Raw genomic sequence first — 71,013 nt, 5'->3', positions numbered from 1 at the left:
TAAAAGAAAGTTTAAAAATTAAAAATTCTCTTTTATTAGTTTCTACAAAAGATTAAGAAAAGATTTAATATCTTTCCTTATTTGTAGATTGAAAGGAGATTTTAATTTTTAGAGATAACTTTCCTTTTTGGAAATTATCCACATGTTTAAAAGAAAGATTTTAATTTATAAAATTTGTTTTTATTAACCAATCATGAAGGGATTAAAATTATTGGAGAAATTTTTATAAATTTCTAGAAACAAATTAGGAAGTTTTAATTTTTGTTTTAATTAAAACTCTCCTTGTTTTGGGGAGAAGAGTGGCCGGCCATTAAAATTTGAAAAGAGAAAATTGTTTTAATTAAATAAATTTTCCTTTTCAATGGAAAAAGAATTAAGGAAGTTTTTATTAAATTTTCCTTATTTGCCAAGACCAAGGATTATAAAAGAGGGGGTAGAGGAGGCTTCAAAATGAACGACTCTATTCTATTTTTCCTCTCTTTTCTCCTTGGGTGTGGCCGGCCCTTTCTTTCCTCTCCTCTCCTTTGTGTGGCCGAAACCTTCTCATGGTGAAGATATCTTTGGTGGTCGGATCTAAGAAGGAGAAGAAGGAGAGAAAAGAAGCCTCTTTTCTAGCATCCCTTGGAGCATGGTGGTGGTGGCCGAACCTCTTCATCCTAGGAGAAGTTTTGATGGCCGAAACTTGTAAGGAAGAAGAAGGTGCTTGGTGGTTCTCATCTCGAAAGATCGTTGCCCACACAACGTCCGAGGTTAGAAGAGGAATACGGTAGAAGATCAAGAGGTCTTTCTAAAAGGTATAACTAGTAATTTTTGTTTCCGCATCATACTAGTTATTTTTGGAAATAATACTAAATACAAGAGGCATACGATTCTAGAGTTTCGAATTTGTTTTCGATATAGTGTTCTTTTGTTTTTCTTTCCCTTGTGATTTGATTGTTCTTTTCGGTTAACCTAAAGTTATTTTAGGAAATTAAATATTAGCTTTCTATAAAAGGTTTTGTCTAGTCGGTGGTGGTTGCTCCCATATCCAAGAAGGCCATGTGCCTCGCCACGTCAGTACTGGGAACTAATTATGGAAATTAATATTTAATGGAATTAATAACTTAAGGTGACTTGGGTCGAACGTGTTAAGTTCCGCAGGAGATCCAAGTCAAAACCTAAAAGAACAAATAGATTAAGTTTTGGATCAAACGTGTTAAGTTTCGCAGGCGATCCAAAATTTAATTTAAAAGAACACATGGTAGCTAGGAAAAGGTTCAGACCTTTGTACAAAATTTTTGTACAGTGGAACCTCTAGGTTTTCCGAGTAGCAACCAACAAAAAGAACCTCCCAGCAGTATAGGAAGAGCAGGGATAGAAGATGAAGTGATAGAAAAAGAGAAAGTTGGAATAGAAGAGGGAGCGAAAACCAAATAAGAAGAGGAGGAAGAAGGTAAAGACCCAGATTCTGAAACAGATAGGGGAAAGGTAAAAGAAGTACTGCCAGGGGCAGTATTTCTAGAAGAGGAAGAGGAAGAAAAAATAAGGGAAGGGTAGAGATCAGCCCAAGTAGACTCGGCAGAAGAAAGAGTAGCAAAAGCAAAATCTTCTGAGGGTAATTCCTCAACAGGAAGAATGAGTCTCCTTTTTGAGGGGGGAGCTCTAGTGAGTTTGCGTCCCGGGCGTTTGCTAGGGGCAATTTCAGCAAGGGATTTTCCTGAGCTTACAGGGGATGTAAGCTCGATAAAGGGAAGGGAAGTGGTTGGTGAAGAAGCAACAGCCACTGATGAAGAAACAATTGGCAAAGAGACAGTAGGAGTTTCTGCCGGAAGAACCTCAAGAACTTCAAGAGCCACTTGAGAGCTAGAAGCTTCAACTAGAGGAACCGAAGCTTCAATTGAAGATGGTGGATTAATTGCAGCAAGAAGCTCTTGCCCTTTAGCATGAAGTTCGGCCTCTTCCAGACATAGTTCTTCATCAATCAAAGCAGCATAAAAACCAGCCACTACACAAAATGGGAGAAAATATTTTAGTTAGTAAAAATTGATAGAAGAAGAAACAGAGTTTTACCTAAGGAGTCGTGTATCTTATATCTGAATGGGCTCAAATCAAATAGATACAGAAGATCGCTCTACAGCCATTTAGTGATAGAAAGACGACGACATAACAACTTTTCACAATAAAGAGAAAAAGAAGGGTGAAGATGAAACTCCTTGATATCAGGTAAAGGAGGTAAAGAAGATCTCCAAGCATGGGACCAAGGAATAGGTCCCGGAAACTTTATGAAGAAGAAGCGAGATTACTTTTAGAGAAGAAGGCATATCATCAAAAAGGACCATCTTAGTCCGAGATTGGAAAAAGAAAAACACCTGGTTCGGCTACCTTTGGATAAGAAAATATGAAAACATTTTGAGAAGTAGGAGGAATATCAAATGTATGAAACAACATGTATATGCCACACAAATAACGAAAGGTATTAGGCACAAATTTTTGAAGAGGAATGTCAAAGTATTGGCTTACATCGATCAGAAAAGGAGGAATGGGAAACCTTAAACCCCCTATCAACTGATCCCTAAAGAAAGTTACACAGTTAGCAGGAGGATGGTGAGGATGCTCATCTGGTTTAGGAATTATGATGTCATATTCCCTAGGAATTTCATATTGCCTACGAATAGAAGTCGAGCATCCTTGTTAAAAGATGATGAAATTTGAGTATACCAGGGGGCAATCGTTTCTTCAGCCATAGATAGAAGTAAGGGTTAACAGAACAACAAGTTACTTACTGAGAGTTAAGAGAGAAGATCACTGGAAGACGGTGAGCGCGAGGGTTGATCAAAGATTGCAGCAAAGAAGAAACACTAAGGTAAGGAAAAAGGAACAAAGTCGATAAGAAGATGAAGGGTTTAGAGTTGAAAGAACATATAATAACCGTCAGATTAGAATACCTTTTTGCAACAAACATCGTTGATTATAGAAGCGTGCAGACGTTGGTGTTACACAAAAGATGAGAAAAGACACGCGTCATATGACCATAAATGGGCATTTATGATGGACGCGACAAATCAAATCATGTAGGGGTTGGTGGCGCCTCGTCGCGCGCCTCCAACATTCTCTTACCGTTGAAAAGCTAATCATAATCAAGGAAATTCTGGAAAGAGGGCGTAGTTTACTATGTGTAATAAAGGAGGATGGATTGGGTTTGACAGATCCCGGGTCGAAGACAGAAAATAAGAAATAATAATAGTCAATCATGTGTGAAGCACTATCTGAATTAATATAACTATAATAGACAGACTAATATCGATCGGGATAACATATCTATAATAGATAGGCTAATATCAGTCGGGATAACAAGTCGATAATAGAAAGGCTAATATCGGTCGGGATAACATGTCTACCATAGACAGACTAATATCGGCCGGTATAACATGTCTACTATAGATAGGTTAGTATCAGCCAAGGTCAAAAGGGTTTGATTGAGTATAACATATCGATTGCATTTGAGGCATTTAGCCTTATATAACTCAAAGTATGTCATCAGTTAAATAAAAAACAAATAAGTTTTGCATATACTCAATAGGCCAAGCCTGATCAAACACATAATATTGCTCAAGCTATGTAACTCAACTAAACATAAATTCATATCTAGTCAGTCAGCTGACACCTCCTTCAGCTAGACTTGAAGGGAAGCCCGCTGAAACATGAGCTCTCAAACTTCTTAGAAAATTTTAACCCAGCTAAGGGTAAACCCGACCAAGTCGGAGAAGTGGAAATATTTTGCCTGGTATGAGGGTAGAATGAAAAATTTATCATCCAACGGAATTGCCTTCCCCCCTCCATGTTTAGAAGACGTTCTTTTACGCCCGGAAGAAAGTAAGAAAGAGAGTGGTCTCATGGACAAAGGAGGTGCAAACTTCTTCAAGTCCCCTCAAACATGTCACGGAACAATCCACTTCCTGCTCGAACATTTTGAGCTCTGCTTCCAGAGCATCCACCTTAGCCTACAGACGACCTGGGCCCTGCTGCCATCGTGACGCCGACAGGCTAGTTATATGAACCTCCCTGGTTAACGTGAACACCTCTGAAGCTTGTTGAGTCTGTAAAGCAGTCATTTCTTTGGCTTGAAGTTCAAGATCTCGATGAACTTTGTTCCTTACGGTCGTTCCCGACCATACTTGAAATTAGGTGACCGACAAAAATACCTCCATCTCTCGTGCCAGAAAGTTAACTAGATCCAAAGCTTGGGAAGCTTCATCTATAGATTTCGCCTTGTCCAATAAGAATTGCCCCCAGAAAGGGGGGTCTAAAGCCATACTCTCGGTAAGGGGAGGCGAACAAGGAGGAAAAGAACTGAGGCAAGTGAAGAAGGAAGGGAGGATCACAGCCCTATTTAAAGGGTCAAAAGACTCACGTGATCACTATATTTGGGTTCACGGGATTGCTGTACCAGAAGTCACGATAACCACTATAGAGAAGGTCACGAGTCTACTGCAGTGGCCATGGCAGAGTCACGATTAAAGATAGGCAAAGAAACAAAAATAGACCTGGGTCTAGTCAGTCGGTTACACCTCCTTCGACTAGACTTGAAGGGAAGGCTAGTGATATGGGTTAGGTTTAGTAGGTCCCCTGTGAAAAGGGGAAAAGAGATAGCAGAATTAAGCAAGGCTAATATCGTCTGGGATATACCTTGAGAAGGATAGACCAATATCGGTCGGGATTATACCTTAAGAAAAGTAGGCTAATATCGTCCGGGATGTGCCTTGAGAAGGATAGACCAGTATCGGCTAGTATATATCTTAAGAAAGTAGGCTAATGCCGGTCGAATAATACCTTCAGAAGGATAGACCAGTATCGGTCGGTATATACCTTAAGAAAGTAGGCTAATATCGTCCGGGATATACCTTGAGAAGGATAGACCAATATCGGCCGGGATAATACCTTAAGAAAAGTAGGCTAATATCGTCCGGGATGTGCCTTGAGAAGGATAGACCAGTATCATCCAGTATATATCTTAAGAAAGTAGGTTAATGTCTGCCGGATGATACCTTCAGAAGGATAGACCAATATCGACCGGTATATACCTTAAGAAAGTAGGCTAATGTCGGTCGGATAATACCTTGAGAAGGATAGGCCAATATTGGTCGGTATATACCTTAAGAAAGTAGGCTAATATCGTCCAGGATATACCTTGAGAAGGATAGACCAATATCGGTCGGGATAATACCTTAAGAAAATTAGGCCAATATCGGCAGGGTTTAAGCGTTTAAGATAGATAATTTAAGATTGTCTAAAGTTTAAGCGTTTAAGATAGATAATTTAAGATTGTCTAAATTAGTACATCTGGATGTGAAAAGATACAAGGCCTTACAAGATCTATAATCTATTATCAGATGATGAGGACGTATGTTGAACAATAGTAGTAACTCGCTCGGACATAACTTAGGTTCAATTCCGTCCGATACAAATCATAGTATAAGATCGAACTGTTTGTAACATAATAAAAACAAGGTAAGCAGGTATGAACAATAAATATATCTCCATATAGCTTATAAGACAGGGCGAGAACAAATATTTCAAGAATATTCATAAATAGCTTAATGAAGATATCTGTAGATGTGATTGTATAACAGGTTTACTAATTTGGCGGGAAGAATATTTCTAGACTCTTCTACAGGCACTAGGCGACAAAGAAGGTATATCTGGGGTACAAAAAAGATTCCTTAAAAGTTATTTTCTGCAAGTACATGGCTTACGTCATCTCATAACAAACTCTAACAAACCGGAGTCCACTTCATGACTACGGAGATTATATGAAGTGGTATAAAAAGGGGAATCCTCTCCGTTGGCCAGGTATGCTCACGCTCACCACACTCACAACCATCCATTACAAACCCTAATTTCAATCACTGTTCATCTTCTTCATATTTTTCCTTCCACACTAAGAGAGATCACTGACTTGAGCGTCGGAGGGCCAAGCCAGGGATTCCCACCCCGGTCTTAGGTCACTGACGATAGTGTTGGTTGGTTTCTTGTGCGCAGGAAGTCGTCGGAGCTCCAGATCTTGATATTTTTTTCATAGGATCCTTCCTTCTGTCCTTGGGTCTTTGCACAAGGAGGTGTTCTGTGATTTTATTCTTCCTGATCCACTTTGGTTTTCTCGGATCGGGCGTCCTCAGGTATTCTTATTCATCAAGAGTAAGTTTTCTCCCCAGCTTTCCATTTTGTCAAGCTTCTCAGACAGGATCACCCGGTAATATTACCGATACAAAAATTTGTCGCCCAACAGAATCTAATGAGAACCTTTCAACTGTTCTCCCTATCCTAAGCGGGGGTAGATAACAGAGTGACAACCTGGGCAAAAGGGAGAGGCTCGTCCTGTCCTTTGACACTTGTGTGGTACACCCTCACAAACATGTGACTGAAGGGTCATCTCTGACCTAATCTGAGCCAACTCAACTTGTAAGAGATCCACCTCCACCTTCTGTCGGTCTAAAACTCGTTGTTGTTGAGATATTAGTAAACCATATACATGAATTTGTTCGGATAGAACGGTTATCTATGAAGTATGTTGAGCTCTTAGATCATCCAACTCCTCAGTATTTAGCTTCAAATTTAGATAAGTTCTTCCCTGTAAAGCCCTTTCTGATTGGATTACAGACTGGACTGCTGATAAGCACGCCTCTAGTTTTCTCTGGTGAGAATGATGCAGGTCTAGAGCTGGGGGGCTTCAGCTAAGGCCTTTTCCTCCTCAGATAATGGTTGATCCCAGGAGGGGAGATCTGAGGCCATAACTTCCGCTAGAATCTTTAGAGAAGAAATAAGACAAGGAGGAGCCAAACTTGATGTGGTAGAAGATAGGATCACACATCTATTTAAACAGCTGGAAGTCTCATGAGACCATTGTGGTAGAGGTCACGGGATCATGGTAGCAGGGGTCACGAGATCACTATAGTAGAAGTCACAAGATCACTGGCAGGGATATGAAAGGTTCAGGAAAGATTGGTATTCAATAAAAAGACAAAAAAGACTCAGGTCTAGTCAGTCAGACACACCTCCTTCGACTAGACTTGAAGGGAAGGCTAGTAATATGAGTTATAAGAAATGGATCCCGTATGATATTGTGAAAGGGGATATAAGGAGAAGAGGGAAAAAGCAAGGAAGCCTGGATAAGATGAATATGCTCAGCAAGCAAATCCCAGTCGGAAATATAAAATTGACCGGGATAAAACTAATAGAACGCACCATGAAAGTAAGTATCTTCGACAGACAAAACTCGGCCGAGTTTATAGCGCCAGGCGAATCCAAATAGGTAAAGTATTAGCAAACGCACCAACGCCCAGCAGGGAAGCCTCGATCGAGCATAAAACACCGACCGAGAATATAAGTCCAACCGGGAGTATAAGCCCAACTGAACTAAAATAGACAAAGGATTAGCGCATTCATATACACTCGGTAATAGAGATTCGACCGAGCATAAAGTACCAGCCTAGTTAAAGTAACAGAGGATCAATGAACCTAGGAGCGCTTGGCAAGCAAAGCCCGCTGAGCTTAAAGGCATACATCCCTGAGCGATCTCTGTAGTCGGTCAAGAGAAGACCGATTACATACCATAAGACCCAACATGACTCAATAGGCGAAGCCCGAGCGGGCCCCAACACAATATGAGCATATTATGCTCGGTAATAAAATCCTGATCGAGCATACACGTAACTCGTTCGATAACGTAATCTTGAGCGATCGAGCAGAAGTATGAACCAAGGGTGTCAGAAGGGACTCGGCTCGAAAGTACCCAGTCACACATAGGTATAACACGCTCGATAGTGGAGGCCGATCGAGCATACACATAACTAGTTCAATATCGTAATATCGAGTGATCTAGCAGATATACGAACCAAGGTGGTCAGAAGGGACTCGGCTCGAAAGTACCCGATCACACATAGGTATGACACGCTCGATAGTGGAGGCCAAGTCGAGCATACACATAACTCGTTCAATATCATAATATCAGGCGATCTAGCAGATATACGAACCAAGGTTATCAGAAGGGACTCAGCTCGAAAGTATCCGGTCAGACATAGGTATAATACGCTCGGTAACACAATCCTGGGTGGCATATCAACACGCACCTTAATAAGATTATTAGCATAAGATCGGCCGAGTAAAATCTGGTCGGGCATAAAGACACTCACATTTATGGAATCTCATAAACATAGTCCGTAAGGAGCATTATAAATATATATGATGTATAAAAATAGTATTTGATCATATGACAATTTATTTAATTTAGTGGGAAACAGCTTTTAGAAGCTTCTATAAGTGCGCTAGACGACAAAGAAGGTACATCTAGGGTACAGAAAAGATTACTTAAACTATTATTGTATGTACTTACGATTACAGTTGCTTACATCATCTCATAACAAACTCTTACAAACCGGGGTCCACCTCATGATCGCGGAGGTTATATGAGGTGGTATAAAAAGGGAAATCCAATCCGCTGGCAAGGTACGCGCAACACCACCACCGAAATCCTAGTTCCATTTCAGTTTCACTGTACTTCTTCTTCTTCTCACGGAGGACTGACTTGAGCGTCGGAGGGTCTAGCCAGGGATTCTCACCCCGGTCTTAGATCACTAATGCTTTGTTGGTTGGTTCCGTGGTGCGCAGGAGGCGAGAGCATCCACCGGAACACTGATCTGTGGTTTTCTCCATCACGGTGTTTTGATTTGCCGGAGTCTTCCCTAGATCGACTTTTTCTCCGATATAGCTTCAACCCACTACTCTCGTCACCGGAAGGTATTTCTGACTGGATTTCTTTGGGATCTGCTTTGGTTTTTTCAGATCCATCATTGTTTGCCTTCCCTGGGGTCGTCGTCAATCTTGCCTCCAGAGTCATCGCCTGCCGTCCCCAGCTCTTCATCACGTCACGCTCTCAGACAGGATCAACCCCCTTTATATATCACCTCTTATAATCTCCGTAATCATGAGGTGGCTTAGAATGTTAGAGGTTGTTGGGTAATGGAAAGTGTACAACCTAGGCAATGTGCAATAATTATCCAAGAAATCTTCTATTTACCCATATGTATACATCTTTTGTTGTTTATACCTTATGTCGTTGTTAAGGCCATTGAAAGAATATGTCGTCATAAGTGGTCGGTTGATAAGAGACACAATAATCCTTCAAGAAGGTTCTAGCAAAATATTCTCTGACATGTGATTGTTAAGATTCTTTTCTCGTCTTATCGCTGAGTATATCTCGACTGACCTATAAGGTCAACCGTCTATATGTCTGTCCTCGTATTAAGATATTTTGTTATGTATTGAATACTATTAGAAATCCGTTCAGAAAATAATATAATGCATTAGATGTATTGGAAATCCATTTTGGGAGATAATATAAAGCTAAGTACCATAAGCCCGACCGACATTTTGTCTGGCTGGGTTTATAAGAAGAGTCACCTTACACTGGAATGTATAAGAGATGGGTATGGAGCCATATGAACCTCTCCGGCCCCATGATCAAATGGACACGTAGGCGTATGGTCTCGTGGAAACCCGTAGGGTTGACCAGTAATAGGGGTGACTGGGTGTGTGTAGGGAGATTTATAAGAATCAGGGAGATTGACCCTTATGCTGACCAGACCAATGGCTGGTCGATTATGAGATGGGTCGGACATTTCGGCCAAACTTATAAGACTGATCCTCTTTAAACCTAATCGGATATGCTATCTTTTCAGTTTAAGAGTAATGCACTAAACCCCTTATGTTCGACCGACTTAAGGGTCGGTCCACCCTCTCCCGAACGGCTTGTAATCCGATCGGGCTGGGCGAACAACCAAGTCAGGTGGGGAATGCTTTCTTCCTTTGACTTTGATCGTCACGTCATCTTGACTTTGACCGGCACATCATCTTCTAGTCCACTCGTTATATCCCGTATCACTAACCTCCCATTCAATCTAGTCGAAGGAGGTGTAACCGATTGACTGGACCCAAGTTCTATTTTTCATCCGTTCGCCCCTTTTACTAGAGTCGTCCAAAAAATTCTTATTTTTCTTTTCGTCTTGGACACTTAGTAACATTTTTTTAGAAACTTTCTGTCAAAGACGCATTGTGCAGAAGGGGATATCGAGGACGTACGGACGCTTTGACAACAGAATGATTTAGTTGTCATCTCCATCATAAATATTTATTTATAAATGAATGTTATATGACACCATTCCTCATTCTTTGAAACGACCTCTTACGCATACTTCTTCGTCCAAATGGACGTTGACATATGCAAGTAAATTGGAGTTTTCTAACATCGGCCTTATTCACCAAAGCTATAAATTAGGACGTTGACATTAAAGGTCTGCCTATTAATCATGCAGTTTCATATGTAACTGACAGAAGCATCAAATCAACAATAATAATTACAAGATGGAAATCTTGCTTATGGATATTGATAATCAATATTTTACATTGTCAACCAATTACTTCATCTAAGTTTTAGTATCTGGACGATGAAATTTGTTAATAGGAAAAAGTGTTACATTTGGACATTCTTCATTGTATATTTCCATCAATCTGAAATTTAACACTGGTCCAGTAAGGTACTCAATTACCCATATAATATAATTCAATGTTAAACATGTGCAGAAGTGAAATAAATCTATTGGATCCTACAGGATATGCACATCACTTTAAAGAAAGAAGTGGCATTGTATTTATCCTGACTCAAGGTTTAGGAAAATGCAAAAGATTTACCAGTTAAGGTTTGACTTGTCAATGAGTTAACAGACAAAACCCAAACCTATTATACTAATCTCATTAATAAAAGAAATTTCAACAAGAAGGGACTGAACTTGAAAAAGTCACCCTTTTCAAAGTGAAATACTAGTCCTCAGTTTATTTCTGCACCCCTTCTTTACAAACAAGAATAGCCAAATATTCCCTCTGCAAGGTTTATCAGGAGGATCTTTATTCACAGCTGCTGATCAAGATATGAATCTCTGTCAGACTTCTGCCCCGCACCAAGGTAATCTGTAACACCTTCAGAAACTCCGCTAACCCAATTGTTCAGCCACGACGTGCTTCGTGTCAACCAACCATCTTGAGCGGGTGAGTCTGCTTCAGCAATACTCTTCCTCTCTTCTTCCAACAACAAATCGAGCAACCTCTTCGACATGTATTCCTTCACTGCTTCCGCACCTTGGATTACAACTTCCATTGGGGGGATGACTAAGGGGTTCTGATCCAAATTAAGCTTTGTCAACTTGTCTAGACGGCCAAATGTATCGGGCAATGCATGTATCTGGTTGTTACTAAGATCAAGTTCCCTAAGGCTGATCAGATCGCCAAATGTTGCAGGAAGCTCTTGCAGATCATTAAAGTTGCTACTAAGATTCAATATTTCAAGATTTGTTAACTTCCCAATGGCCTCTGGAAGTCTGTGAAGTTCATTGAAATGGGCATCCAAAAGGCGCAATGATATCATCTCGCAGATAGATGTGGGAAGATAGCGTAGTTTATTGAGGTGGATCCATAGTTTCTCTAGATCCTGCAACTCATATCCTATATTAGTTGGCAAATAAGCTAGTTCATTATAACTTGCATCCAGCTCAACCAACGACCTGAAGTTAGTGTAAAGCTACAATGAGTCACTCTAGCAACTATGTCAAAAGATTTTTCATACAAAAAAGCTTTGTTGAGTAATACCTGCATTTTGAGATGCTATCTGGCAAGGACTTGAGCTTGTTACTCGATACGTCCACAATCTTTAGTTTTGGGAAAAGTCCAATGGAATCAGGCAGTGAAATAAGATTGTTGGACGACAGTCTAAGTTCCTCTAGACATTCTAACCCTGCTATGGCATCTGGAATAGCCTGTAGAAAGACCAAAAAGATTCAAGATGTTTAGTGTGTTTTGAGCAACAACCAAGCCACAAAGTGGTTCCTGAGTTGAAAGTAATGCATAAATAATAAGAAGAAAGTGTCTTATCTCAGGAACTATGTAAACTACTGGCATTGAGAAGAAAACAAAACTGTTTGACCAGTATATTAAATAGCCTCTTGAACAATGTGTATTTACTAGTGATATTCTTTTGGGAAATTACCACGACACACTGACAAACTTGGTTTTTACACAATCACTAAAGTATGAGTTTTGCCATCCTTTCATCAATTTTCTTTCCGTTTTATCCAACTCAACCACATAGATCATGCAAGCTGGTCCTGCAAGGGCAGACTCTAATGTTAATTAAAACGCCATTAGGTTGCGTGACACCAAAATATGACCAAATTAGATGCAAATAAATCATCCTTGTAATTGTATTCAACACTTTCATCGAGTGATTCTTTCTCCTATTTCTTTAGTTTGTCGCATGATGCTATTATGCCTCAAGGAGAAGCTTTCTAAGATAAGTTAATGGGATCTCTCTTTATCCAATCTCTATTGAAATGTTGCCTGTGATCACGGAATTGATGCCTACGTGCTTAGTCAAAGCTTTGTTTTAGCTGTGAGAGGATTGTCTTTCATTCGTTATCATGCTCTGATCTACATTTTCTTGTCTATGCAATGAGTTGTACATAAATGTTCCAACTTGAAAAAGTGTGTTAGAGGTATTAGAATTATTAGTCATATGATAATCCGGGATAAAAATCTTACTCCAAGTCAGTAAGTCATACCTAGATGGTCCTACTCTACGTTAGCATACCATTTAGTGCTCAAAGACCTTAGGCTAGAGGATTGATCTCTCGAGTCAGGTTGACACATTGGCACCTCTATAAGCCGACCTCGTGGGCCAGGTCGGCATGTTAACACATCTATGGGCCAACCTCTTCAACAATGACACCTTTATGAGTCGACCTCATGGACCAAGTTGGCACATTGGCACTCTACGAGTCAACCTCTCGTGTTAGGTCGACAAGTGAAATGAAGAGCTCTCTAATCAAAACGGTCTCTCAAGCTCTCCGTTCACCTTAGTTCTTGAGCTCTTTGCTCACTCAACTTACAAGGTCATATTCGTGGTCCATCTCTTCTCTAGAATCAGCAGTGCCCATGCAGTTATTGACCACTAGCAAGCGTAGCCTATGCTCTTACAAGATTCCTCCACGATCGTCATTTCTAACTAGTAATTCACATTAATGGAAGCTGCCACTATTAAATGATCATTAAGCTGAGATTGGTAGCTGAAACGATCAGAGATTCTGACCACAATCTCCATGCGCATTTCTTAATCTCCTGCCCATAATTAACCAAGTGTGGGCTTCCTAATTTCCATTGTCCACTAGACCTTTACAACTTAAGCATTGAGGGAACCCCATTAGAAAAAACTTTCGGCACCCTCAAACAAGGTTGTGCAAGTCAGATTACACTTTTCGTCCTTAGCCACCATGGCGACTGATCCCTACATCATCCTCTCAACTTTAACATTCACTTATTGGCAACTTTCAGCAACATCATTTTTTTTGTGCTGTGGAAACATATTAAATTGAGTCAAGATGTTGAAATTGGAACCACAAGAAGAGCCAATTCGGGGATGTCAATCAATGCAACCAACTCACACCCAACAATCTGGGGACAAAGGTGGGGCCCATCAGTTTGGCTTAGTTGATCACCCACTGCCGCAGAGGAAGTCCTCAAGAGAAGTACTACTCAGAATCCTCCCAAACCATAGAAATCCGAGCTAGAGAACTTGGATCTCAATATCAACCTCAAGGAGTTATAGCTAAATGTATTCATGGGTGTCGTACCTACCTAAACGACCAAAAAGATCCATATGACAAGCTCCGAGAAGCCATGGACTACTTTTCAGGAACAATTCTAGTTGAAGAGTTACGAACTAATTTCAAGCCACTACAAGTAGGTGAGTACATCGGCACAACTAATTCTGAGGACCACTTGTGCAGATTCATAAATGTCCCCCTCCTGCATCAATACATGAACACAGTGAACTCTCTAGTCTTCCTGACAGCCCTAGTCGGATATGATCAACTCAATAATGGTTCAACATGTTGAATCCTGACACAATCCAATCCAAATGAGGATTCGGTACCGTAAAAAGAATATGTCTATCATCCCGAGTTCATTTAAGAAATCTTAAACAAATCCAAGAGAAGTGTCAAGACCTTGAAAACAAAGTATCTAAATTAAACCTGGCCCTACAAAACTTAACCATCATATACACTAAAAATCGCCCTTTAACGAAACAAGAGGTCAGAGAGCTTGTTACAACAATTGCAGAACAACCACACCTTATAGAGAAGGAAGCCCTAAAGTTAACTGAGGATCTTAACAAAAAGCTAGAACGTGTGGAGAAACTTCTCCATAAGTTAGAAAGGTGGACAAGCTCATGAGTGAAAGCTACTCTATAACTAATGGCACGCTCTCATACAAGGAAGTCGTTCAAGGCACAGAACAAATAGAATCTCCTGCTATAGGATTCGCTAGGCCTAGCGAATTCCAAGGACCCACTTCAGGAAATTCTGCTATTATTAAGCAAAATAATACTCAACTTCAACTACTTGTGCAGATTGCTGAAAGTTTGAAAGATATTCAAGCAGATCTCAAGATTGTTCTTGAACAAACAAGAAAAGGAGTAGCAACTTCAAATTCAACTATCCCTGACGAGCTTATTAATAAGCTAAAAGGTTTGTCCTTAGGTGTAACTGAAAAACCTAAGGAAAAGAAGGGGCAGCTGCGAGGTTTTCGCGATCCTTACAAAATCCTTAAAGAGGAACAATCTAAACTCAAAAAATAAATGGCAAGAGTAGTCACTGGGCAGCAACCTACAACAGTTGTAACACCATTGTACAATGATCAAATCAGAGAATACCGAAGAAACCAGAGAAGGATTTATAATACTCAGCAAGCTGCAAGAAGAATTGGAAGACGACTAACTGGAGAGCAACACAAGCACATCGGGTATACTATATCATTCACGAAGGGACGATGCCCATCATCGGGTATACGTCCATAGATCAGAAGAACCACTTCTGGTAACGGATGGAAATCAACAAGACAGGATATTCATCCAAGAAGAAAGTTTCAACCAACTCCAACGAAGCAGAATGCAATATATACACCTAGGTGTACTTCAGGTACGCATACAAATACTACACAGGCAAGAAGTCAGGAATAACCTGAGCTCTACTTGGGTTTGTAAGTTTGTAATCAAGTCAGTAAGCAAGTTTGGTTTACAAGTTAATAGAATCTGTGAGTTCATCTCTCTCCTTATTTCTATTAATATATCACACCCTTTCACTACGCTGTTACTTCTTGAATCTTTATCTCATTCTAGTATCGTTTCTGTTTTAAGTTATACTACCTTATTCAAGTTGTAGTATAACTTAAAACAGAAACGATACCAGAATGAGATAAAGTTTCAAGAAGTAACAGCATAGTGAAAGGGTGTGATATATTAATAGAAATAAGGAGAGAGATGAACTCACATATTCTATTAACTTGCAAACCAAACTTGCTTACTGACTTGCTTACAAACTTACAAACCCAAGTAGAGCTCAGGTTATTCCTGACTTCTGCTTCTGCAAGGGTGTGAAGTTGCTCTTTTATAGAGGAAAAGCAATGTCGGGTGCACATAAGGGCCCCATCGTCACATGCTTATGCCTTCTAAGATAAGAGCAAATCTCCTTAGCAGATTGCCTTTACAGTTAGCGAATCTTATCGTGATCAATTATTGAGGTTGAGTCACGAGGATTGCTTTTACAGTTGGCAACTCTTATCATGTAGTACAACTTTATCACTAAGGTTATTTTATATTGGGTCCACCATGCTTATTCTACAGTATGAAGTGCGTCATTCTGTGGGTTGAATCTTTAATCAGCCCTTTTGTTGCTTCTAACTGTTCATCTATTTGTTTTGTTGCAGGATACCAGTCTTGCCAATAACTATCTTTTGTGCTTCTTTTCTTACATTCTTGTAATTTGTATGCATGAAGGTGTTGAAACTGTTGTACTGCGAAAATGGCTTGCTTTGAGGCCTGCTTCTGGAGTTGCATAAGTTGTTCTTTGATATCATCATATTCATCAAGGGGGATTCCTTGCCGCATTCGCTGATGTAGGTAGAGCAGGAGGCTTGAGCTTCCATGCTAGGCCTTTCCTTTACTTCTTGTATAGTCATGGCTGCCAGGTCCAGTTTGACTAGCATCTCCTGCTCCGGCCATTCTGCAAAAATGAGGGAATTTATTAATCGTAAAAGGGTATCAGCGAGTTGATTATCCTTTCCATCAATGTGCTCAAAGTCAATATTTATGCACGTTCCTGTAATATAATCTGTGAATGCCAACCATCTAACCCTTGAAGATTTATTTGTGGAGGCTTTTTCCAAAAAAATTGATGATTGCTTGGCAATCAGTCCGGATAATTATCTCTCTTTTGTCTAAGAAGTAAATTTTTAAGACTTCTAGGAAGTTCATTACTACATGTATTTCTGCATCAATAGTAAATTTTGGTGGATTGTATTTGCCGCTAGCTTATGCACATTTTTTCCGTACTTTTGGGGTCGTATTTTTCCGGCTTCCACTTACAAATCCCTCCCCATCCGTCCATACAACCATCTGCTTCAAGTATTATAAAACACTCTTTTGGTGGCACCTCCAAATCTGGTAGATTGAGAACAATTTCCTTGATTTTTTAACTAAAGCCCAATCCTATTTGTTCATGCGCTTGTCGCCTGTTTGGGCTTGTTTTGGCATGTAGTGGGCTAAGCAGTCGACCCAGGTCTGGGATATAATTTCTTGCATAGTTTAGAAGTCCCAACCAAGATCTCATTCCTTTTGTAGAGCACAATTCCTTTTCTTTGAAATCCGCAATTTTTGAAATAATATGGGGTTGAAGCTTAATTTTTCCTTCTCCTAGAATTGTTCCAAGCATTATTTTTAGGTGCTCCGCATGTTCTTGATAGCTCTGAGAAAAAACAAGGATGTCATCAGTATATACTGTGATAAAATTTTCCGTTCCTTGAAAACAATTATCCATTTTCCGCTGAAAAATGGCTAGAGCGTTCTTCAGTCCGAATGGCATTACGAGTCATTCGTATAATCCTTTTGGAACCCAAAAGGTCGTCCATTCAATTTATTCTGGATGCATTGCTACTTGATAGAAGCCACTCTTGAGATCAAATTTAGAGTAACATTACTATTACTCACTTTTCTTAGGATTGTATTGATCCCAGGCAAACTATATTGATCCTTATGGGTAAGGTCGTTGAGGCGCTTATAATTGAAAACCATGCGCTCTTTTCCTTTAACTTCCTTTCCAGTTTTTTGATCAATAGTTGTGCCAGATTTAACGATGATTGCAGTAGTTCGATGGTGACTTTTACTTGGGCGAATGACACCAATATTTAACAGGGCTCTGATGTGCTTTGTAAAAGACTCCTTTTGTTATGGGCTCTAAGGTGAAGTATTCATTCTAATCTTCAATCATTCTGATTATGATTATCATGTCAAGCATGGTGAATGCATTGCTCAAATTATATTTGAAAAAAAGAGTCTTTTACAAAGCATATCAGAGCCTTGTTAAATATTGGTGTCATTCACCCAAGTAAAAGTCACCATCGAACTACTGCAATCATCGTTAAATCTGGCACAACTATTGATCCAAAAACTGGAAAGGAAGTTAAAGGAAAAGAGCGCATGGTTTTCAATTATAAGCGCCTCAACGACCTTACCCATAAGGATCAATATAGTTTGCCTGGGATCAATACAATCCTAAGAAAAGTGAGTAATAGTAAAGTTTACTCCAAATTTAATCTCAAGAGTGACTTCCATCAAGTAACAATGCATCTAGAATCAATTGAATGGACGGCCTTTTGGGTTCCAGAAGGATTATACGAATGGCTCGTAATGTCATTCGGATTGAAGAACGCTCCAGCCATTTTTCAGCGGAAAATAGATAATTGTTTTCAATGAACGGAAAATTTTATCAGAGTATATATTGATGACATCCTTGTTTTTTCTCAGAGCTATCAAGAACATGCGGAACACCTAAAAATAATACTTGGTATATGCCAGAAGAATGGGTTTATCTTAAGCCTTACTAAAATGAAGATAGCAGTTACGGAAATTGAATTCCTTGGAGCAATTCTAGGAGAAGGAAAAATTAAGCTTCAACCCCATATTATTTCAAAAATTGCGGATTTCAAAGAAAAGGAATTGTGCTCTACAAAAGGAATGAGATCTTGGTTGGGACTTCTAAACTATGCAAGAAATTATATCCCAGATCTGGGCCGACTGCTTAACCCACTATATGCCAAAACAAGCCCAACAGACGATAAGCACATGAACAAACAGGATTGGGCTTTAGTTAAAAAATCAAGGAAATTGTTCTCAATCTACCAGATTTGGAGGTGCCACTAGAAGAGTGTTTTATGATACTTGAAGCAGATGGTTGTATGGACGGATGGGGAGGGATTTGTAAGTGGAAGCCGCAAAAATACGACCCTAGAAGTACGGAAAAAATATGTGCATACGCTAGCGGCAAATACAATCCACCAAAATCCACTATTGATGCAGTAATGAACTACCAAGAAACCTTAAAAATTTACTTCTTAAACAAAAGAGAGATAATTATCCGGACTGATTGCCAAGCAATCATCAATTTTTTTGGAAAAACCTCCACAAATAAACCTTCAAGGGTTAGATGATTGGCATTCACATATTATATTACAGGAACGGGCATAAATATTGGCTTTGAGGACATTGATGGAAAGGATAATCAACTCGCTGATACCCTTTCACGATTAATAAATTCCCTCATTTTTGCAGAATGGCCGGAGCCGGAGATGCTAGTCAAACTGGACCTGGCAGCCATGGCTATACAAGAAGTAAAGGAAAGGCCCAGCAAGGAAGCTCAACAGCAGATAATCAATATACTTTCGACATGGATAGACTCGATGAAAGGTACCAAAGCCTCCTGCTCTACCTACACCAGCGAATGCGGCAAGGAATCCCCCTTGATGAATATGATGATATCAAAGAACAACTTATGCAACTCCAAAAGCAGGCCTCAAAGCAAACTATTTTCGCAGTACAACAGCTTCGACACCTTCATGCATACAAATTACAAGAATGTAAGAAAAGAAGCACAAAAGATAGTTATTGGCAAGACTGGTATCCTGCAACAAAACAAATAGATGACCAGTTAGAAGCAGCAAAAGGGCTGATCAAAGATTCAGCCCACAGAATTGGCGCACTTCATATGTAGAATAAGCATGGTGGACCCAATGTAAAATAACCTTAGTGATAAAGTTGTACCACATGATAAAAGTTAAAGCAATCCTCGTGACTCAACCTCAATAGTTGAGCACGATAAGATTTGCTATCTGTAAAAGTAATTCTCGTGACTCAACCTTAATAATTGAGCACGATAAGATTCGCTAGCTGTAAAGGCAATCTGCTAAGGAGATTTGCTCTTATCTTAGAAGGCATAAGCATGTGATGATGGGGCCCTTATGTGCACCCGACATTGTTTTTCCTCTATAAAAGAGCAACTTCACACACTTGCAGAAGCAGAAGTCAGGAATAACCTGAGCTCTACTTGGGTTTGTAAGTTTGTAAGCAAGTCAGTAAGCAAGTTTGGTTTGCAAGTTAATAGAATCTGTGAGTTCATCTCTCTCCTTATTTCTATTAATATATCACACCCTTTCACTATGCTGTTCTTGAAACTTTATCTAATTCTGGTATCGTTTATGTTTCAAGTTATACTACCTTATTCAAGTTTTAATCTACCCTATCCTATTCTGGTATCTTATGCAACTTTGCCAATAACAAGAAATATCATAAGACCGTCCTTAGCTTATTCAACTTAAAACAACATGGATAGGAGTCACTTCAGGAAGACACCGAGGCAGTTCGGGAGGTACCTTCCGTTATTCCTGAGATGCTAACAAATGCATTCCTCTAGGGCCTCTAGGAGGGGAGTTGTTTCGCTCTCAAGTGAAAAGGCCTTAACAATGTGGCAGAAGGTGATTCGCTCGCCCCTAGTGCCCCTTGCGCCCCCTCCCCCCTGCCAACCCGTCCCTAGGCTAACATAAAGGAGGTAAATCACGGGTGCCTACTAGCCATTAGTGCAATGAAAAGGCCTTAACAAGCTCTTAGGACAAGTTGAGAAATACATAATCAAGCAAGCTGAGTTCCGACCTATGACTGCCCTATTTGGTTTCTTGAGGCATGCAATTCAATCCCTAGGTGAGATTAGTTTATTACTTTCATTTGGGGAGAACCCTAAGCGGAGAACCAGGATGGTTTCTTTTACTATCATGGATGCTCCTTCACCTTACGTCATCTTAAGGCGCCCCACTCTAAGCGTTTTCATTGCAATGGCTTCACCCTAACACCAAAGATCAAATTTCCAATACCTGAAAGTGTATGTAAAAATGATCAAAGACAATGTAAAAACGGCCCATACCATGGGCGAATTTGTGTGATCAAAGAGAAATGCAGGTCAGGAGGTGCACATCCTATAAGAGGCAGCCCTGACAGTAACCACTAAGGATGAGCATGAGCTAGTTCAACTCGTCCTAGGATGACTAGAGGTCACCAGAATCACCGCCAATTTGAACATTGACCTTAAAGAAGATTTGATAGCATGCCTTACCAGAAGTGGGAATATATTTGTCTAGTTATCTCAGGACTTAATAAGAATCTACCCTTAGGTCTCTTAGGTCATGAAAGGATAAGGTGATTCAAACCGAGATGGAAAAGCTATTGAAAGCTTGGCACACAAGGGAGATTCACTTCCGAATGACCTAACTTTCCAATATAGTGCTAATGCCCATAGCTTTGGCAAGTGGTGAATGTCCATGGATTTCTATGACCTCAACATGTTTTGTCCCAAAGATTGTTACTCACTCCCGAGGATAGATCAGCTCATGGATTTCAGTGCTGACCATGAACTCATTTGTATGATCGATGCCTATCAAGGTATCACCAAATCCCTTTAGCAAAGGCCGACCAAGATATGGTGAGAACTTTTTACCATGTTGCAATGCCCTTTGGGCTTAAGAATGCAAAGGCAACCTACTAGAGACTTCGGATAAGATTTTCAACCCTCATATCAACAGAAATGTCAAAGTACATGATGACATATTGGTGAGGACAATCAAGGCAACCAACCTTGTCTAGCCTCGAGGAGACATTTGAAATGGCTAGAAGGTATGACCACAAACTCAACCCAATCAAATGTGTGTTGGAGGTCAAGAGCAAGAAGTTCCTCAGCTATATTGTTACAAAAAAGAGGATTGATTGAAGTCAATCTTGAAAAAGTCCAAGTCGTTTAGGATATAAGTTCTCCTATGACTCTCTCATGTAGCGTCTAGCAGATCATAGCTCTATTCAAATTTATCTCTAGGTCAACTGACCAAACTCTTCCTTTCTTTAAAGTCTTGAGCAAAACAACTCACTTTAACTTGAGACAAAAAGTGGCCTTCACCGACCTCAAGAAATACCAACCTCCCATCTCTGTTTAAGTATATTTTAGGAGAGCAATTCTAGATATACGTCTCAGCTTTATAAGGTGTTGTCATCTCAGTTCTTTGACAAGAGGGCTCAGTGCAAAAGCCCATATATTACGTTAGACACCTTCTCACAGGAGTCAAGCTAAGATAAGTGGGCAATGAAGCTCAGCAAATATGACATCTTATGCCAACCCCGATCTACTATAAAGGCCCAAGCTTTGGCCAACTTCTGGCCGAAGCAGCTGGTCAAAAAGAAGAGCTTTGGAGAGTATTCGTTAATGGATCTTCCACAGGGAAAGAAAGTAGAGTAGGGGTGGTGTTAGTCTTGCCCCAAGGGGATGAGTTGAAGTTGGTCATCCAATTGAGCTTCTACGTTTCTGACAATGAGACATGAGGCTTAGGGGCATGGGGTTTACACGAGTAGTGGTGCATTCAAGCATCCAATTGGTCACTCGACAGGTCAACAGCTCAAATGAAGCATGAAATGACAAGTTCAAAAAGTATGCAAGTTTATGAAAGAGCTAAGGAGGACTTCAGCGAGATCCTTAAGAAGATACCTTGGGAAGAGAACATTAAAGTCGATGAGCTTGCAAAGATAGATAACTCACTGGCATGTGGATAGGTTAAGAAGTCATTGCACACCTTGAGCTTGCACTGCAAATTAACCCTCGACCTCCACAAGTAGACCTAATTGGAGAATAGACATTTTGGCATACCTTTAATTTGGGCAAACTCCATAATATAGACCTCAAGGTATGGAGAATTAAGAGGAGGGGGCACTCAAATTCACCCTCATCAATGGAGTTCTTTACATGAGATCTTTTTTCTAACCTCTCCTTTAGTGCTTAGGGCGGTCTAATTGTAGTGGGGACCACCTTAGGCAGCAGGGTACTCACCCAAAAAAAGCTTTTTTGGTAGACTACTTCTGACCCACAATGGATGGGGAAGTCATTCAAATAGCAAAGACCTACCAAGTTGTGAGAAGCACAACCATATGCAGTATCAACTAGATTATGAAGGTTGTAGTAAAAGCTTGCACTTTTGACAAATGAGGAATAAATGTTGTTGGACCGTTCCATTTAGGTCCAACCCAAAGGAAATTTTTGATAATAGATGTTGACTATTTCTCCAAATGGGTCAAAGCTAAAGATGAAACAATTTGCCTTAGTGTTCACCCAAAGACTTTGGGGGCAACTTATTGTAATCTCTTCCCAACCCCAGTGGTTCGCCTAAAATTCATGGGATCAAGCTTCCCCCAATGCATCAATGATTAGCCTAAAAGCTCTAAGGTCAACTTACAATAGTGTTCCCCAACCTTAGTGATTTGCCTAGAACTTGCAAGATAAGAACACCCTTTAAACTTAGAGGTTCGCCTAAAGACTCTAGGGTTAACTTATGGTCCCCATCCTCAATGTCTAGTGTAAAGGTTGCGTAATTAGGTGCCCGTAGCTTCAATGGTTCGCCTAAGGCCTAAGGTCAACTTACGATAGTCATTCCTCTACCTCAATGGTTTGTATAAAAGTCACAAGCAAGGAAACAAATATTGTTTCGTGCCGGGCGGCACAGACGGTTTTTACCGTTCCGCCGCCCGGCCGAAACCGGCACAGGGTGAGATAATGTTTCAGACGCGTGATACGCGCGCATCAGTCCACGCGCGATCGATTAATTGCGACGGAAAGGAAGAAATCGATTCCACGTGCGATCGATTAAACGAGACAGAAGGAATCGAATCGATTCCTTCTGTCGTGGGATCGATTACAGAAGGAATCAATTCCTTCTGTAGTCGATCGCGCGACAGAAGGAATCGATTCGATTTCCTTCTGTAGTCGATCGCGCGACAAAAGGAATCGATTCGATTCCTTTTGTCGCGGTTAATCGATCATCGTAAAAAAAAAAATCTATAAAAGGCACCTGAGATCGCCACTGATCAGCAGTCGAGGCGAGTAGCAGCAGCGAGGCGACAGCGGACGAGGCGAGGCGATAGCGGCAGTGGCGAACTCTTGAAGGTATGATTTTACCAAATCTTCGGCATGCCCATCTCGAACACGTCGCAGGTGGCGACGGAGGAGTCGCCGGACGCCTCCGGCGGCGCCGCAGGCGTCCAGCGATGCGTTCGACACCCACCGGAGGCTGCGATCCGCCGCGAGCATGCGGAGCCGCGTGCCCTAACTTAAAAAAAAAATTAGATTTTAATTTTATTAATTTAAATAATTCCTAAGGAAGTGTGGTATTACAAACAGGCTTTTATAAACCCTAATTAAATTATCCCAATAAAATATGTTAAAAAAATAATTAAAATTAAAATTTTAATTAATATTCTGAAAAATTCTTTTTTAACATTTTAAATTGTATTTAAAATTTTTAAAAAATTATAATAAATCTGATTTAAATTTTAATAATTTTTTATTATTTTAAATTTCATTTAAAAATTCGAAAAAATTATAAAAATTCAGATAAAAATTATAAAAATCAGATTATATATTCTAATATTTTTTTAGTATTTTAAGTTTCATTTAAAAATTCAAAAAAATTATAACAATTCAGATAAAAAATTATAAAAATTTAGATTATATATTCTAATATTTTTTTATTATTTTAAATTCCATTTTAAAATTCAAAAAAAATTATAAAAATTCTTATATACATTCTAATAATTTTTTATTATTTTAAATTTCATTTAAAAATATTCTTAAAAAATTTTAAAAAATCTAATAAGTTAAATTAACATTCTGATATTTTTATTATTTTATATTTTTTACAAATAATAATTAATAATTAATTTGTATAATTATTATATATAAAATAATATTTTTATGTTAATTTATATATTTATTATAGATAATATTTTTTAATCTTAGAATTAATTTAAAATTTAAATCCACGAATACTAACATATTTAATTTTGTGCAATTCTGATCAATCTAAATTGAGAAAGATGAATTACTATTTTTAGGAGATTGTTTCAAATTTCAGAAGTTGTTGTTTATAGTTTATATACTTAATTTGTAATTTTACAATGATAAATACATTTTTGACATTATAAAATGACGATCATTATCTAGAAATGTATATTATCCTTACTTTTTGTATAATGCATAGGTAATGGCACCAAAACAATAATCTCATGATCCAGCTTGGAGACACGCACGTCGATTAGAAAATCGATTCCATTGGCAATGTTTGCATTGCGATATGATTGGACGCGGCGGCGGGGTCACACGCCTAAAACAACATCTTGCTGGTGGATATCCGGATGTTTCTAATTGTCCAAAAGTTTCTCAAGAAGTTCGTCGTGCAATGAAAGAGGAACTTGATGGCAAAAAAGCATTAAAGTATAAACAACAACGAGAACGTGAACTTGTTGATAGTCGAAGCTCTAAAGAACTAATCTATGATAAAATGGAAGGTCGTGGTGAAGTTCCAAATGACGAAGACTTTTTACCAGCTCTCAATGCCTCTCGAACTCAATATGACTATGAACAAAATATGCAACATAGAAGTGGCTCTGGTGCTAGTGGAAGTGGCTCAACTACTGCATCAACATTAGGAAAGAGTGCAAGTGTTCGTATTACTTCAACACAAGGTGGTATTGGTCGTTTTTTTTCTTCTATGGGACGAAGACGTGCAGTTGATATTGCTGATATTGATCCACTAGCATTTCCAGACCAAGCTAACAAACAGACTAGGATTGATGATGCATATTCAAAAGAGAAGAAGAAATCAATCGGTAAAAGTATTGCTAAATTTTTTTCATTTTAATCATATTCCCCCTAATGTAGCAAACAACACATACTACCGTAGCATGATGTCCAACATCCAAAAATCTGGTCCTGGTATTCAACCTCCGACTGCATATGAAATTACCGGTTCATATTTAGATGAACAAGTGGAGGAGATCAAGACTTGGATCCTATCATGCAAGAAACAATGGAGCTTATATGGGTTACGTTGATGTGTGATGGCTGGACAGGACCTACACGGATGAGCATCATCAACTTTCTACTATACTGCAATAGAAAGGTGATATTTCATAAATATATTGATGCAACTACAGACTATAATGATGCACCCTACATATTTCGTTTGATGGATAGTGTAGTTCACGAGATAGGTACAGATAATGGTGCCAACTTTAAAAGGGCTGGAGAGATATTGGAGCAAAGGTATCAGACATTATTTTGGACACCATGCGCAGCACACAGTATCGATTTGATGATGGCAGATATCGGTAAGCTCGATATAGTGAAGAAGGTAGTGAAAAAAGGTCAATCTTTAACAAAATTCATCTATAATCATCATTGGGTTCATGGATTAATGAGGAAATTTATTGATAGGGAGATTCTACGACCAGGAGAGACTAGATTTGCCACTCACTTTCTACTGTTAAAATCGTTGAATCAGAAAAAAGTCGGATTAAAGGTCATGTTCTCTTCTGAGGATTGGGAAGCCTCTCGATATTCTAACACGACTGAAGGTAAGGAGGTGCAAAAAAATTATTATTTCTGTCAGATTTTGGAACTATATCGCAGATATTCTTATAGCAGTAGAATCATTGTACGTTGTTCTATGTAAAGTTGATATGGACAAGAAGCCACAAATGGGCAACGTTTACCAACTAATTCATGAAGCAAAAGAGAAAATTAAGAGGCGTCTACAATCACCGACCAAGTATTAACATTACATTGATATAATCACTACAAGATGGGATGATCAAATGGGAAAACCTATTCATTTGGCCGGTACATATTTTTTAATGATAACGAATTTTTAATATTGTTATTAATAATTATATATGTTTAATTATTATAGGCTATTATCTCAATCCGGCATATCAATATCGTTATAATCTTGGCACAAATAATGATTTATTAGTGGCCCTCAGACATGTAATATCAAGACTGCATACAAACACAGAATCAATTGCTGAGACTATTAATGAAAGTCGATTATTTCGAGAGACATATGATTCTTTTAGCGATCATATTGCAGTTTCATGCAGATATAAAATGGATGTAGATAAATATAGTAAAAATTATTACTAATTATTGTCAACAAATATAAATAATTATTTTAATTTTGTTCTTATTTATCTTACAGCTGAGTGGTGGTTACAATATGGAGGATCAGCTCCAAATTTTAAAAAGATTGCAATACGAATTCTCTCACAGACAACGTCTTCAAGCGGTTGTGAAAGAAATTGGTCAACTTTCTCCCTCATTCATACAAAAGTACGAAATCGTCTTTCTTATCGTCGCTTGGAGAAGATGGTCTACGTTCATTATAATATGCGTCTTCAACTAAGAGCAATAACAAAAGAGAATGAAGAACAGGAGTCTAGTGATGTAGACCCATTTGATATTGGATTTGTCCAAACTGAGAATGATCCAATGATGGATTGATGGAGCGCTGTTGAGGCTGAGAATCCGTTACTTGATGAAGCAGGAGACCCACCACGACCATCTCAATTTCTTACTCAACAGATTGAAAAAATACAAGCTAGAGGAGATATCTGCGAGGAAGAAGATGATGAAGCTTTTGATCAAGAATTTCGATTTTCTGGATCTCGGTCTAGGCGTTCTCAAACATCACAAACCCAACCAAAGTCTATAGATAAAGGGAAAGGCAAAGCTCCTGCAATTTTTACTAAAAAGAAAGAAAAAGGTAAACCTCCTACTTTTATGGGATGTGGTCAATTTAGAATTAAAGAAAATCCACTCGATGCAATTGATGAGCAAGAACATGATGACAATGATGAAACATCATCATCACCTTCTGACATTGTAGTCCGACGAGAAGTTCGAAATGAGGATAGTGATGTTGATAGAAGTGCAAATACTCATGAAAGTGATGACAATGGTGATGCATCTAGTGGTAAAAATTATGTCCCCCCTACTCTAGCACCAGAGCCATGGACATGTGAGATAGATTACACACATGCAACTCAAGATGATGATCATGGAGCTAGAGGTAGTACTATTCAATATCAACGTTGATATAAGGGTGACAAACAAAAGAAAGCTCATAATTATCAAGATATGCGGGAGAGTTTAGCTGAGATTGATTCTAGTCGAAGTTCATCATACTCGCAACCTTCTTATTATAACTCTGATGCATCATATGGTGATCCGTCATACAAGAGCTCGGGGACGTATGCTTATCCTTATCCTTATCCTGTGTCTGTACCTATACCCGTTCCGATTTCAGTTGTGCCAGTTCAAATCCAACATCCAGTGATGAATCGAGACACGCTGATGAACATGTGGAGAAATCAATATCAATATTGCATGTCATGGGATGCTTATTTAATCTGGTCATTGGAGAACTATGGAGTTGACCTAAGCAGAATGTCGCAAGAACCAATGCTTCCATCTGATTCACGTCACTCCTTTTGGTATTAATAAGGTAACATATTATGATGTATCAATTTTAATTCAAGTTATTCATAGATCAACTTTTTTTAAAGAAAACTATATTTAATTATTTTTTCTAACCATATTAAGTTGTTCAATAATTAAGAATTTATATAAAATTAATATACAACTTATTTTTAAATTATACACAATAAATATATTTATCTAATAATTACTATATATAAATAAAAAAATACCGAAACAGTATTGGCACGGCACGATATGATACTGAAACCATATCATTCCGGCCCGGGACCGAAACCTCGGCACGGGTCAAGATTTTAAACCTTGGTCACAAGATCGACTTCTCCCTCTTACTCTTAGTGGTTCACCTAAAGACTCTAAGATCGACCTTCGAACATCTCTTTATGGTTCACGTAAAGGATCTGAGGTTGACTTACAGTAGTCTCTCCCCAACCTTGAGGGTTTGCATAAAGGTCACAGGACCAAACTCCCCATTAGCCCAATGGTTCGCCTAAAGATTGTGGACCTAACCGGCGAACATCTCTCCCCGACCTCAATAGTGTTGATGCAATTACACCCTAAGTATGTGTATTGCATGAACTTTGATGTTTGGACCATAAGTTAAATAATTATAGTGGACTAGTGGTCTAATATGGTGTATCAAACATGTAGATGCACATAGCTTGACAAGCATATGAAAGTATTTGCAGGCCAGGGAGGTCAAATGTTGGGCATGGAAGTTCAAGAGGTCTTGGCATGATGGAAGTCCTAGTAAACCAAAGAGTTTAGACCCTAGGTGATCCTATCTGAAAACAAAAGAGATGGTGTGCTGGGCACGATGGCTAGGTTGTTGACTGGAGAAGACTTCTTACTTCATAGAGAGGCTTCCTTTCGATCCTGCGCATGTTCATATGAGCAAACAAAACATGAATGCTCAAAAACCAAGAGAGGGGGTCCCTGGCGAAGGCCCTCCGACGCTCAAATCAGTATAATTCCGAAAGGGTGAATGAAGCACAGTAGAGAATGTGCGCGCAAGAGTAAGCTTCAGATATTCAGATAATGTACCTTGCCAACGGAGAGGATCCGCTTTATATATCACCTCTTATAACCTCTGTAATCATGAGGTGGCTTAGAATGTTAGAGGTTGTTGGATAATGGAAAGTGTACAACCTAGGCAATGTCCAATAATTATCCAAGAAATCTTTCATTTACCCATATGTATACCTCTTTTGTTTATACCTCATGTTGTTGTTAAGGCCGTTGAAAGAATATGTCGCCATAAGTGGTCGGCTAATAAGAAACACAATAATCCTTGAAGAAGGTTCTAGCAAAATATTCTCTGACATGTGGTTGTTAGGATTCTTTGCTCATGTTGTCGGTTGAGTATATCTCGACCGACCTATAAAGTCGACCGTCTTTATGTCTATCCTCGTATTAAGATGTTTTGTTATGTATTGAATACTATTAGAAATCCGTTCGGAAAATAATATAATGCATTGGGTGTATTGGAAATCCATGATGGGAGACAATATAAAGCTAAGTACGATAGGCCCGACCGACATTTTGTCTGGCTGGGTTTATAAAGAGAGTCACCTTACACTGGTGCGTATAAGAGATGGGTATGGAATCATATGGACCTCTCCGGCCCCATGATCAAATGGACACGCAAGCGTATAGTCTCGTGGAAACCCGTAGGGTTGACCAGTAATAGGGTCGACTGGGTGTGTGTAGGGAGATTTATAAGAATCGGGGAGATTGACCCTTATGCTAACTAGACCTATGGCTGGTCGTTTATGAGATGGGTCGGATATTTCGACCAAACTTATAAGACTAATCTTCTTTAAACCCAATCGGACATACTATCTTTTCAGTTTAAGAGTAATGCACTAAACCCCTTATGTTCGACCGATTTAAGGGTCGGTCCACCCTCTCCTGAACGGCTTGTAATCCGGTCGAGCTGGGCAAACAACCAAGCCAGGTGAGGAATGCTCTCTTCCCACTTTGATCGTCACGTCACCTTACTTTGACCGGCACATCATCTTCTGGTCCACTCGTTACATCCCGTATCACTAACCTCCCATTCAATCAAATCGAAGAAGGTGTAGCCGACTGACTGGACCCAAGTTCTATTTTTCGTCCGTTCGCCCCTTTTACTAGAGTCGTCCAAAAAATTCTTATTTTCCTTTACGCCTTGGACACTTAGTAACATTTTTTTTAAAACTTCCTGTCAGAGACGCGTTGTGCAGAAGGGCATTGTATTTATCCTGACTCAAGGTTTAGGAAAATCCAAAAGATTTACCTGTTATAAAGTTTGACAAAAATGGCAATGTTTCCTATAAATTAAACTACTAGGGACGGTATCAGGTAGAAGGATTGGAGGATCATGCATTCTAAATCCTAATGGGCATGGAAATCAACACTCACCCATAACAAGTTAAGACCGAAGTAATAAGAATGAAGTCACTGCCATGCTCAGAATGCATATTTATTCCACAGAATTTGAGAATTATGCTAACGGGAGAGAAGGCAAACCTCTAGCAGATTGTCGGACAAGTTGAGAGAGATTAAGCCTCGCAGCTTCCCGAATGCCTCAGGTAGATACTTGAGTTGTTCGCCTGAAAGGTCCACACTCCCCAAGTCCTTCTCCGACCCTTGTCGCAGAACAGCAATCACCTTATCATTCACTTCCTTCCCCTCCTCCTGCACCATCGCAGAAACGTCCTCGGCATCATATATTTTCACCAACCTCTCCTCCGCCTCCCTCAGAAGCCTCTCATAAGATTCGTGCATCTCGTCCAGTTGAATCACGGCGCGCAGGGAGACCTTCTCCCGCTCTGCTCTGGCCCTGCACTCCTTCTCCTGCTCCGCCCGCCACAGGAGCAAATCCCCCTCCTCGGAGGACGGTGCGGCTTCGATCTCCTCGATCTGTCGGGCGAGGTCTTCGTCGATCTCAGCGACGCGGACACGGGCGGTGTCTACGGACTCGTGGTCAGGACGGTCGCCGATGGTGCGGAGCACGGAGCGGGTTTGGGCGACGTCGGCTATAGAGGCGGCCATGGAGGAGAGGAGGGCGGGGCGATGGAGGAGGGGAAGACGATCCATCAGTTCGACCTCGTCATCGCGCTGGCTCCGAGAGTGGGCAGGCGGAGTCGGCTGCTCGATGTCGTCGTGATCGTGGGGGATTTGGGCAGCCTTGAAGGAGGCCACCTTGGGAAGTCGAGACATGACGTAGGAGAGGATGGGAAAGGACTTAGGGTTGGGATCCATGGCGTCGAGTTGACGAAGAATTGGGGAACGCGAAAGACGATGAAAGAATTGAGATGTATAGAAGGAAAGTGAGACCTAGTGGTGGGATCGAGAGATGAATTGATGGCTGGCCGTTGGGCACAATAGTCAGCGTGCACATTAATTAATTATAAATTTTAACTTTAATTATATTTTATATTTTTTAAAAATTATTTTTTAACTAATAGAATATATCTCATTTAGAGGTGTCAAATGGATCACGGCAACACAGCTAGTGACCGGTCCAAAACTCATTATTCGACGGGGAGTGAAGATAAGTGGAGACCTACTTCCCCGGTCTGACAGACACCTCCCTCCATCTCTTCTCTTTGTATCAAATGACGTATGTATTTTTTTTTTCTTTTCAAATTTCATTTAATTTCTATTTAATTTTAATTTTTTAAATTAATTTTATTTAAAAATAATTCTCATACTTATATATTTTTAATTTTATTTTATTTTTAAATTAATTTAATTTATTATTTTTTATCAATACTTTATTTTTCAATTTTATTTAATTTTTATTTTTAATTAATTTAATTTATTATTTTTTTCATAATACTTATATTTTTTCAATTTATTTTCTTTTAAGTTTTGTTTTTTATTAATTTTTGTTTGTTAATCAGTTTTTTTATCAATTTTATATTTTTGAATAATTTTTTTATATGTTTATAATCTTTTATTTATTTTTTGTTTATATTTAAAACTAACAAAAATACTAACAATTAATAATGAACATATTCATAACTTAGAAACAAACATATTTTTTCAAATGAAGAGTACATGTAATAATACAAAAAAAAATATGAAAATATATAAAAATATAAATCTTAATCAATATTGTCTCCAAATTCTGCTCCCGACGCGTTTGGTGGTGGTGCACCTATTACTTCGTACAACAAATGAGCATGTGTCCTATAACGAGTGACTCATCCTTTAACTTTATACAATGAATGTTGTCACCACCAAGTTGGAATGGGTGGTACAGGATAATGAGGATGTAAGAAAACTTGTACGAAGTGATTGCCAACATGAGTAATAGCTATTTCTCGACGCTCTTGGTTTGGAACTGGAGGAGTTCTTAATGGCAAGTAAGTAAAACAACTCCCAACATTCTCACCAAATGTATGAAGTACAAGATTGTACCTTGATGTGATGACAATTTCCAAAGGCATAGCGTTCATCCAATATATTTCTAGTGTCCACGGCTAGAACCAATTCAATGAGAATAATAGATTGGTTACCAAATTTGGATCTGGATAAAGTTAATCATATAGATCCTTATTTTGTTGAATCTCTTCTACAAGCTCAAATCGTACTTGAAACCAACATTCTTCACCATACCTAATTAGTGCAGCTATTGCCTTGAATCCACAATTACCATCAGGTTGAACATCAACAGTGTGAGAAATATAACGCTGCGGAGGCACAGGTAATTTCTCAATATAAGTATCATGGATGGGTGGAACTGGAGAGTAATCATGGGGTGTTTCAGTATTGCGAACTTTCGACCCCCTTCCACGTCTTCCTCTCCCTTGAGATGTTGCAGTCGGTTGAGAGACCCTAGATCCTGAAGTGGATGCATCTCTGAAAGAAGATATGCGACGTCCACTTTGCTCATCTCTATCCGTAGGTCGACCTCTATGTTCTGTGTTGTATAAAGGGGCTCACACTGTACTTTGAGATGGATCTATCATATCAAAAAAACTTGTCTATCATATGCTCTCGCATATGTGGATCCATCTCATCTAATATCTCAACAACGTGGGATGTCCTGTTAAGTTCTGCTCCCTCGCCATTAAACTGATGTGCGTGCATCGACAATCTCCTCCAATGAGCGTTGATACTCTGAAGCGAAATTGGAATGAAAAAGTAACGGTAATGTGCAAGATCATGCTCGCATGGCAATCCATATACAATTTTGATAGAATAGTTGCATCTGTCGGCTAGCTGGTGAGATGTTTCCTCAATACATTTTAGCTGACCATAAATCAACTCCATTGCCTCTAATGAAATCCGACACCTTATTTGACTGAAAATGTCATCATGTAAATGTTGATGGCGTGAAATGTTGAGAGATTTTTCGAACGACTTCTTAATATCCCCGAACTGAATCCTCAACATCTTATGTATTTTTTCAAAAGATGTCTGTAGGGATGACATGGTATCTCCCAAATATAACTTCAGTCTCGCATGTGCAGACTCTGCCCTGTAATAAAAAAATGCAGTCTTTGAATACTGAAAAGAATTGAAATAGTACAATAATGAACAAAATTTAAATAATAAAGCTATAAAATAACTATACCTTTGATTTGAATTGCTCCCGAGGTGCATACATGTATCAACCCATGTTGAACAAATCGCTCTTTGTAAGGGTGTAACCATGTATCCTAAAGGTAATTTAGAACACCCTCGAATCGTTGATACTCCTCGCGCATGACATCCCACTTCTGCTGGTAAGACGATTGTGTCGATGAATTAATGAGTGAGTGTCATGATGCATAAAAATGTTGCCACTCCAGACCAAGCATAGGGGCGCATTTCTTCATTATGCACTGGTTTATGTGCTAAATACAAAGGATGTGATGTGCATTGGGAAAACATGTTTCAATGGCATTGATAAGCGCCAAATCCCGATCTGAAACAAACACCAATGGCAATGATGCATTCTTTTCAACCATCCACTTCTTTAAGGTACCTAATGTCCATGTCAGTTGTTATGTCCTCTTATTACTAAGATATGCAAACATAAGTGAGTAAGTTCGCATTATGCATGTGATACCCACAACCTCCAATAGTGGTATCTGATACACATTGGTCTTGTATGTGACATCAATAATCAACATAGACGAAAAGTTGACAAACAACTCTAGACTTTTTGGATGAACCCAAAGAATATCTGTGATTTCGTTGGCGTCTAGGTTTGTACGGTAATTATGGAGATATTCTTTCTTGATTAATTGGTACAAAACATACTGAATAGAATTTAGGCCGCCCCGTTTAACGGATTTATTTGTGAAAATGACATTGTAAATGCTTTTGATCCCCGTAGTGTTTGATGGGTCTCTTTCCTTCAAAATACTAAGAATTTCACGAGGTGTGGTGTTGTTGGCCATGTCGAGCACAAATTCTTTCTCTATTGGTTTTAACCTACTTGGGTACTCATGACCATCAATATATTCTGCTAATTGATAATTATGAAAACCACAGACAACCTTTAAACCCCACATCACACCATCTGGAGGTATTGGTATACCTCGCAACTCAAATGGGCATTCACATTTTTTAGTCTCAGTATTTATTTTTAAGGATTGTCCATCAACTAGATATCGTGGCGGTTTGTACTTTCCACCTCTTTCACACATAAGATGGCACTTTGGTAGTTTGTCACCTTTTAAATTAGCAGAACTTTTAATAACCACTACAATATCATTCTTCAGACCAACTGTCTTTACCCAATTTATCATATCTTCTCTACTTTTAAATATTTATATAAAAAAATATAACAAAGATGTATAAGTATGACATTACCAATCTTAATATAATTTCTCTACTTATAAAATAAATAATGAATATGCATAAAATAATGATAATAACTAACCTGATCTGTGGTAAATTCGACTGTATAATCGCGACTGTTGTTGGAGATATCTTCACTAGAAACATCATTCTCAATTGACCAACTATCTGAAAATAAATCCAAATAGTCATCCATAGTTTCAGGATGAGAGAAGGAGAGGTTGAGAGGGAAATAACAGTGGAGGGAGGTGTAAATGAAGAGTGACTAAAAATGAAGTGTGAGAGGAGGATTTAAAGGGAGAGGTTTTGACACGTGTCAAGAGTTGAAAGGTGGGTAATTTAAGGGTAGGGGAGGTTCTGACATGTGTCAAGAGTTGAAGAGTGAGTAATTTAAAGGAAGGGAAAGTTCTGACATGTGTCAAGAGTTGAAGGGTGGATAATTTAAGGGGAGGGGAGGTTTCGACATGTGTCAAGGATTGGAGGATGGATAATTTAAAAAAAGTGAGGAGTTTTGACATGTGTCAAGAGTTGGAAGTGGGGTAATTTAAAGGGATGAGAGATTTTAACATATGTCAAGGGTTGGAAGGGTGTCATTTAAAGTGATGAGAGATTTTGACATGTGTCAAGGGTTGGAAGGGAAGTCATTTAAAGGGATGAAGGATTTTGACATGTGTCAAGGGTTGGAAGGGGGTCATTTAAAGGGATGGGAGGTTCTGACATATGTCAAACGTTGAAGAGAGGTAATTTAAAGGGAGGGGGTTGTCTTGACGAGTGTCAATGGTTGGAGAATGACTAATTTAAATGGAGGGAGTGTTTTGACAGGTGTCAATGGTTGGAGGATGGGTAATTTAAAGAGGGTGAGAGATTCTGACATGTGTTATGTGTCAAGGGTTGGAGGAAGGGATGATTTAAAGGGAGAGAAGGTTATGACATGTGTCAAGAGTTAGATGAGGGTAATTTAAGTGTCGAATTAGGAAGGTAATTTAAATGAAGGGAGAGATTCTGACTTATGTTAAAAATTATATAAAAAAAATTAAAAAATTTGATAAAAAAATAATAGCGAAATTGATTAAAGAAATAAAATTAAATAAATATTAAAAAATAAAATAATAAATAAAATTAATTTAAAAAATAAAACTAAATAAAAATTAAATAAAATTAAAAAATATATAAGTATTAATGAAAAAATAATAAACAGAAATAATTAAAAAATAAAACTAAATAAAAATTAAATAAAATTAAAAAAATATATAAGTATTAATAAAAATAATAAATAAAATTGATTAAAAATTAAAACTAAATAAAAATTTAAAATATATAAGTATGAATGAAAAAATAATAATAAATAAAATTCATTTTAAAAATAAAACTAAAAAAAATCAAAAAGAGATCAAAGAAAACAAAGGGTAGAACGATCTTTTGAAGGAGAGAGAGAGAGAGAGAGAGGAGGGGGGAGGTGCGCGGTGTCGGGGGGGGGAAGAAATTTACAGATAAGTGATAGATAAGGTAATACTATTTTATGTATTTGTATTTCTAATTATGTGTTGCAGTGACATTATTTTTAAGCTAACACATACAGAAAAATTCACTCCAAACACCTTAAATGGTTGGAAGCACCTCAGCTGAATAGACACCTCAAGTGAATGAGGGCCCCGAAATTGTGAAAGCACCTCGAATGACTAGAGGTGCCCCAAAGCTGATAAGCATCGAGGATAAAACCTCAATAGTGGAGGCACCTAGGATAATCGGAGGTATCCTGAAGTGATAAGCGTTCGACATCTATAAAAGTGATTTGGCAACTAATCATATTAACTTAATGGCTGGTAATATTGTCCCTCATAGCATAACACATACAGTGAACGCATGTCATCTCTAGCGTAATAGCCAGAGGTTGATTCTTAGAAATTGACAACTCGAGATTTACTCTACCATACGTTTAATGTCTATATATCTGCACTTCCATATCTATGGAGTTGGTACTAGAGAGCCATTAAGATAGCGGATCTACCTTTAATGACTAGTAATATTACAGTAATAATGAGAAAAAAAACAACCAAGTTTAAAAGAACAAGGTTAATCTCTCCATCATCGCACAACCAATTAAAACTATCGACTTGTCAATAAGTTAACAAGCAAAACTCAAACCTATTATACTAATTGTTGGGTTCGGAGCGCAGCGGAAGACATATATTGAATCATGGATCTTTTCGTTGTACATATAGTTTTACACTAAAGTAACATAAAAACATACCTTAAGTGCTCGATAGGTGTTAATGATATCATAGACAGATAGACAGATAAGAGCTCCACATGTGACTTATCTAGCGGTATCCGCGCGCACTAGATCACGAACTTGATACGATCCGTTAGGTGCTAGCCTCTTGGATCGACAAAGTCTTGGAAGCACTACCGATCTCTTACGATGGAAGGTCAACGAAGAAGAAGTTGACGAGGGAGAAATCGAGAGAAGGAATTCCACCTTTGAATCTTTCTGAGGATAACTACTTATAGCCTCCAAGGAATACGAAGAGTTAAGTTCTCAATAAATTCATCATTTATGATCTTCATTAATTAGGAAGATGAAGAGTTACAGGCTCTATAAATTCTTCATTTATGACCTTCATTATGATGACTCTTCAACTTCTTCATTAATTATCATTATGATGACTATTCGAATTCTTCATTAATCATCATGATTATGGCTATTCGAATTCTCTCTTCTTTATATCAAATAAATCCATATTTGATCTTGATCTCGACTAGCTTCCGATACCACTGTTCATGTCTACGTGCTATGCATGTGACCCTCTAGGTTTTATACACGAAGGCAGTGTAAATCCATATACAGACTAAGGTAACCATCTAACAACAGTTTTTAGCCACCCAACGTGATAAAATTAATATCAGTCATAAACTGTAAACCACCATGAACCGATTACTGTGTAATTCAATCTCTTCACCTAAGCCTACATCCTAATTAATTCGATACAGTATGCATCATTACCAAATTAATTATTTTACTTGATTTCCAAGATATAATAGACTCCTCTTGAATAATAAATCATTTTTCCCATGGCCATGGATTTCGAGTCACTAATATTCTATCAAGTGGCCAGGATGTTAACTCCTAATCCAAGAGAGCGATAAATCATCTATTGACTCAACACTATTCTCTCTACGCTTTGTCATACACCCAACTACCATATTAATCACAATCCGATTAAAGATTGCTTTTAACAGCGTCAAAGCATATAACTCCACGCATAGAATAAATGAAGGTCTCAAGTCAAAAGATCAGTTACACTCGTTCATAAGAGAAATAACCAATGATACTTAATATGTGGTCTCCTCTTGAGCGGGTTGTGCCTAGTACTGTACCTCTAAACTCAAGGCACCCCAAGTACAACTTGGATATCCATCCCTCGGTCTATCTCAACCTAGTTATACTCAGCGTTGATCTAGATATTTATGTCCCTCTATATATCTGTCCGATCAAGGACTATTTTTAGATTAATATACTCATTAATCTGTGGGACTTTATCATTAATTATATATGTATAGAAAAGTAAATAATTAATGATAAATACTTGACTTTATTAAATAATTATCCATAAAATACATAAGGAGTGTCTTGGCACATAAGAACACACACTAATAATCTCCCACTTGTACTATTGCCAAACACAACGGACTTTCAGTCCTAGGCTCCTCACATGGGTCTCACATGGGTCTTGGCACATAAGGAGGTAAGACCTTTATGAGTGAATCTATAATATTCTTGCTGGTATCTACTCTGTTAATCAATACATCATCCCTTTGAATAATCTCTCTAAGGATGTTTAGTGTGTTTTGAGCAACAACCCAGCCACAAAGTAGTTCCTGAGTTGAAAGTAATGCATAAATAATAAGAACAAAGTGTCTTATCTCATGAACTATGTAAACTACTGGCATTGAGAAGAAAACAAAATTGTTGGACCAGTATATTAAATAGCCTCTTGAATAATGTGTATTTACTAGTGATATTCTTTTGGGAAATTACCACGACACACTGACAAACTTGGTTTTTACACAATCACTAAAGTGTGAGTTTTGCCAGCCTTTCATCAATTTTCTTTCCGTTTTATCCAAGTCAACCACATAGATCATGCAAGCTGCTCCTGCAAGGCAGACTCTAATGTTAATTAAAACGCCATTAGGTTGCGTGACACCAAAATATGACCAAATTAGATGCAAATAAATCATCCTTGTAATTGTATTCAACACTTTCATCGAGTGATTCTTTCTCCTATTTCTTTAGTTTGTCGCATGATGCTATTTATGCCTCAAGGAGAAGCTTTCTAAGATAAGTTAATGGGATCTCTCTTTATCCAATCTCTATTGAAATGTTGCCTGTGATCACGGAATTGATGCCTACGTGCTTAGTCAAAGCTTTGTTTTAGCTGTGAGAGGATTGTCTTTCGTTCGTTATCATGTTCTGGTCTACATTTTCTTGTCTATGCAATGAGTTGTACATAAATGTTTCAACTTGAAAAAGTGTGTTAGAGGTATTAGAATTATTAGTCATATGATAATCCGAGATAAAAATCTTACTCCAGGTCAGTAAGTCATACCTACATGGTCCTACTCTACGTTAGCATACCACTTAGTGCTCAAAGACCTTAGGCTAGAGGATTGATCTCTTGAGCCAGGTTGGCACATTGGCACCTCTATAAGCCGACCTCGTGGGCCAAGTCGGCATGTTAACACATCTATGGGCCAACCTCTTGAACAATGGCACCTTTATGAGTCAACCTCATGGACCAAGTTGGCACGTTGGCACTCTACGAGTCAACCTCTCGTACTAGGTCGATAAGTGAAATGAAGAGCTCTCTAATCAAAACGGTCTCTCAAGCTCTCCGTTCACCTTAGTTCTTGAGCTCTTTGCTCACTCAACTTACAAGGCCACATTCGTGGTCCATCTCTTCTCTAGAATCAGTAATCCCAATGCAATTATTGACCACTAGCAAGCGTAGCCTATGCTCTTATAAGATTCTGTTGGTTGCTATGTGAAATATCATATCGATTCTCCTGTACAAAAATTTTATACAAGTCTTGAACTTTTACTAACAACCTATTGTGTTCTTTAGAAATTAAATTAGGAATCGTAAACGGAACTTAACATTATTGACTCCAAATTTAACTTATCTGTTCTTAGTGGTTTAGACTTGGATTGCAAACGATGCTTAATATTATTGATCCAAATCCACCCATGTTACAAATTCAATTAAATATTAATTTCTAAAATTGACTTCCAGGACTGCATGGCGAGGTACTAGACCTTTTTGGGTATGAGATCATCCACCACCGCCTAGTCAAAGCATTTTAAAGAAATTCAATATTTAATTTCCTTCTAGTAACCCTAGGTTTAACCAAAAGGAACAATCGAATCACAAATTCGAAAAACAAAAAAAAAACACAAACTCGAATCACAAATTCGAAATCTAGAATCATATGCCTCTTGTGTTTGGTATTTCAAAAACTATACAAAGAAAATTAGTATGATGCGGAATATAATTACTAGTTATACCTTTCTTTCTAAACAACAACTTCTTGATCTTTTATCGTATTCCTCTTTTTATCTCGGATGTTGTGTGGGCAACGATCTACCGAGATGAAAACCACCAAGACAACTTCCTTCTTCTATGTTTCGGCCACCAACCTTCAAGCTTCAAGGGATGCAAGAGCAAAGCCTCCTTTCTCTCATTCTCTAAGCAAAATCCGGCCACCACAAGAGCTCCAAGAGATATTGAGGTTCAGCCATAAGAAGAAGAAAGGAGAAGAGAATAGGGTCGGCCACACCAAGGAAGAAAAGAGAGAGGAATGATAGAATATGTGTTGTGTGGTAAGGCACCTCTACCCTCTCTTTTATATTACTTGGTCTTGGCAAATAAGGAAATTTAATTATAATTAAAATCTCCTTATATTCTTTGCCATAGGTTAATAAGGAAAATTTAATTAAAATTTCCTTTTAACTCATGCTATGGTGGGCCACATCACATACTCCAAATAAGGCAAGTTTTAAACACGAAATTAAAACTTCCTTATTTATTTCCGGAAATTTTTAAAATAAAAGTTTCTCTAATAATTTTTCTCTTCATGGTTGGTTATAAAAGGAAATTTTATAAATTAAAATCTCTCTATTAAAACATGTGGATGATTTCCAAAATGGAAAGTTTTCTCTAAAATTAAAATCTTCCTTTCAATCTACAAATAATGAAAAATATCAAATCTTTTCTTAATCTTTTGTAGAAACTTATAAAAGGAAATATTTAATTTTAAAACTCTCTTTTAAATCATGAACATGGTTACAAAAAAGAAAAGTTTTATCAAAAATTAAAATCTTCCTTTTAACTACAAATAAGGAAAGTGATCCGGTGGTAAGAACAGGAGACCCCGTTCGGTGAGGTCAACGTCACGTGTGAGTCAAAGTGGAAGGATGCCCGTCCGGAGATGGGAGGTCCGAATGGCCGACCGGCCGTTCGGTGGAGTCAACGTCCGTAGAGGGCTGGGTCCAACCGGACGACCGTCCGGCCGGTGTCGGGCTGATGGTTAAAGGCGCCCTGTAGGAAGTCAGGGTTCTGGCGCTCAGGGGGAAAGATCGCAGGGACGAGCGGACTGCACGCTCGGCCAAGGCCATAAGGTAACATACTGCTAATAGTCTCCACAAAGCACGTGATGGAGAATCTCCCCAAGTAAATCACCGCATACGTCCGGCCAGATGTTGAAGGATCTGGCCGATCGGACGACAGATCTGGAGCAAAGGGGAAAAGGTCAAGGGATGTCTTTTTCTGACAGCAGGTATGTTTCACGCGCAAGCCATGCTCCAAATCTTATGACAGGAGATTTCGCTGTCCCATCGAGGACATGCTTGGACTGTAGCAGTATGGGTCAGGGAAGCTCACTGACAAGCCCTTACGGGGGTATGGGCCATGGACACGTGTACACCTCGGTAGGTGTACACCCACTCCTTCGCTGCCCTATATAAAGGCCCTCTTACTTCGCTGGAGGTACGCACGCTACTAGTTTAGGAGCCCCTTTCTCTCTATTGAGCTTCGCCTGACTTGAGCGTCGGAGGGTCGCCGCCGGGAACCCCTTCCCGGCCCGACTTCTGTGCAGGTTCGCCGGAGCTTTGGAGGCCTACGCCATCGACTAGGAGAGCGACACGTGCCCAGCATCCTTTGGTTCGGTGATTCGGACAGGATCAGAAAGATATCAAATCTTTCACTTAATTTTTTGTAGAAAGCTATAAAAGGAAATATTTAAATTTTAGACTCTCTTTTTTAAAACCATGATATCCACATAAGAAAAGATTTAAAATAAAATCCTTTTATTTATATGGTTGGCCACACCAAGCTTGGACTCCAAGCTAGGGTCGGCCACCTCTACTTGGCTCAACCTTTTGCTTGGCTGGCCAAAGCTTGGACTCCAAGCTTGCTTGGCCGACCACCTAAGGTTAGGTAAGAAGGTGGATATAGGTGTGTATAATACTTTATAAATAAGAGGCTACGATAGGGATCGAGAGGAGGAATTTGTTTTGATTTTCAGATGAAATTAAGCTTCTCGTGTTCGCCCCGAACACCCAACTTAATTTCATCAATAATAATTCATACCACTAAAGAATTATTATTGAACTACCGCACCAATCCCAAATTACATTTTGGGCTCCTTCTTATTATGAGTGTATTAGTCTCCCTGTGTTTAAGATATAAATTGTCCACCAATTAAATGAGTTACTGACAGCTCAATTAATATCTAGCTCCAAGAGTAGTACCACTCAACTTCATTATCATGTCGGACTAAGTCCACCTACAGAGTTTACATGACAATCCTTATGAGCTCCTCTTGGGGACATCATCAACCTAGATTATTAGGACACAGTTTCCTTCTATAATCAACAACACACACTATAAATAATATCATTTTCCAACTTATCGGGCCTCTTGATTTATCGAACTAAATTTCACCCATTGATAAGTCAAAGAAATAAATACTAGATATATGTGTTTGTTATTATATTAGGATTAAGAGCACACACTTCCATAATAACAAAGGTCTTGTTCTTTTATTTAGTCAGTATAAAAAGAATTTACCTTAAATGGTCATTCTCAATACACTTAGAGTATACTAGTATAATTTTATAGTTAAGATAAACTAATACCAAATTATACTACGACTATTCCAATAGTTTGTTCCTTTCCATCTTAGTCGTAAACTATTGTTTATAATTTATAAAGAATTGATAACATGATCTTCTGTGTGTGACACCACACACCATGCTATCTACAATATAAATTAATTGAACAACTACACTTAGCATATAAATGTAGACATTTGACCAATGTGATTCTTTATTTCAAAATAAAATGTTTACAAAAGGCTAGGCTTTTAGTATAAACTCTAACAATCTCCCACTTATACTAAAAGACTATGCTGTCATCAATGTTGTCATACATCTAATTCTCATTCCTTCATCGTGCCCATCAAAAGCTCTTTCCTTAAGGGCCTTAGAGAAAGAATTTTCCGGTTATCATCTGATACAATCTAGGCGACAACAACTTCTCCTCGTTATACGATATCTCGTATTGGGTGGTACTTGCGCTCTTATGTGTTTATTTGCTTTATGGGCTTGTGGTTCCTTCGAGTATGCTACTGCACCATTTATTATTACAATATATTGTAATAATTTTAGGCAAACCAGGAATCACATCTAAGTCCATCATGAAGTTTCTGAGTCATACAGCTTTTATGACTTCCTCAGAAGTTGTCATTTACTTAGCTTCTATGGTGGAGTCTGAAAAGCATCTCTGCTTAACACTCCTTCATTGTTATGGCTCTACCTCCTAAAGTAAGCACAAACCCCGAGGTTGACTTACTATTTATCCCTATCTGATTGGAAATCAGAATCCGTGTAACCCACAGGAAGCAAATCATCTGCTTGGTAAACCAGCATATAATCTTTAGTCCTTCTCAGGTACTTCAATATATGCTTTACAGCAGTCCAATGTCCTTGTCCAGAGTTACTTTGATATCTGCTAATCATGCCCATTAAGGCTGTAAATGAACCAAGCGTTCGTGAACAAGCTTGGTGTTTGGCTTAGTAAGAGCTTGTTTATGTTCGTTCAATATACATAAGATTAATTAAACAAATAAGGTTGAACAGCTCGTTAAGTTAAACAAACAAACTTGAACACATGTGTGTTCAGCTCGTTAACGTTCGTGAACAACGTTATTAATAAAACTTTTTTCAATATGTTAAATAAATAATAAAATAAAATAAAATAAATAAATAAATTTAAATTATAAATCTTAATAACCAATCAAACAATTAAAAATTTCAAACAATAAAATAAGTTTGAATTGAAAGCTTGATAACATCTAAATGAACCAAGCTCAAATCAAGCTCAAGCCAAGCTCAAGCCAAGCTCAAACCAAGCTTGAATTGAGAGCTTGATAACATCTAAACGAACCAAGCTCAAGCCAAGCTTCAAACAAGCTCAAGCTCATAAAAAATAAATCAAGTCAAACTTAAACACTCATTTCAAAAGCTTGGTTCATTTTAAGATCGGCTCGGCTCGGCTCGGCTCGACTCGGTTATCTTATCAAAGAAGCTTGAACACCCCAAAGCTCGGCTCAGCTCGGCTTGTTTACAGTCCTAATTGCCCATGGCAAAATAGATTTCCGGTCTCGTGCATAACATAGCATACATTAGGCTTCCGACAGCCGAAGCATAAGGAACTGCTTTCATATCCTCTATCTCCTTTGATGTCTTCGGAGACATCTCTTTAAATAAAGCTACTCCATACCTAAAAGGTAGAAAACCTTTCTTGGAGTCTTGCATGCTAAAACGAGCAAGGATTGTATCGATATATGGAGCTTGGGACAAGCATAACATTCTTTTCTTACGATCCCTTATTACTTTGATCCCAAGAATATGTGCACATTCTCCTAAGTCCTTCATATCGAATTTCTTGGACAACCGTACCCTTACTTCCGACAACAATTTGATATTATTTCCAACTAACAAAATATCATCTACGTATAGTACAAGAAATACCACAACGTTTCCATCACACTTCTTGTATACACAAGACTCATCTAAACACTGAATAAATCTATATGACTGGATTACTTCATTAAACCAGATGTTCCAAGACCTTGAAGCTTACTTCAATTCATAAATAGACCGATTGAGCTTACATATTAGATGCTCTTTACCCTTTGCAATAAACCCCTCTAGTTGCTTTATATGGATGCTTTCTCCAAGACTTCTATTAAGGAAAGCTGTCTTGACATCCACTTGTCAAATCTCATAATCCATATGAGTAGCAAAAGATAAAAAATTCGGATAGACTTAAGCATGGCTACCGGTGAAAAGGTTTCCTTATAATTGATACCCTTTTCAACAAGCCTTGCTTTGAAAGTTTCCACCTTTCCGTCTGTCCTTCTTTTTCTATTGTAGACCTATTTAAACTCAATGGTTTTTACACCATTTGGTGGTTCTACAAGCTCCCAGACTTTATTAGAATATATAGATTCTATTTTTGTATTCATTACTCTTTGCCAAGATGTTGCATCTTTATCTTGGAGCGCTTCATCATATGTCCGGGCATCAGGTTCATGTTCACCAGGGATCAAGTCCAAAGACTTTCCCAAAACATGAATATTTCAGGTTGTCTAACAACCCTCCCACTACGACGAGACACTGTCTGTAATTGTGTATCATTTGTAATACATGTTGCAATTTCTTGTGATATTTCATCTTGCACTGTTGGTACTAAAGTAGGCATGTCCTCTTGCATTTCTTCTAGAACAATTATACTCATAGGTTTATGGTTTATTACATAATCTTCCTCTAAAAATTGAGCATTGGTGCTAACAATGATCTTCTGATTTTTAGGATTATAAAACAATACTACCTTTCGTTCCCTTTCTGTACGTGATTCCAACTGTTGGTTGCTACTCGGAAAGCCTAACGGTTCCACTGTACAAAAATTTTGTACAAAGGTCTGAACCTTTTCCTAGCTACCATGTGTTCTTTTAAATTAAACTTGGATCGCCTGCGGAACTTTACACTTTTGATCCTAAGTTTAACTTATTTGTTCTTTTAGGTTTAGACTTAGATCTCCTGCGGAACTTAACACGTTTGATCGCATGTGTTCTTTTAAACAAAAGAACACAACATCGAAAACTAATTCGAAATACTAGAATCGCATGCCTCTTGTATTTGATATTTTTACAAAGAAATAAAACTAGTATGATGCGGAAATTAAATACTAGTATACCTTTTCTTTTGCAAGCAAAAACCTCTAGGTCTTCTACCGCATTCCTCTTCTAACCTCGGACGTTGTGTGGGCAACGATCTTCCGAGATGAGAAACCACCAAAACACCTTCTTCTCCTCCTTGCAAGGTTCTGCCACAACAAGAGCACCTCCAAGGATGAAAAGATTCAACCACCACCAATGCTCCAAGGGATACTAGAAAAGAGGCTTCTTTTCTCTCCTTCTTCTCCTTCTTAGATCCGGCCACCAAAGCTATCTCCACCATGAGAAGGTTTCGGCCACACAAAGGAGAGGAGAGGAAAGAAGGGGTCGGCCACACCCAAGGAGAAAAGAGAGGAAAAATAGAATAGAGATATTCACAATGAAGCCTCCTCTACCCCCTCTTTTATAATCCTTGGTCTTGGCAAATAAGAAAAATTTAATAAAAACTTCCTTAATTCTTTTGCCATTGAAAAGGAAAATTTATTTAATTAAAACAATTTTCTCTATTCAATTTACAATGGTCGGCCACTAATAAAATCTCCAAGCAAATAAAATTTTAAACACAAATTAAAACTTCCTTATTTGCTTCCGGAAATTTATAAAAAATTTCTCCAATAATTTTCCCTTCATGATTGGTTAAAAAGGAAATTTTATAAATCAAAATCTTTCTATTAAACATGTGGATAAAAAGAAAGTTATCTTGTAAAAATTAAAATCTCCTTTCAATCTACAAATATGGAAAGATATCAAATCTTTTCTTAATCTTTTGTAGAAACTAATAAAAGAGAATTATTAATTTTTTTAAACTTTCTTTTAAATCATGAACATGGTTAAAAGGAAAGTTTTTACCAAAATTAAAATCAACCTTTTAATCTACAAATAAGGAAAGAGATTTAGCTCTTCTCTTAATCTTTTGTAGAATCTTATAAAAGGAAAGATTTAAATTTTTAAACTCTCTTTTAAATCATGTTATCCACATAAGAAAAAATTTTAAAAATAAAAATCCTTATATTTTAATTTGGGCCGACCACACCAAGCTTGAACCCAAGCTAGGGCCGGCCACCTTGAAGCACCCATGAACCAAACTTTGGCCGGCGCTAGCTTGGTCTCCAAGCTAGCTTGGCCGGCTCCTATGGGATGGGTAAGAAGGTGGGTATAATACTCTATAATTAAGAGGATACGATAGGGACCGAGAGAAGGAATTGGTTTTGGTCTCCCGATAAAATTAAGCATCCCGTGTTCGCCCCGAACACACAACTTAATTTTATCAATAATAATTCATTCCACTAGAGAACTATTATTGAAATACAGCACCAATCCCAAATTATATTTTGGTCTTCTTCTTATTATGAGTGTGTTAGTCTCCCTGTGTTTAAGATAACAAATGTCCACTAATTAAGTAAGTTACTGACAACTCACTTAATTAATATCTAGCTCTAAGAGTAGTACCACTCAACTTCATCGTCATGTCGGACTAAGTCCACCTGCAGGGTTTAACATGACAATCCTTATGAGCTCCTCTTGGGGACATTATCAACCTAGTATCTCTAGGACACAGTTTCCTTCTATAATCAACAACACACACTATAAGTGATACTATTTCCCAACTTATCGGGTTTATTGATTCATCGAACTAAATCTCACCCATTGATAAATTAAAGAAATAAATATCAAACATATGTGCTTGTTATTATATTAGGATTAAGAGCACACACTTCCATAATAACTGAGGTCTTTGTTTCTTTATAAAGTCAGTATAAAAGAAACGACCTCAAATGGTCCTACTCAATACACTCTGAGTGTACTAGTGTAATTATATAGTTAAGATAAACTAACACCTAATTACACTACGACCTTCCAATGATTTGTTCCTTTCCATTTTGGTCGTGAGATACTGTTTATAATTTATAAGGTACTGATAACATGATCCTCTGTGTGTGACACCACACACCATGTTATCTACAATATAAATTAATTGAACAACTACATTTATCATAAATGTAGACATTTGACCAATGTGATTCTTATTTCTAGATAAATGTTTAAACCAAAAGCTAGACTTTTAGTATACATCCTAACACCAACTTGTCAGTATCTCCCTTCAACACATGTGTTGGACTATCTCATATACGAAGATGACTCAGACTAGGCTTACGCTCATTCCATAATTCTATGGGAGTAGAGGATACTGACTTAGAAGGTACTGTTGGGACCATAGTTTGCAAAATCGCGATCCGGATCGTAGGATCGTACGATCCTACGATCCTAAGACCCAAAATCGATCCAAGATCGTGCAGAATCGAGTTTTGCAGCAGGATCGCAGCAGGATCGGTAGGATCGGTAGGATCGGAACAGGATCGGTAGGATCGTAACAGGATCGGAGCAGAATCGGAGCAGGATCGGTGGAAGCTTTAAGAGGTCATAACTTTTGACTCGGATTGAACCACGGGGCCTATAATATATCAAATCAAAGCTCGTTCAAAGATCTTTAATAAATTTCAAAGTTTATCCTTAACCACCCTATTTCAAACCCAAAAAATATTATTTAAATCATTTTCGGATGCCTAGATGATTTTATTTTTTATTATTATATTTTTTCATCTTGTTAGGGTTTTAAATTATTTAAACATATATTTAATTATTTTTGAGTTAGTTTTTTATCAATAATATTCTGTCATTTTCCCCCCAAAATGATGAATTTTTGGATGTCTATTGTCTAGTATTGTGTGACATCAACCAATCTTTAGAAGATTATTTTCGACGTTCATATTTGAATCAAAGGATCCAATAACTTTTGTTATGTACGTTAGGTGCTTTATTGGCCTTTAAATTGGATCATCTTATAAACCAAGGAAATATTTTTGACGTTGAATGTGTTATTATTATTGTGTTAATAGAAATTTTATATTATTTCATTTTATGATATGAAAATATAAATATTATTACTATGTGAGAATAGTAGTTAAATTACTAGTTAATTTAAATTTGTACATGTAGTAATGTAATCTAAGGTGTTGAGTGTAAATGATTGCATATATATGCAAAATTAGTTATCTATTTATATGTAAATGAGTTTTTAAAGTATTTTTTCTAATTATTAATCATGTATGATAAGATTTTAAGGGTTTTTGGTAGGATCGTACGATTCTATGATCCGATCCTGACCGATCCGATCCTGACCCTAAATCGATTCTACGTAGGATCACGATTCTACAAACTATGGTTGGGACCTTAGATGGCTAGAGGGGGGGTGAATAGCCTCTTTGAAAAACACTAAACACAAATTTCTTCAAGAACTTTGTTAGCACAGCGGAATTAGAAAACTAAAACAAGAAAGCACAGCACACTAACTCAGAGATTTACGAGGTTCGGGGATAACTTGCCCCTACTCCTCGGCGTGTCCGTAAGGTGGACGAATCCTCTTGATCTTTCGGTAGATCACACCCCGGAAGCTATCCGGCTAAAGGATTCTCCTTCTCGGTGGAGTAACCTCTCCACAAAGTCTTTAACAGCAGTAAGAAATTAAGCACAAGACTTACAGTAGTGGCTCAAGTGAAATGATCAAAGGAAGCTCACAGCCACAATCAGCGAAGAACAAGCACACTGCTTCAATCTTCCAGAGAGTTTTTCTCCACAGTGTTTTTCACAGCAAGAGCACAAAAAGCATTATCACGAGAGCCTCTCCTCTCCACCTTCATATGCCTCTCTGCTCTGTAACGGATCTCTGCCAAACCTGCAGCAAATCCCTGCAAATCCCTGCAACCGTCCACGACGTCGCCAATCACGCTTCTTCCTTGTCTGATTGTCTCAGCTCCCACCAATGGCATCCTTGTTTCCACTGGTACCTCTGAGCTTGAACCTATCAGCACAAGTCAAGCTGATTTCGACCAAACGACTGCCAGCAGATCGCAAACGAGACGTTGCTACCAAAACTGGTTTGTCCGCAGCGAGACACAGCAAAAGCTTTTTCGTCGCCTTCTACTAATGATCCTTAATTTGAATTCACCCAACATCAAGTAATCTGTAACCTGTAACTTCGAGAAAGCTTACAGCAGATGGTTAGAAACGAAATAGGTAAAAGCAATTGCGAATCAGAAACAATAAGAGAAAGCGCATGCAAAACAAGCCATCGTGGATCGGTCGTGACCGATCCACGCTCTATTTATCGTCATCGACGGTGACCGATCGAGTTCTTCTCGATCGGTCCCAAGACCGATCCACCCTTCACGCGAATCGGCAGACCGATCGGGACTCGATCGGTCCGTAAACCGTCAAGTATCCACTCGCCATCGAGGATCATCCGATCGGTCCCGGATCGATCGGATCCACTCGATGTGCTCGAGTGTTATCTGATCGGTCCGGACCGATCGATACACTCGATGTGCTCGAGTTTTGCGATCGGTCCCGGACCGATCGGATATACACTCGATGTGCTCGGTGTTATCTCGATCGGTCCCCGATCGACAAGATACACTCGATGTGCTCTTGAGTTTTGCGATCGGTCCCGGACCGATCGATACACTCGATGTGTTATCGAGTGTTGCCGATCGCGCGATCGATCAGTAATCGATCTCTACCGATCGTGTCATGCCCGGATCGGTCTGCACCGATCGGTACATTGGATCGGATCTGCAGACCGATCCAAAGCTGTGAGTCTCGAGTCAAGCTTCCAAGCTTGCTGCCCTCACCCCTGACGGTCCAGAGAGCGTGCTACCGAACCCTCTCCGACCATACATGCCAAGCTTCCATACTTGGACTTCCCAATTGTCTGGTTTCACTCACCAGGACTTTCCAATTGCCTGGCTTCACTCACCAGGACTTTCCAACTGCCTAACATCCCAGTTAGGACTTTCCCACTGCCTGGCTTCACTCACCAGGACTTTCCCGTGCCAAGCTCCTCGCTTGGACTTTTCCCAATCAGGTCAATCAGGTTAACCAAGTCAACCTTGATTAGTAATTAATCTGAGTTAATTTAATATCTGATTCAAACTTAAATCAGTGTCAACATCAAAACAACATCCAGGTCAGACTGTATCAACAATCTCGCCCTTTTTGTTGTTTGACAACACAATTTAAGTTTAGATCAGAAAAACGCTCATATCCATAATTTCAGGGAAATTAAGATCTCCCCCTAAGATGGATATAACTCAGTTACCTTCTCCTCTTTTTTTTTTATATTGATTCAAAGAGGTCAAATCGTCTCTAAACTTAATTATTCTCTCCCCCTTTGTCAAACACCGAAAAGGTGTAAAATAATGAATAAGACTGACAAGCACCTCCCTCTTTTAACCAATAACGCCTCAATCTTAATCCACATAAAAAAATACGGTATATGAAAAACAATGGCATATGAAACATCATAAGTGTATCATGAATAGTGAAGCATCATAAATAGCATGAATATAAGAAACACAGCTAACATCCAGTTCAGATAAATGTATCAAAGACATAGTATCAACAAAACAATCAAAACATAGAGAATGTCAGCCAACATCCTCATCAAGAGGATCATCTGCAGCATCAGCTGGAAGAGTGGAATCCTGAAGAGGCATGCTGCTGCCTGAGGGTAGCTCGCCCGCAGAGTGCTGAGGAGGTGGATGGCCGGCCATCCATCCTAGAAATGCCTGATGTGTCGCCAACTGCTGTCTCTGTAGAGTATCGAAGCGCTGATCAATCTGGAGGCGCAGGCCATCGAACTCTGCAGCCACCATCTCCTCGTGGCGGTCAAACCGGCTCTCCAGCTCAGCGATCTGCCAGCGCAGATCTGGATCCTCCTCGCCATATGCAGCAGCAGGAGGACGAGCAACCTGTCGTGGAAGTGGTAGCTCACCCAGTGCCCTCCCATCCTTCCACCTAACCGTCCCATCCTGACTTAGGATTCCGGACTTGGAAAACGCACGTTTCCCAAGTCGACAATCCTGCCTGACCATCTTCACTATCCTTCCCCTAGAGACGTCAATACCCATGGACTCGAGCCAATCAGTAATTATATGCCCAAAAGGCATATAGATGTTGTCGCCGCTCGGTTCACTATGGGATATGATAGACATATAGACACTCGACATAATATCAAAATCTAGACGTCGACGTAACCCATAAAGCATCAGACAGTGATATGGTCGAATTTCTGCCAACGGTTTAGAGGTGATAGGTAGAAGACATTGTGTGACAACTTTGAAAAGGATGTAGTCAGGAGCAGAGAGTCTAAGGGCTGCAAATGTAGGAAAGTCGTCATCTAACTCATCTAAACCATCCAGTCTCGGATGACCAAAGAAGTACTCATAGATTGAGTCAGAAGAGACATTAAGAGGATGAGGTACGGGTTCAGGCAAAACAGGATAGATGGAGAACACCGTCCCCGAACACAAACGACAACCTAAATACTCAAAGAAGGCAATTATGTTGAGATCAACGTTTTGCTTAGCCACTCTTGTTCTATAACTACCATCAGGAGTCTGATGAAGGTTGTTATAGAATTCAGATACTAGATCAAAGTTGATGTCCCTTTCTAGAAAAACCAAAGAATCGAGCTTGTAGTAGGCAATGGTTTCTAAAATAGAGGGACAAGATTCCTGCATGAACTTCTTATCAACAGATCGACAAGGGAGTAATTTGAAAGTCCTCTCCTTAAATGATTTTTCAAATTGTTGGTTGGGGAATCTCCCCGAACTAGCCGGTTGAGGTCGGGAGGTAGCAGGAGCTTTGGACTTGGATTTGGATTTCTCGGTTGGTTCCTTAGAGGTACCCTCACCACTAGTGGGTTTCTTCCTAACCATTTGGACAATGGGAAACAAAGAGAGAGCACCGGCCATGGGCAAACCACCAAACACAAACCACAGTCACCGTAAGAAACATGATAACGTGAACTGCCAAAGACAATAACAGTAGAGATTAGAGATCGAGAGATTACCTCGGTGCCATTTTGACCTTCGGCTTTTAGAAGACGATGGGTCGAGAATACGGGAGGAAGAAAGGGGCGTCGGGGCGTCGGTCGGCTAGGGTTGTGAAAAAGAAGAAGATCGGGAAGAGAGGAGGTCAGGAGGATTTAATGAGGGTAGCGCACAGTGTAATCTGATCGGACGGCTGTTCGATCAGGAGAAATCCGATCGGTCCCCTTGACCGATCAGGAAACCCTCTGATCGGTGCTCGGATCGATCAGGGGCCTTCCTGCGAACCATAGAGAGCTGATCGGTCCTTGGACCGATCAGAGATCGAACAGAGAGGTTGAAGAGGTTGAGACTCTCCTGATCGGTCCCTGGACCGATCAGATGTGAATCGTCGCGTGAGATCCTCCTGATCGGTCCCTGGACCGATCATTTGTGATTGTCGCGTGCCAGAACCTCCTGATCGGTCCCTGGACCGATCAGAGAGTCTCCTGATCGGTCGTGAGACCGATCAGTGTCTGATAATTCAGATTTCTGATATCTGAATTCGAGCAACTGATTTCGCAGTCGTTTCTCTCGAGAATTCTGAAAATTCAGAACTTCTCAAATTCAGAACACAGAACTTAAACATCTACGAACAAGAACATTTCCTAATTGCAAGCTCTGAAAGTCCTAACATTCTAGGTTTTTTTTTTATTAAGTTACAAGTTAGTTTCAGACATTTCAGAGTTTCAAAACCTGAAATATCCAACCCTGTCATGTTTAGTTTTAAATTTGTCAAAATATATCCTAAATTACTATTCTTACATTATCAACTCATCTTATCATTAAAGATACCAATCCAAAGTATCAATCAACACATCAATCATGATTAGATAATTTCTAGACAAAAGTCCAACCAAGATTCCTTGGTTGGAATATATGAGTAAGATCTAGGAGTCAAATACACATGAATTATGTAATGACCTTCCCCATACTCAATTTATGTCTCTTCAACCTACTTATTCAAGGGATGCATAGTACATTTTGAATAAATTGGTTGTTCCTAGCATCTCACCCCATTTCTAGCAAACAAAAACAATTTGTTAAACCTTATCGTTTGTGTGAGATGTCCCCAAATTGCCCAAATCAGTTTCCCAATTACTCTTGTCATTTTAATAGTCCTTATTGATCATGGTGAAGTTCTAATGACCTAAGGAGCCAAACACATTCCCAACTCCCTCCTTAAATGACTAAATTCATTCTCCGGAAGGGGTTTTGTGAAGATATCGGCTAGGTTTGACTTTGACTCAACATATGTGAGCACAATGTCTCCCCTAGCTACGTGATCTCTTATGAAGTGATGACACACTTCAATGTGTTTGGTCCTCGAATGATGGACTGGATTTTTAGTTAGGTTGATTGTGCTAATGTTGTCGCATAGCACTTGTACACCCTTATAAGAGAGTCCATAATCCTCTAGGGTGTGTATCATCCACAACAACTGTGATACACTCTCTCCCATGGCAATATATTCAGCCTCGGTCGTGGAGAGAGCAACACAATGTTGCTTCCGACTTGACCAACTAACTAAACATGAACCTAAAAATTGGCAACCCCACTCGTACTTTTCCGATCCAATTTGCACCCAGCATAATCGGAGTCGGTATAACCTATCAAGTCAAATGATTCAGTACGAGGGTACCAAAGACCTACTCTAATTGTGCCTTTAAGGTATCTCAGAATTCTCTTAACTGCAATTAAGTGAGATTCCTTGGCACAGACTTGATACCTAGCGCACATGCCCACAGCAAAGAGTATGTCCGGTCGACTAGCTGTGAGATATAGAAGACTACCGATCATGCTTCTATATTGCGTTAGATCAACTGATTTTCCACTCTCATCATTGTCAAGGCGAGTGCTCGTCGCCATAGGAGTGGATACTTCCTTAGAATCACTCATTTTGAATTTCTTAAGCATCTCTTGAGTGTATTTTGCTTGATGGACATAAATGTCATCTCTAGTTTGTTTGATTTCTAGTCCAAGGAAGAATGTCAATTCTCCCACAAGACTCATTTCAAACTCACTTTCCATGTGAGTGATAAATTCATTTAAATAGCCCTTGTTATTTGAGCCACAAATTATGTCATCGACATATACTTGGGCTACAAAAATATTTTCACCATCTCGACGAAGAAATAGTGTTGGGTCTATTTGACCCCTTACAAAACCCTTTTCTAATAGATAAGTCGACAACCTTTCGTACCAAGCTCGAGGTGCTTGTTTTAGCCCATAAAGAGCTTTCTTGAGCTTGAACACGTGGTTTGGAGCTTCGGTATTCACAAACCCCGGTGGTTGTTCAACGTAGACTTCTTCTTTAATGAAACCATTTAAGAAGGCCGATTTAACGTCCATTTGATAGAGCTTGAAACCTCTATGTGCAGCAAAAGCTAGCATTGAACGAATGGACTCCAATCGTGCCACAGGAGCATAGGTCTCATCATAATCGAGGCCTTCAACTTGACTATAGCCCTTGGCTACTAGTCTTGCCTTGTTTCTTACTACCTCTCCCTTTTGGTTTAACTTATTTTTGAAGACCCATTTAGTTCCAATAATGGTGGTCTTCTTAGGTCTAGGAATCAAGTCCCACACTTGGCTTCTTTCAAATTGACCTAACTCATCTTGCATAGCTATGACCCAATCAGGATCATGCAATTCCTCATCAACTAGTTTAGGTTCGATTTCTGAGATCAAAGCAACCTCATTCGACTCATTTCTGAAGAATGATCTAGTCCTAACCCCTTGTTGGATGTCTCCCACAATCTGGTCTTGTGGATGACTAGAGACTATCCTAGATTGCCTTGGAGTTGGCGGTGCCTCATGAGTGGCCTCACTCGGCACAGGCAAGAGATCAAATTGAGCACTTTCTTGCCTTTGCTCATCATCTTCAGAGTCAACTTCGACTCTTCCAATGTTTTGATCATTCAAACTTAGATTTCTAAGTTCGAATTGAATTTCTCCTACATCCCTTGATTGATCATTTGATTTAGGGATTTCTTTAAATGCTACGTCTGAGGACTCTTCAATCAATTTAGTCCTCTCATTGTAGACTCGATAGGCTTTGCTGGTAAGAGAGTACCCGACCAGTATCCCTTGATCAGCCTTAGCCGTGAACTTCCCAAGATGGTCCTTGGTGTTTAAGATAAACACTTTACAACCAAACACCCTAAGATGTTTAATTGTAGGCGGTTTCCCAAACCAAAGTTCATGGGGAGTCTTTCCTAAAAACCTATGTATTAAAACTCGATTTTGCACATAGCAAGTTGTATTCACAACTTCACCATAAGTAGCTCGGTAGTGAGTACTCATGAAGCATGCTTCGTGCAGCCTCTTGTAGGACTCGGTTCTTTCTCTCCACAACCCCATTTTTTTGTGGGGTCCTTGGAGTAGAGAACTCATGCCTATATCCCTTTTCTTGACAAAACTCTAAAAACCTATGATTTTGAAATTCCCCACCATGATCACTTCTAATGGTTTTAATTGTTGTCGATTTTTCATTTTCAGTTCTTCTACAAAAGGAAATAAAAATATCTATAGTTTGGTCCTTATGTTTCAAGAAGAAAGTCCATGTGTATCTAGTAAAATCATCAACGATTACCAAACAATATCTACTTCCATTCAATGATATTACACTACTGCAATCAAATAGGTCCATGTGCAATAAATCTAAAGTAGTAGATGTACTTACATTGCTTTTACCTTTATGGACAACTTTTGTTTGCTTACCCTTTTGACATGCATCACATAGTTTGGTCTTGTGGAACTTGATGCTTGGTAAGCCTCGCACTAATCCTTGGTTGGCCAACTTCCAGATGTTCTTCATGTTTACATGTGCCAATCTTCTATGCCATAACCAAGACTCTTCTTCTTTCGACATGAAACACTTAATCAAAGCATTAGTAGCACTTTTAAATGATACTTGATAAATATTGTCAACCCTTGTGTCTACTAGTACCGTGTCAAGTGTGTCAATGTGTTTAACCAAACATTGACTTGAATGAAATTCAATTGTGTAACCCGTATCACACAATTGACTGACACTTAGGAGATTAAAAGTCATCCCCTTGACTAGAAGGACATTCTTGATATGAAGACATTCGGATATATGAATGTCTCCAATTCCTACAACCTTAAGGCTACCATTATTACCAAAAGACACATTACCTCTACTTTTGTTTTGAATGGTAGTAAACAGTGATTTGTTCCGGTCATGTGCTTGGAGCATCCACTATCAACAAACCAAGTTGATAGATGCTCCCCTGACCAATGCCTACAATACACGAAAAATAGAGGTTTTAGGTACCCAAATCTTGGGACCTAATGCTTCTACAACGAAAGACCTAGGAACCCATGCCTTGGTCATACCTTTCCTAGTTCCATGAACTCTAGAAACATGTGATCTACTATTTTGAGTTCTAGACATTAGAGAAATGAAACTCGACTCCTTGGGTTGATACCCTAACCCGGCTTTGTTGTAAACTGCCCTTTGGGCATTTAGAATCATGTCTAGAGTCTTAGAGCTAGTTGAGAATTTCTCAAGCATTTTCTTGAGTTTCTCAACCTCACCCTTTAAGGCCTTGTTCTCATCCTCAAGGACTTCTAGATGTAGGTCATCGACCTCATCTTCCCTAAGGGTCCTTAAGGTTTTTACTTCTTCTTTCAACAATTTATTTTCTGTTTTTGACTTTTTAAGCAATGTAGATAAGTGAGTGATAGTTTTATAACACTTTTCTATATGAGAAGAGGTTACCTCTTCATCATCCGAAGATGATGAAGCCGTGGTTGAAGCGCTTGAGTCATCACTCTCGGATTCGGACTCTTCCTTGCCATGAGTGTCAATTGCCGAGTGCTCTTTTCCATCTTCTCTTCTTCCTCCGATGAGCTTGATGAGGACTCATCCCAAGTGGCCTTGAGAGCCTTCTTCTTCTTGGCTCTTTCCTCCTTCCTTTTGGCTCACTCCTCCTTCCTCTTTAGTTTCGGACACTCGCTCCGAATGTGTCCTTTCTTGCTACACTCATAACATGTAACATTAGATTTATCAAAATTTTGATCATTAGTTTTACCTTTTCCTTTGTATCTTCGGCCTCTTCTCATAATCCTCCTTACGAAGTTCGCCATCTCGCTTGATGATGACCCACTTTCATCATCGGATTCGGAAGAAGAGGTGGATGAGGAAATCTCCTTTTCTTTCTTCTTTTCCTTCTTCCTTCTTCCATCCTTGCTCTTTGGTCCTGCAAATAAAGCAATACCCTTCTCTTTTGACCTTTGTTAGCAAGCTCATGAAGTTCCATCTCACAGAAAAATTCATCTAGTTTAACAATGGAAAGATCCTTGGATACCTTGTAGGCATCTACCATGGATGACCACAAGGCATTCCTAGGAAAAGATTTAAGAGCGTACCTTACTAGGTCACGGTTTTCTACCCGTTCATCCACGGAGTGGAGACCATTGATGATCTCCTTGAATCTCCCATGAAGTTCACTCACCGTTTCATTGTCCTTCATGGTTAGATTTTGGAGCTGATTCAAGAATAGGTCCCTCTTGGCAATCCGAGAATCTCGAGTTCCCTCTTGGAGCTCGATGAGTTTGTTCCATAGGTCTCTTGCACTTGAGAACGGACCTACCTTGACGAGTTGGTCCTTGGCGATTCCACATTGCAAGGTGACCATAGCCTTGGCATCGGCTTGTGCTTTGCGGAGTTGTTCGGTAGACCACTTTGACGACTCGAGTTCCTTACCTTCTTCATCCTTTGGTGGTGTGAAACCTTCCTTGACTGAGAACCACATGGCTATGTCGGTTTTGAGGTAGTACTCCATGCGGCCCTTCCAATATTGAAAATCTGCTCCTTCGAAGTAAGGTGGACGGTTGGTGCTAAATCCCTCCTTCATGGCCATTGTTTTGCTCTTTGGGTTGTTAAGCCGAAATGAAGAGCACCAGGCTCTGATACCACTTGTTGGGACCTTAGATGGCTAGAGGGGGGTGAATAGCCTCTTTGAAAAACACTAAACACAAATTTCTTCAAGAACTTTGTTATTCTAAGTGAATTGAAAACTAAAACAAGAAAGAACAAACACACTAACTCAAGATTTACGAGGTTCGGGATAACTTGCCCCTACTCCTCGGCGTGTCCGTAAGGTGGACGAATCCTCTTGATCTTTCGGTAGATCACACCCCGGAAGCTATCCGGCTAAAGGATTCTCCTTCTCGGTGGAGTAACCTCTCCACAAAGTCTTTAACAGCAGTAAGAAATTAAGCACAAGACTTACAGTAGTGGCTCAAGTGAAATGATCAAAGGAAGCTCACAGCCACAATCAGCGAAGAACAAGCACACTGCTTCAATCTTCCAGAGAGTTTTTCTCCACAGTGTTTTTCACAGCAAGAGCACAAAAAGCATTATCACGAGAGCCTCTCCTCTCCACCTTCATATGCCTCTCTGCTCTGTAACGGATCTCTGCCAAACCTGCAGCAAATCCCTGCAAATCCCTGCAACCGTCCACGACGTCGCCAATCACGCTTCTTCCTTGTCTGATTGTCTCAGCTCCCACCAATGGCATCCTTGTTTCCACTGGTACCTCTGAGCTTGAACCTATCAGCACAAGTCAAGCTGATTTCGACCAAACGGCTGCCAGCAGATCGCAAACGAGACGTTGCTACCAAAACTGGTTTGTCCGCAGCGAGACACAGCAAAAGCTTTTTCGTCGCCTTCTACTAATGATCCTTAATTTGAATTCACCCAACATCAAGTAATCTGTAACCTGTAACTTCGAGAAAGCTTACAGCAGATGGTTAGAAACGAAATAGGTAAAAGCAATTGCGAATCAGAAACAATAAGAGAAAGCGCATGCAAAACAAGCCATACTGTGGATCGGTCAGCAGACCGATCCACGCTTCTATTTATCGTCACTGATCGGTCTGGTGACCGATCAGGTTCTTGTCTGATCGGTCCCAAGACCGATCCACCCCTTCACGCGAATCGGCGAGGGGATCGGTGCGTGGACCGATCAGGACTCAGCTGGATCGGTCCGTAAGACCGATCAGTATCCACTCAAGACTATCGAGATCATCGATCGGTCCCGGACCGATCGGTATCCACTCGATGTGCTCGAGTGTTATCTGATCGGTCCCCGGACCGATCAAGATATACTCGGTGTGCTACTGAGTTTTGCTTGATCGGTCCCGGACCGATCGGATACACTCGGTGTTATCGAGTGTTCGATCTGCGGATCGATCGAGCAGCGGATCTCTGACCGATCATCATGCCCTTTGGATCGGTCGCACCGATCACCGGATCGGTCTGCAGACCGATCCAAAGCTGTGAGTTTCGAGTCAAGCTTCCAAGCTTGCTGCCCTCACCCCTGACGGTCCAGAGAGCGTGCTACTGAACCCTCTCCGACCATACATGCCAAGCTTCCACACTTGGACTTCCCAATTGCCTGGTTTCACTCACCAGGACTTTCCAATTGCCTGGCTTCACTCACCAGGACTTTCCAACTGCCTAACATCCCAGTTAGGACTTTCCCACTGTCTGGCTTCACTCACCAGGACTTTCCAACTGCCTAACATCCCAGTTAGGACTTTCCCACTGCCTGGCTTCACTCACCAGGACTTTCCCGTGCCAAGCTCCTCGCTTGGACTTTTCCCAATCAGGTTAACCAAGTCAACCTTGATTAGTAATTAATCTGAGTTAATTTAATATCTGATTCAAACTTAAATCAGTGTCAACATCAAAACAACATCCAGGTCAGACTGTATCAACAGGTACCATATTAAGAATGTACACTGCTGTTTCCAAAGCATATCCCCAAAATAAATTTGGTAATTCTGAATAACTCATCATTTATCTAAATATTTTCATAAGAGTCATATACCTTCATTCTGCCGCACCATTTTGTCGGGGTGTACCAGGTGCAGTCAGTTAGGATTGAATCCTGACTTCTGATAAGTGACTCCTAAACTCTCCTAAGAGGTACTTGCCACTACGATCTCACTGTAGAGTCTTGATACTTTTACCTTGACGTTTCTCCACATCAGTCTTGTACTTTTTGAACTCATCAAAACACTTAAACTTGTGGCACATCAAGTAAATGTACCCATATCTCAAATAGTCATCTATAAAAGAGACAAAATATTTGAAACAACCTCTTGCTTGGATAGACATAGGACCACATCAGAATGAACCAGTTTCAACACATCTTTGGCTCCATACCCCTTCGACTTAAAAAACTTCTTGATTATTTTTCCTTCCAAGTAGGACTCGTAGGTTGGAAAGTTTTCCACTACCAATGAACCCAAAAGTTCATCGGCTATTATCCTTTGAATCCTACTTAAGTTAATATAACCTAGCCTTAGATGCCAAAGATATGATTGGTTCATTTCCGAAGGTTACTTTCTCTTAATAGAGTTAGAAGTTGTGTTATTAATTTCCATTTGTTGCATCGTGGGAGTTATTGGATTATAAATTGTCAACCAACGTACCAAAACAGATAACTTCCCTATTTATCTTGATAACACCTTTGCTATCATAAATAGACAAAATATCCATCTTGAAATCAAGTTCTTTCTAAAACTTGGAATGTAAAGACAATTTCTTAAAATTAATATTTTATTCCTATAAACATCTCCCATTGTAACAGCTGCTACTTCTGTAGCATTGCCCATGTAAACTGTGATTTCTCCTTCGTGTAGTTGTCGAGTTTCCTGGAACCCCTGCAATGATTTGCAGACATGATCAGTGGTTCTCATATCTACACGCCAGGTACCGGTAGATAACACCACTAAACATGTTTCAACTAGTAGAGAATAAGATATACCTATATTGTTCTCTTCCTATGAGGACAGTCTGCCTACAAATGTCCAGACTACTTGCAAATGAAGCACTTGCCTTTCGGCTTCTTCATTCCTGCTTTTAGTCCAGTACCTAGAGATCATACAGTCTTGCCTGACAGCCTGATTCTAGTGTCCGAAGAGTTCCTTGAGATTGTATATCATGTCATGGCCAGTAGGCATGGTCTGATGTTGATGTTGCAGCACATTTGACATTGAAGCCAAAATGTAACATCGCGCCATCTCATCCGCCTTTACCCATTTCTTATGAACCTTAATCTCCTCTTCACTAGAATCACTATTAGGCAAATTAGGATAAACCTCCAACAGTACAAACTTATAGCCTTCAGCAGTTAGGACAATGTCCAGATTTCTTTTCCAATCTATGTAATTGGGATCAGTAAGTTTGTTCTCTTTCAATATAATGGCCAGTGAGTTGAAAGTCATCCTAATCATCACAAAATAAACTTTGGTCAAGACTCTAAATTTAGAATAATATTGATTCCTCAAACAATATTATTTAAATTTACCAACACCTCAAACACCGTAAATTTTACATGCCACGATAGTGTGGAACGTATACAAAATTAAACATTTGTAAGAGGAGGTTTTACCCATTAATTTTATTCTTGTCAACCTAACTTTATGACAAATAAAATTAATAGTTGATTTTTTCCTTCGGTCACACAAAGAATAGCAGTGACTCCGATGGGGAGGATACTATTAATTGTGCCTAAGTGTATACCATTACTTGATACTTAGTCCATTAAATAGAATTGTGCCCCTTCAGATGGAGAAGATCACACGCTCCTAAATAATTTCCTATAACCATCTATAAAGGAAGTTTGATCTAGTGATCTGCAAACAAACTCATCCGATGGGGAGGGAGGCACTCAGAGCCAACACGCAAGAATCTGACTATCACTTTATTTGTGATCTGGTGCATGCCTTCGAACTACGAGTTACTTATATTCCTGCTGAGGATAAGTTGGCTGATGCACTTACCAAGTCACTTTCTCGACCTCGACTGTTTGCTATTTGCAGCAAGATTAGTGTCATTTATGGAACGTCATCTTGAGGGAGTGTATTAGGAAATAATTATTATTAGTAAATACTTATTTGTTTCATAATTATTAGAGAATAATTATTATTAGAAAATACTTATTTATTTTATACTATTTTATATATTTTTCTATTTTTTACTTTGTAATGGTATTTATATACCACATATTATCATTAATAAAGTGTATGAATTCTATTGTCAATAGCACCAACTTCGAGAAATAAAAAATATGAGCGAAAAGGAACATTTTATCAAAAGGAGTGATTACACTGATTCTAATTAACTACAAAAGACACAAAAATTGAAAATGGAAAAGTGCTTGAACGATGGTTACACTCAAAACCGGTCCTTATTGTTTAAAGGCCCTGGGTAAAATTATAAATTATACCTCAATTTTATCTTCTGAGCACTGCTTCTTTCAAAAAGGAACTTTTACATCATCCATCATAAAATATATACAAAATTTAATATTACATCCTACTTCACCAAACGAATCAAAATTTAATATTACAAAAGAAATATATAATAAATGTTAGATATGTAAATGACTGCACCTTACATTAAAGCCCTCTTACCCTTCATCATTAACCTTTTACCTTAGAGTGTCCCCAACCCCAAGAGTAAATTCTTCGAGAAGAAAATCTTCCTCTCCAAAACAAATCTAATATCCTACATCCTCCAAAGAACCTCAATGTGTTCTCTAAGCTCCAGTGAATAGAAAGCCTAAACCATATCAATTTCCAATCAATATCCCTTGCAAACCATAAAGCATGATTTACTAGTGTGCAAAATTGGAAAACAAGGTTTATTTATGGCCTTAAATCACACATGAGTTTATTAGGCCTAGGCACACAATTAATAGGCACATTAGAATTATTGCGCTAGGCAGTTAACAATAGGTCAAATAGCACACTGATTTGTTTTTCATTAACATGATAAGTTGTTTTAGTATCAAATTATCTATATATGAATCATATTGTCTTCTAAACCTCTATGCAAGGTACTATTATGATACCTTAATTTAGTCTCAAAACGATGAATTAAGAAATAAAGAGAGTTTGTGAGCTTAGACAAGTAAACTAAAGTTAATTTATGTACAAGAATTTTTGGTTAATAGTTGAGTTTAAAATTTGTTTTCTCATATGAATCGAGTGTGTCAATTGGTACCAAGAGGTGAAATATTAAACAATGTTCATAAAGTTTAGATGAGTAGCTTGAGCTTAAGCATTTGGGTCTATGGTTGCACCTGAAAATAGTTATCTGATTTTTTAATAATTATATTAGAAATAATATCAAAACATCTTTAATCACTTTTAATTATATTAATTAAAATTTTATGATTTTTTAATTTAATTAATTTAACTTATTTAACTATATAATTAATTAGTGGTTAAATTAATACTTATACAAATGATAGGGGTTAGACACTTTCTTTGTTATGTATTAAGATTTGAATCCATCTTCAACCTTTCATCAGGGTCGGGTTATGATATTGCTTCCCATTTACTCAAGGGAAAAGGAAACAAAGCTGAGGTATAAAGTAGAAATTAAGTAGGTCAACTACTCTAAACCTATGATGAAATATAAAAAGAACTCTACTTATGAGATCATTAGGAAGTAGTGCAGAACAAATTGATATTAAGCTTTGCAATGTTATTGAAAACAGAACAATCTACAAACAAATATCTATGAGAATCTATAAAAAGACATTTGTCATCAGAAATGGTAATTAGAGATCTTTATTCTCATATTTTTTTGACTATGAATATGTTTTCTTAGAATCTAAAGTTTAACATCTTAAATCAGCTAAGACAAGTTAGTGGTAAATCTTTAAAATAAATATGATGAAGTTGACTTGTAAGGCTTTGAAGTGATTGTTCAAGCTCCTAGCAAGCCATTACTGCCTCCATTGCATGAAACGAGCATGTTGTATTGTTGTTGTAGCTAAATTTGAAGGAACGGAGTAGGGAAGACATATTGTGTCTAAGAAAAATATAAAAATTCTGGTATAACTGTAGAATATTTTTGTGTTAGTTCTAGCTAGCTCTTCTACCTATCTTTTTCAGTAAGGCAAAGAATGCAATGCGAAATCCGAAGAAAAGAATTAGTCGCATCTATCTAACATCCTTAGATACTTAAGTCAATTTGTCAGAAACAAAATGTGATTAACAAGAAAATGAAAATCATGAATGGCAAGGGAGCTTCGTCGTAGTGAGGGAGGGCAAGGCACAACGAGAAAATTAACAGGGGTAGAGAGAGCCAGAGAGTGCTTGTCTCGCCGATGGGCACCTTTGAGAGAGGGCTCGTAGTCATCACGGCGAGGGTGGGAAGGCTGCGAGGGAGTGCTTCGGGCCTTTGGCGAGGAGAATCGTGAGAGGAGTTAATGAGAGAGCTAGGGCTTCGGTGAGTAAATGAGAAAAAAACAGGCTTAGATGGAAATGAGAAAAAAAATGCACATAGAAAAAAAAATGTAATTGATTATAGGGGAAAAAAACATAGTTGATTTTTTTTAAAAAAAAACTATATATTAAAATTTCAAAATGGGCCCTTGGTATTTTTAGGTCCTGGGCAAGGGCCCTGGTAGCCCTGGCCCAGGGCCGGCTCTGGTTGTACTAATTCAAAACACCCCCGCTTCGATACCAATTGTAGGTTCCTAAAGCGCACTAGACAGGCCGGGGGTTAATAGCTCGAATCATTTTTCACTTTTTCATAAATCACAAGTTAAAACAACAAAAGTAAAGATAGAATAAAAACAAAGCTAACACTTTTACTTGGTTCGTAGTCTGACAACACTACTTTAAGACTCGCACTCATTGAGTGCTTTCGTTCGATAATTCACTAATAGCTCGAATAATTATAAAAAAAATAATTGCAAGTATAGTGTAAATGAAAAACAATAATATAGATGACTTTGAAGTAAAGGACTTGGGCGTTCTCGTCGGAGCAGCGTTTCGGCATTGTGGAAGGCTTTTCGGAATAACATGCGAGTATGAAAGTTGTTTGGAATGATGTACTGGAGTTGTTGGTTGAAGGCTCTTTTTATAGGTTCATCCGGGCTCCTGGATTGATCCCTGAGTGCCCCCATCAGGCTGACATGGCTTCCCCTCGGTGAAACTCTTTCTTCCTGGACTCTAACGTGTGTCGGCCAATAGGAGTTTACCAACTCATCGCTCGCATAGCTCGATACTAACTCATCCGAGCGCCTGGACCCTCTTTGGGGTGATTGGACTCCAGGCGCCTAGACCTTTCTCGAGCGCTTGAAGGTTCCTTTTCTAGCCAACTTCTAGCTTTTATTCATTGCATCACAGAGTTGGAAAAACAGACAATATAATGATTTGGATAGTCTCGAGAATATTCAGTTCTAACTTTAGATTTCTCTTAAATCTTACGTTGAACCTACGTCTATCATTCCCTTAACGAGAAATGCATCCTCACTTACTCCTTATAGGAGAGTTTACATTTTTGCCAAACATCCGGTCCTCTAGACCTATTTAAACTTTTGCTTGGCATCCGATCTTTGACCTCCAAGACTTCTCGCTAGATGTCTGATCCTCGACTCTCCTAGACTTCCGCCTAGTGTCTGCGACCCCCAAGGCTTCTGTCCGATGTTCTTTATCTGCCAAGACTTCTGTCCAGTCCACTCGACCAAGACTTCATGCATAATCCACTAAGCAAGGACTTCTTGCTCAGTCCACTTGATAAAGAATATTTTGCCTAGCCTCAACTAGGACTTTCTTGCACACTCAAATAAACTTATTAGATTACAATAACTCTTAATTTTGAACTTTTACCAATATCAAAACATAAGTTCGATTAGCTGATACTTCCAGCACCAACATAGCCAACATGGTGGTCAACTATAAGTTGAATATGTGATTTACCTTCCTCCAAATAATCTGGGATGGGCTATAAGGGATGTCGTGATTTATCTCCCTTCTGAGAACATGCTATAAGAGACATCTAAGATGAATGTAATCATCTTTATTACAATATAAGATTAACACCAACAATGGTTGCAAACTAATGCAAATCGGCACCAACAACTGTGCAAATCAACGTAAATCAGCATCGCATATCAACACTACGTCAGTGCTGATTTTTATTGACCAACACCAATGGTAGTGCAAACCAGCACAAATGAGCACAACATTGGTGCTAGTTTACGCAAACCAACACCAACGTGGTGTCTTGGCATTTGGTTTGTTCAAATCAGCACCATGTTGATACTGATTTGTGCTGGTTTGCACCACTATTGGTGTTGATTTTTAAAGACCAACACCAATGTGGTGTTGTTTTATATAAACTAGTACCAATGTAGTGCTAATTTGTGTTGGTTTGTACCACTATTAGTGTTGATTTTTAAAGACCAACACCAGTGTGGTGCTAGTTTGCACAAACCAGCAAGAACACTAATATGTTTGTATTGATTTTTATATTTGTGTTGATTTATAGAAACCAATATCAATGTACAGGAGAGAAAAAATTACATATATATGAGGGAAATAAAAAATTTTAATTTTAATCATATCAAACTATCCATATTATCCATATTGGATGTCGTCCACTATGGCTTAGATATATATTTATTTAGTTTTGATGAAAATTCAAGTGCTTGGAATTAATTCGATTAAATAGGACGGTTTCGTTTCCCTACTTTATACGGCTTCCTCCTCCATTAATTAAATTGATTGATCGATCCTATTAAGTGAGCCAAGTGCCCTCCTATTTAAGTCACACTTATTTATTATTATTATTTTCATCAGCATCATTATTATCATGTATAATTCTTTAGGATGAGATCAATTGCTTTTCGACTGTATATCAAATCCAAATATTTGGATTTGAAATTTTCAAATTAAAATTGTTTGATTCAGTAGGATTTATAATAGAAAATTAAGAATAGAATATATCAATTAAAATCAATGAAACTTACTATCCAAGTAAAGTTTCCACTAAAACTAACTATAACAAATAATTGTAACCTTTGATTTATATACTAAACAACAAATACAATCAAATAACAATAAAAATATGACTGTTTGATTCAGTTTTAATCGTTGGAATAGTTCAAATTGAGATTGATAAATTTACTTAGTTTATAAATCAAAATTAAAATGATAGATTAAAATTTTAAATTAATCCAAGGCCTTTGATTTTTAAGTATTTGCATCATAAATGCTAACTCCTAATCTGCTTCTGTCCTCTTCTAATCATTTATTCTGGATTACATGTCTCTTTTCCTAATGAATTAAAATTACTCAGTGGCTTAATACACTTTTAATTAACGATAACTATTTTTAATAAGTTTTAATGGAATAAATATTTTTATATTTACGTGCAAAATTAACTCTATTAAATAATTATTTTTGTGATTATTTTATTTTTCTCACTTTATTTAATACTTTATAAATATACGATATGATTACTTCTTTCTGATGTGATCCTGTCCGGGTGCTAAATCGACAGACGCTGAGACGTGGCGCTCTCGTTGACGGCGTATGAACCTCCGTCCTCCAACTAGTGTGAGCCTCCGGTGAGAACTTGCAAACACAAAACCGAGTCGGGAAAGGGTTCCCGGCGACGACCCTCCGACGCTCAAGTCAGCTCCGGCGAGAAGAGATCGAAGCAGAGTAACGAGAATGAAGCCTGTAGCTACAGTAGATGAAAATGCATACCTCCATCGAAGGTTGGGGGCCCTTATATAGGACTTCTAGGAGGCGCGTGCACGCTTTCCGAGGTGTTCACGCTCCTCAAAGCATACCTAGAAATGATCGTGTCAGAAAAGTGCTTCTGGCGTTATACATCAATTGTCCAAGCATATCCCTGACGTGATAGTGGAAGCTTCCACCGTATGATTTTCTGTCCGGTCCGGCCGCCGACCATGTCGTCTGTTGGTGGCACTTGTTTCAAGGAAGATATAGCCAGATGTTATTTTTATCGGTATCGAGACCGAGCGGAAGGGACGCTTGGCCCGTCAGTTACCCGGTCGTTTGCTGGGCATCACGGTTGAGCCGAGTGGGTAGTCCGCTCGACAGAGGGCGACTGGCGCGGTCCTCTGAATAAAGAGGAGTCCTGCTTAGCTTGTGAGCATCGGAAGTTCGGCATAACGGTCGAGCTGTCGAAGCGCCGGCTCGGATGCTGTCCGAACTGATCACTCAAGTAGGTTGACTTTGATTGCGATTGCCGTGAGGCCGTTGACCATCATCCAGGTGAGCTCCCCTTTCTTACCACCGGATCATAATGTATGTTTATTTATTTATTTATTTCTAAATAGCATTTCAGTTAATTTACTGACTCAAATCATTATGATTTATAAATTACGAACAAGGAGGCGATTTATTTATTTTCCAAAACAAATTCGCAACGATCCAACAGAAGCCTCGATCGAGCGATGCCGCCTCCCCAGGCCGACGATGAGCTCTTCCTCCATCCTCTGCCTTCGCCACCCACCCCCGGCGGCGGAGGCTCCTGGGGCCCTTTCTCCGCCGCCGGCGAATTCGGCACCACCATGGCTATCATCCTCGCCGCCCTCTTCTCAACCGTCCTCCTAGCCTTCTTGCTCGCCGCTGCTGTCCGCCTCCTCCTAGCCCGACGCCGCCCCTCGGAGGAGCAAGTGGACCCCGAGAAATCGGCGGTGGCGGTGGCGGCGGTGTCGGTGCCGACGACTCTGTTCTCGGCGGCGGGGACACGGCTAGCCGGGGCGGTGGCGGAGTGTGCCATCTGCCTGACCGAGTTCGCGGAGGGCGACGCGGTACGGGTCCTGCCAGCATGCAACCACGGCTTCCACGGGCGGTGCGTCGAGCAGTGGCTGGCGACGAAGGGGTCGTGCCCCACCTGTCGCGCCGCCTGCAGCGTCGGGCAAACCCACGGCCCACCAATGAAGCCCAATCCGTCGAGCGAGGTTTAATTAGAGTGTAATTAACTACTTAATTCAATCCATTCCATTTTCATTTCAGAATCGATGCAATCGTTTGTCTTACTAGATGAAAAATCTTCCTAATTTACTAACTAATTCTTAAATAATTTGACGAAGTTTAAAATTAAATTACGGTAACATTCTTTTCATTTTGTCTTTACCAAATTTATTTATCACAAAATTAAATTTTACTAGTTTATTAAGAATCTGGATCTTTACTAACTTTTAATTATTGCTAATTAACTCTTAATTAATTTGATAAGTTTAAAATTAAATTACATTAATATTTTTTTTTCTTTAATAAAAATATTTTTAAAATTTATTAGTAATTTTAATAGACTCATCAATTAGAATTTAGAGTTCAAAACTCTCAGTTGTAGTGTAATATTTAAAAAAAAAATTCTCATTAATCAATCAATGATCTAGAGTTCGAGACTCAGATGTGACATAACGTATATTATTAAGAATTTTTCTCATCGATAATTTTATCTGATTGTTTTATATAAAAATATGTATTATCATAGCTCTTTATTTTCACATCTTACTCATCGGTAATTTTCTATGATTATTTTATATAAAAAATACATATTGTCATGGTTCTCGACCCAGCACCCCACTTGATTCAGCTTCCGAATTGCACCACCACTATGCTAGAGAATGCACAAGATAAACACCAACAAGACAAGTCAACGTACAGGAAAAATCTCAACCTTTTTGTATTAACACTCGAAGGATTACAAGTGACTCTCTTGGCAGAATACTCATACAATCTCTCTTATCTCTTGCCTTTGCCACACTCATGCTTATTTATAATTCATAGGCAAGGTTGGTTTGGCGGTTACAAGTGGTTGCATGGTAGTTTCCTCAACTACCATGCCACATGTCTTAAACTGCCAACCACATCATATGCTGCCTTGGCGCCATGTCAAAGGCCAGCATGCACGCCTGTGCTTGGCCCATGGTTCTGCTTCATGGGCTTGGGTCGAATGGACCCCTTTGCTACATCATTCTTCATGTTGCATTGCATGAATCCACCGCATATCATGGCTCACGAATTCTGCAAGCCATGCTTAGCCAAATGCTCCGATTCCACGCGTCCGCTCTTTGCATCTATTCACCACCATTAAGTCGACCTCCCGCTCGACTTGTGCTTGGACAGCGCCCGCGTGCTGCCACAAATCCACTCGCTGCTTGGCATGTCTTGTGCACATGCCCACTATGCTGGATCCAAGGAGCAACGAGCCAATCCTTGCGCCCAACCATGTCGTCGACTTAAGGGGCTAACAAACCACCCCCACCAAAAGAAGTCGACACCCTCGTCGATTGCTTCTGTAATATGCTTGAATCTGCTTCTCAAATTGCTATAGAGTAACATCT

The 71,013-nt window shown here is 39.0% G+C and overlaps 2 protein-coding genes across 2 annotated transcripts; one reads left to right on the top strand and one right to left on the bottom strand.

The window, feature by feature from the left end:
• Positions 1–10,657: 10,657 nt before the first annotated feature.
• LOC122026897 (plant intracellular Ras-group-related LRR protein 3-like) lies at positions 10,658–31,166 on the bottom strand. The gene is made up of 3 exons (XM_042585624.1): positions 30,339–31,166; positions 11,674–11,840; positions 10,658–11,588 (listed from the first exon to the last, which is right to left on the bottom strand). The coding sequence occupies exons 1-3, from the start codon at positions 31,071–31,073 to the stop codon at positions 10,940–10,942; spliced, it is 1,551 nt and encodes a 516-aa protein (XP_042441558.1). The 5' UTR covers positions 31,074–31,166; the 3' UTR covers positions 10,658–10,939.
• A 37,919-nt stretch (positions 31,167–69,085) lies between these two features.
• On the top strand, positions 69,086–69,675 carry LOC122028027 (RING-H2 finger protein ATL79-like). Its single transcript, XM_042587052.1, has one exon. It carries the CDS (start codon positions 69,112–69,114, stop codon positions 69,625–69,627), a length of 516 nt encoding a protein of 171 aa, XP_042442986.1. The 5' UTR covers positions 69,086–69,111; the 3' UTR covers positions 69,628–69,675.
• Positions 69,676–71,013: the final 1,338 nt, after the last annotated feature.

Source organism: Zingiber officinale, chromosome 10A (genome assembly GCF_018446385.1).
Source record: "Zingiber officinale cultivar Zhangliang chromosome 10A, Zo_v1.1, whole genome shotgun sequence".
Lineage (NCBI taxonomy): Eukaryota > Viridiplantae > Streptophyta > Magnoliopsida > Zingiberales > Zingiberaceae > Zingiber > Zingiber officinale.
This window is presented reverse-complemented; position numbering and strand designations above follow the sequence as displayed.

Coding starts and splice junctions, on each gene's coding strand:
- LOC122028027 (XM_042587052.1), top strand. CDS start 69,112: ATGCCGCCTCCCCAGGCCGACGATGAGCTCTTCCTCCATCCTCTGCCT.
- LOC122026897 (XM_042585624.1), bottom strand. CDS start 31,073: ATGGATCCCAACCCTAAGTCCTTTCCCATCCTCTCCTACGTCATGTCT. Junction 11,841..30,338: donor TGTCCGACAATCTGCTAGAG/GTTTGCCTTCTC, acceptor GTCTTTCTACAG/GCTATTCCAGATGCCATAGC. Junction 11,589..11,673: donor GATAGCATCTCAAAATGCAG/GTATTACTCAAC, acceptor CACTAACTTCAG/GTCGTTGGTTGAGCTGGATG.